This window comes from Pimephales promelas, chromosome 7, assembly GCF_988280905.1.
Source record: "Pimephales promelas chromosome 7, fPimPro1.hap1.1, whole genome shotgun sequence".
NCBI lineage: Eukaryota > Metazoa > Chordata > Actinopteri > Cypriniformes > Leuciscidae > Pimephales > Pimephales promelas.
This window is the reverse complement of record NC_142775.1, coordinates 5,108,415-5,180,503: the sequence shown is the minus strand read 5'-3', so window position 1 is coordinate 5,180,503 and position 72,089 is coordinate 5,108,415. Positions and strand designations below refer to the sequence as shown.

General features: G+C 38.4%; 3 protein-coding genes across 7 annotated transcripts; all 3 read right to left on the bottom strand.

Annotated features, from left to right (window-relative positions):
- Positions 1-2,568: 2,568 nt before the first annotated feature.
- Positions 2,569-4,666, bottom strand: LOC148978253 (uncharacterized). Its single transcript, XM_089132982.1, has 2 exons — positions 4,453-4,666; positions 2,569-3,947 (listed from the first exon to the last, which is right to left on the bottom strand). Exons 1-2 carry the CDS (start codon positions 4,508-4,510, stop codon positions 2,569-2,571), a joined length of 1,437 nt encoding a protein of 478 aa, XP_088989108.1. The 5' UTR covers positions 4,511-4,666.
- Positions 4,667-13,489: 8,823 nt separating this feature from the next.
- Positions 13,490-47,307, bottom strand: gpr155a (G protein-coupled receptor 155a). 3 transcript variants are annotated; one of them, XM_039647315.2, is made up of 16 exons: positions 47,092-47,306; positions 44,021-44,512; positions 40,401-40,800; positions 34,149-34,320; positions 30,648-30,803; positions 28,500-28,583; positions 28,283-28,403; positions 27,192-27,276; positions 24,056-24,146; positions 22,574-22,775; positions 20,279-20,365; positions 19,840-19,979; positions 17,201-17,296; positions 17,032-17,096; positions 16,474-16,599; positions 13,490-16,199 (listed from the first exon to the last, which is right to left on the bottom strand). In XM_039647315.2, the coding sequence occupies exons 2-16, from the start codon at positions 44,442-44,444 to the stop codon at positions 16,007-16,009; spliced, it is 2,442 nt and encodes an 813-aa protein (XP_039503249.2). In that variant the 5' UTR covers positions 44,445-44,512; positions 47,092-47,306; the 3' UTR covers positions 13,490-16,006. The 3 variants fall into 3 exon arrangements, with proteins under 3 accessions (XP_039503249.2, XP_039503252.2, XP_039503251.2); XM_039647318.2 differs by having other exon boundaries at positions 16,096-16,229; XM_039647317.2 differs by lacking the exon at positions 13,490-16,199 and adding an exon at positions 16,237-16,393 and having other exon boundaries at positions 47,092-47,307.
- Positions 47,308-47,620: 313 nt separating this feature from the next.
- Positions 47,621-68,057, bottom strand: wipf1a (WAS/WASL interacting protein family, member 1a). 3 transcript variants are annotated; one of them, XM_089132979.1, is made up of 9 exons: positions 67,866-68,057; positions 63,390-63,474; positions 62,308-62,322; positions 61,496-61,625; positions 58,062-58,193; positions 55,688-56,452; positions 53,003-53,191; positions 49,121-49,225; positions 47,621-48,933 (listed from the first exon to the last, which is right to left on the bottom strand). In XM_089132979.1, exons 2-9 carry the CDS (start codon positions 63,435-63,437, stop codon positions 48,887-48,889), a joined length of 1,431 nt encoding a protein of 476 aa, XP_088989105.1. In that variant the 5' UTR covers positions 63,438-63,474; positions 67,866-68,057; the 3' UTR covers positions 47,621-48,886. The 3 variants fall into 3 exon arrangements, with proteins under 3 accessions (XP_088989105.1, XP_088989106.1, XP_039503227.2); XM_089132980.1 differs by lacking the exon at positions 67,866-68,057 and adding an exon at positions 65,117-65,194; XM_039647293.2 differs by lacking the exon at positions 62,308-62,322 and having other exon boundaries at positions 67,866-68,056.
- Between the last annotated feature and the right edge of the window lie 4,032 nt (positions 68,058-72,089).

The following is a 72,089-nucleotide window of genomic DNA, read 5'->3' as shown; positions in this document are numbered from 1 at the left end:
GGCAACAGTTAAATCACAATAATGAGAAATGTTGTCATAATTATGACTTACTATCTTATAATAATTAGAAACTTTCTAGTAGTAACTTAACATTGCATTATTGGGAATGATTTGGTAATTAGTATATGCTTATATCAGGAAGGATTTATCATCACTGATAAATGTGGAACAATTAGTTCATGCGTTCATGACATCAAGGCTAGATTATTGTAATGCTCTACTGGGGGGTTGCCCTGCACGCTTAATAAACAAACTCCAGCTAGTTCAAAACACTGCAGCTCGAGTTCTTACCAGAACCAGGAAGTATGACCATATTAGCCCGGTTCTGTCAACCCTGCATTGGCTCCTGTATACATTTTTAAATATCACTGATTACTTACAAAGATCAGCGTTCTCACAGGTTCACATTTTTTAAAGTTTGCGTAGAGAGAACTTAAAGGGTTAGTTCACACAAAAATGAAAATTAAGTCATTAATTACTCACCATCATGCTGTACCAACCCCGTAAGACCTTCGTTCGTCTTCGGAACACAAATGAAGATATTTTTGATTAAATTTGAGAGCTGTATAACTACCACATTGGCTCCTAAGGGACTGCCTCTTGACGGCCCAAAAAGTCAATGAAGAAAATGTTTAAATATCCCAAGTGACTACCGTGGCTCAACTATATGTTTATCAAGCAACGCGAATACTTTTTGTGCGAAAAAACAAACAAAAATAACGAGTTTATTCGACTATTTCTTTTCTTCCTTGTTGGCCTGAAACGAGACTTCAATACGATTTCCACGACGCATTCGCGAGAACTGAACTGAAGTAGTTGAAGGAGATCGCAATTCTTGCGAATGCGTCGTGGAAATCTAAGGAAGTCTCGTTTCAGGCCAACAAGGTAGAAAAGGAATAGTCGAATAAAGTCGTTATTTTTGTTTGTTTTTTCGCACAAAAAGTATTCTCGTCGCTTGATAAACTTATAGTTGAGCCACTGTAGTCACATGGGATATTTAAACATTTTCTTCATTGACTTTCTGGGCCGACAAGAGTCATTCCCTTAGTGGTAGTTATACAGCTCTCAAATTTAATCAAAAATATCTTCATTTGTGTTCCGAAGATGAACGAAGGTCTTGCGGGGTTGGTACAGCATGGGGGTGAGTAATTAATGACTTAATTTTCATTTTTGGGTGAACTAACCCTTTAAGAGTTTTCTGTTAAAAGAGTGTCGTGTTAGCGGTCTCTAAGTTACTAACTAATGATCATTCGCGACGGAAGAGAATTAGCTGGATCTTTAGCTGGAACATAACTTTATTCTAGAGCTGCCATTAAGCCAAAACAATCTGTTACTTTAATTTATTTTGATCTATATTGTTAAAAGCACTATATAAATAACAAGATGCTTTCTCATAATAACAACTTAACATCTCATAATGAGAAATGTTCTCATAACAATGAGATATTATGACTCAAAATCTCATAATGTGAAAAATTTAAACAGATAGCAAGCAACCACCAAGATGACCTGTTGCTCATCATGGCCAGTGTTGGGAGTAACGCATTACAAAAGTAATACATTACAGTAACATATTAGTTTTTGCTGTAACGCAGTTGTGTAAGGCATTACTAATCAATTTTCAGTAATATTTTACTCGTTACATGTTCAGTGAGGCTTGTATTACAGTTGTATTACAGTGTATTGTCTGCTTTTACTTCTTAAAGGCAACAGACTATGTGAAAGTTTTAAAGCAGTGTTTTAGTGCCAGTTCACAGCGGTCGCGTTTGTAACATTGTTTTTTCCTCATAAACGAACACGAAAACTAAAATAAAATGAATATTTTAAGTTCTATGGAGACTGGAGAGCCAACCCTTCCTCATCCGATTTGCGCAGTGTAATTAACAGAATTACAAAAAATCGATTTTGCCTCCTATTTTTTTGTCACGCATGAATGTGTGTCTTTTCCCTAATATTAAAAATAAAACATAGACTGATATTTGTCTAATGTCTGGAGTCCTTTAAGGAAGTAGCCTATATACATTTCAATTACAAAATTTTTATTTCAAGTTTTGACTGCAAATGTCATCATGTCCATAATGCTGGACTTCCCCAATTTTAAATAATTTATCCTCAACTAGTTTTGTGGTGTAGGTCTACGTATTTTATAATGTTAACTTCAAATAATACTAATAGCCTAATTTAAAGATAAGGCAGCATTGGATCTGGACGGTAAGGAGAATAACGCTGGAGTTGGAAGAGGTGTGTCGCGATTCTGTAGGTTTGTGGATCTGAGTCGTGTGGCGAATCGCGATTTCGGTTTCATATTGCATATCTTTACAGCCCAAAAGTTAAGTTCTACTTAGTTATTTTGGTGAAAGTAACTCAAAAGTAATACATGAGTAATGTAACGCATTACAATTCTGGGACAGTAATATTGTAAGGTAATGAATTACTTTTAAATAACAGTAACAAGTAATACCTAATGTATTACAGTTTGGAAGTAACTTGCACAACACTGATCATGGCTTTTAGGAAACTAAATTACACAGAAGAGACTTTAATGCTCAACACATGAAGATTAACTACTTACTGTGATCGCAGACTCTGTTGATGTGGTTTCTCCACGGTATGGATCTTCATGTGTCGCTTCAGGTGAGTTTTAAAATAGAAAACCTTTCCGCACTGTTCACACGTGTGTGAGTTCTCTGCGCTGTGGATCATCTCATGTCTATTCAGAGTTGATGACCGACTGAATCTCTTGTCACAGTGTGAACACTTGTAAGGCTTTTCTCCAGTGTGGATCTTCTCATGTGTTTTCAGAGTTGTTGACCGACTGAATCTCTTGTCACAGTGTGAACACTTGTAAGGCTTTTCTCCAGTGTGGATCTTCTCATGTGTTTTCAGAGTTGTTGACCGACTGAATCTCTTGTCACAGTGTGAACACTTGTAAGGCTTTTCTCCAGTGTGGATCTTCTCATGTTTTTTCAGAGTTGATGACCAACTGAATCTCTTGTCGCAGTGTGAACACTTGTAAGGTTTTTCTCCAGTGTGAACTCTCTGGTGCCGTTGTAAATCTTGCCCTGTTGCAAAAGTCTTCTCACATTCAAAGCACATGTACTCTCTCACACCAGTGTGAAGTTTCTGATGTACTTTTAAAGTGTTCAGCTGTGAAAAACTCTTTCCACACACAGAACATGAATACGGCTTCTCCTTCGTATGAACTGTCAGGTGTGTCTTCAGGTGTGATGCCCTAAAAAATGTTTTGTTGCACTGTTCACATATGTACGGCTTCTCTCCGGTGTGGGTCCTCATGTGACGAGTAAGGTGTGATGAACGTGTGAAACTCTTTCCACACTGATCGCATGCGTACGGCTTTTCTCCGGTGTGGATCCTCATGTGAATCTTAAGGTGTGATGATTGTGTGAAACTCTTCCCACACAGATCGCATGTGTACAGCTTCTCTCCGGTGTGGATCCTCATGTGAGTTTTAAGGTGTGATGAATTTGTGAAACTCTTTCCACACTGATCGCATGCGTGCGGCTTTTCTCCAGTGTGGATCATCATGTGAGTTTTAAGGTGTGATGATTGTCTGAAACTCTTCCCACACAGATCGCATGTGTACGGCTTCTCTCCAGCATGGGTCCTCATGTGAAGCTTAAGATTTTGTTTGAGAGAGAATCTCTTTTCACACTGGTCACATGTGAATGGCTTTTCTCCGGTGTGAACTCTCATGTGACTCTTAAGGTTTGATGATTGTGTGAAAGTCTTCCCACATTGATTGCTTGTGTACGGCTTCCCTCCAGTGTGAACTCTCATGTGAAGCTCAAGATGTTCTTTGCATGTAAATCTATTTCCACAGTCTGTGCAGGTTGTAGATTGCTTGTCTCTTCTTTTATTTAAAAATGTCTTTTTATTCTTTGAGCGACGCAAGTGTTCTTCACTCTCCTCGTTCTCTTCCATCAGTTCTGAAGGGGAAAAAAATCAAAATAATATAAAGAGAAAAAAATTAAGTGAAATGACATAAAAATTGACAACTGCTATTAAATATTACCTTTTTTTTTAAATTGAGATTATGAATTTAATTATGAATTAAATAAAGTTATATAAACGACAGAAAGAATGATCAGTTATCTGTATCTGACAAAATTTCCATTTAGGTGGTATCTATCCTAGGTATCGGTTATAATAAACAGTAACCAAAGATACTGTAAGAAGACTAATCTCTGGTTGGGTATTGTTTATATCAGTGCCAAATCGAAACTTTTGAATAGGTACCAGTGCCTGAACTGATACTTAAAAAAAAAAAAGTTTGACTTGATGTTGACAATCAACATGAGCATTTTTCAAACCTTGCTTTACTGACCATTTTGAGAACCAAAACTTTTGTACCCATTTCATAGTTTAACTGCTTGAATGTTTCTAACATAAATGTTTTCCAGCATCATGAATGAATGAAGAATAAACACCAACCTCTTTGTTCTTCAGGATCTTCAGTGTGTTTCATTCTGCAGGGTTCTGGATCACTCATGTTCTCACCGTCCTCTTTAATAAACTCAGTCTTTGCTCAACTTGTAGATGATGAGAATATTCCAGCATTTATAGGAGAATTGCAGTGGGCGGAGCTTCGCTGGTGACGTGAGTGATGTTGGAGGGACTTCAATTATTGTAAATTTTAGTGGGAGGAGCTGATCTGCCCAAATTAAAATATATCGGTCACTGAGTTTGTTTTATACTTATTGATAACAGAACATAAATAATGTAATTAAATTATTCCAAATATAAATACTGGTGAGAAAAATTATACACAGGCCTAAAGAACTAACCAACAAATCCCCTCAGTCTGCTGACACCAATGAAATGAGCTTTAAGTGTCCATTTACAGGAGATGTGAAGACATCAGCATAATAATGAGGTGAAAACAGTAACTATTGTCATGAAATAAAGAGTGTTTTCATAATCCTCAGACTATCAACACTCATTCAACAAGACATTCAGGATTATCAGCAGCAGATAATCATCATTTTATTCTGAGTGTTTTATTTGCTGTTAGAAACACATTATTTGAGTCAGGATACTGTAAAACTGCTCTAATACTTGATAAAGTTTGAATTTGTGATAATTCAAACATTTGTCATATTTCTTTAACAAAATAATATCTTTATTGGAAATGAGTTTCTTAGTTTCTGCATGTGCTAATGGGGGATTATTGTTGTTTCAGGTTGAAACAGGTATGTGTTGACTGATTTTGATGGCACGTATGTATCTTCATGAAATGTATGAAAAACAGAATAGCCAAAATACATTAAATACAGTAATATTCCATTAGTCCTTTAATACATTGTCTACATTAATAATATAAAACAATTCAATATGTATATATCCCACATTTTATGGTGCAGTTAATATACTAGGCTTACGTTACAGTAATGCTGCGTTCACATGCTATGGAAAGTAGGATATTTTCCACTTGTGAACTGGTATTTACCAGTTGCATTCAAGTGCTTTTGTTGTCGTAATGTGGTAAAAAGATGGCGATCCAGACCTGTTATTTAGCTAAAACTATTTTCATCTGCAACAGCAAGAAAATTATTTATCAAAACTCAAAGGGTAAATAATATCGCTATATTTTCTAGATCATGAATAATATTTATTTTTACCGTTCACGACTCTCACGGTGCTCTCCGCCATTTTGAAAAGTTCAAAGGTTATCATCTCGGCAACTCGTCCATCAAAATATTCGGTAACACTTTAGAATACGGTTCTTTCGTTAATGAAGAACTACACAAGAACTAATGAGTAACACAATATTAACAATCTAGTAACTATTATTAACTAACAAGAAACTCTGATTAACGAACTAGTAAGTAATAGTGCACAGACGAAAGTGGTAGTTCACTATTAAGTAATCAATAACTACTATTTTTTTAATACTTCCCAGAGAACTACTGAAAAAATTTTATTAACAATCTAGTAACTACTATTAACTAAAATAACTTATTAACGAATTAGTAAGTAATAGCTCAGATGAAAGTGTTACTCAAGTGTTACTATATGATCTAGTCATGATTTGTGCAACCGTTTGAGATTTTTGGTGAACTTTAGTATACTTTTAGAAAATGTCTTTAGTAACACTTGAGTAATTACTAGTTAGTTTCAATGATCTTCACTTTATAATACGAATCCAAATAATTAGTAATTCCCACAGAAGTATCTAGTAACACTTTCATCTGTGAGCTATTACTTACTAATTCGTTAATAAGAATTTATTTTAGTTAATAGTAGTTACTAGATTGTTAATAAACTTTTTCAGTAGTTCTCTGGGAAGTATTAAAAAAATAGTAGTTATTGATTACTTAATAGTGAACTACCACTTTCGTCTGTGCGCTATTACTTACTAGTTCGTTAATCAGAGTTTCTTGTTAGTTAATAACAGTTACTAGATTGTTAATATTGTGTTACTCATTAGTTCTTGTGTAGTTATTCATTAACGAAGGAACCGTATTCTAAAGTGTTACCAAATATTCTACGAGTTGCCCAGTAGAAAATACCACACGAGGGGGTGTTCATGTGCATTTTCCATGTCGGCTTTTGGTATTTACCATAATTACCAAAGCACATGAACGCATCATAAATCTGTGGTAAATGATGGGAATTTGTAGACGGAAAAGCCTTCTTACTGTACATTTGCGCTGAGTGTTTCTCCTGTTGTTCAGCGCTGTTTTATCTGCATTTAAACTGCTTTATCCACAAGTTTCCGAGGGGCACTCCTGTAAAAAATAAAGTGGGTGAAACTTCCGGTGACGCGGCGGAAGTAGCATTCCAATGGTGTTTTGTGTGTTAGTTAGCGAAGAGGCTAGCTGTTTTTCAGAGAATTATTTTACTATTTAAAGACGCAAATCTTTACGAGAGATGTCGTTACGGAGCTCAGGGACAACATGTGCTGTTCGCGGTTGTATATATAACCGGATTAAACTAATTTAGTGGCTTAAACGGGATTGTTTTGAACATAAGCTGAAAACGAAATCAGAGTGATCCTGCCAGAGCCCGTCTCTGATCCTGCAAACGACTGTAGTTTCCATCACCTCCCAAAAGACGACGAATCTTCCTGTGTATATTTGTTTAAATTCTTAATATTCTATAAACTCTCTCAGCATGTGATTGGCTGTTCGCTACTGATGTTACACCTAAACTCAGGATCAAAGCCTGTGTTGACAGAATACTAAATGTGCCAGTTAATGTATTCAAGCAGCACATTCATTTATAATTTTGAATAAACTCCAAAGCACAATGACTAAGTGTGTATTTTTTATTTTAATTGTTTGTCAGCTCGCACAACTGTCTGTCACCATGCCTTGATGAGTATTGATTATTAATAATGTTATTATAATACTCCCAATCAACTACTGTGGAGGGTAAAGGTACTGTTATTTCACCCTTTTTAATTTCGTTGAGGTTGTGTTCCCACATCGTTAGCTAGTTTGGATCGCTATAACTTGAATGACTGTCAACTGTTGAATGAACGAGTGTCAAGCATGTCAAATCGCGCTTTGTTTACTTCCAACCGGAAGTCGCGCCCACTTTTGACGCAAGGCCTCATGGGGCGTAGGAAACTTGTGGATACATTAGAGACATTTGTGTTCTTCGCTGAATTCAATTGCTGCTTATATCTCGTGACTGAGACCGATCAGAATCAGAGTAGACGCTGCTCTAGTCTAGAGAGATCCGGTGAGCTCGCGCTGCGTGCGGTTTGGACTTCGAGCCGAGCGGATAAACAGTTCAAATGAGTTTCGTTCCGCTTTTGGCACATAAACATTATCTAACATTTATCGAACTCTTGATATCGTTTAGAGAAAAAAATATCGCGAGAATGAATGAATGAGCATATCAATCTATGACGTGGCTAAATGTAATTAATGACGTGATGGAAAATCCTGACGTTTTTATGACTTTATGGCCTAAAATTCTTATTGTTAAATTTAAGACGTTTAATGACTTTTGATGACTCCGGACACGTGATCGGAAAGTTCACTTTCTACATGAACTAGATCAAAGTTAAGTTCACACATTTTAAAATGAACTAGTTCAGTTCATAGTCCATACTTAAAAAGAATGAACTAGTTCATGCATAGTGAATTTTTTTTTCATAGCCCAGCTTTTTGCGAGCTTTAAAAAAAAATATTGCCACAGCCCATACAAGACAACAATTATTTTATCGAAGGGCAAAGTTTGCACAGAAATGTAACATTCTTCCCATCCTCACCGACCTCGTCATAAAATCTGTTTTCCTCGCGCCGCTTTGTCGATGGTGGCCGCGGTGCGACACTGGTGTCTTGAGTTGCCAGATTGTGTGTTTTTTCGCTACATATTAAGGATGTGTAAAAAAAAAAGCCGGGTTTTGCCTGGAAGGCTCTATAGAAATCTGGCACCCTATTGAATGAAATTAAACTGAGAGAGCGTGCGTTCATCACAGACACCAGAATGAACATGCTCACAGTAACGTTCATCTGGCAGTAATACAGTACGTTCAGTTCACGTTCGCCCAAATTATGAACGCGTTCAGGCACAACTCTGGCGGACACCCTGGGAAAAGAATGTGCAGTCCATTACCTCTAGCCTAGCGTGGTATGAGGCCGAGAGGCAGATTGTTGTGATTCAGAAAGATCTTAAAGGGTACATATCATGCTTTTAAATCATTCATTTTTACATATAAATCATACCGTTGTGGTCTATATAAAACAACTGCAATGCTTGGGTCTGAATTCCTCATTATTATAGCTCCACAGGCCCCTTCCCAGATAGCAAACTGACATTGAATCAACGCGGAAACGACGTCTCTCATGACATTGAAACAACGTTGATTTTGCTCATCGAATTAACGTTGAACCAACGTCAGACACGGCATTCTTCAAAGCTAAATGAACATCGAAAATTGGTTTGCTTTCATAACGTTGAAACAACGTGTTGATTTCAAGTTGATTTTCCGTTAGTTTTGAAAGAATGACGCGTCTGACGTTGGTTCAACGTTAATTCGATGAGCAAAACAATGTCAGATCAACGTTGTTTCGATGTCATATTTCCACGTTGATTCAATGTCAGTTTGCTATCTGGGTTTTCTGATGTGCGTCTTTGAGCGACCCGTTTCAATGCGTCCCCTTTAAATAAAAAGGAGATGCGTCACACCCCGCCCGCTCTCCAGGTCGATGAGTTCACGGTCAGTTCAACTCCCCACGTTCGGCCATTCTTGTAGTTTGATTAGAGATATACGATTATATACGAAGAGTTCAGATGCAAAAGCCTCTAAGTGCCATTTGAAATTTTCTTCTTTAATGATGATTTTTTTCAAGCGTGTATATTTAAGTTCAGTGATTTCACTTAAATGGCAATGATAATTACCTATTAATTGTAATTTAAGTGAAATTACTGAACTTAAATATACAAGTTTGATAAAAATCATCATTAAAGAAGAAAATTTCAAATGGCATTTAGAGGCTTTTGCATCTGAACTCTTCATACGATAGCTTCAAAGAACATTCATATTTTGGCCAATATGTCCCCCCCAATGTCAAAGACATTTCTACGAGTTTAAGTGTGCCGAAGGTCAGGCTGGAAATTACATTAGTAGAGTCACGCGACAAATGTGTAAGGGAGGCAGCCCTTGTGTTAAAAACTGGTAGAAAGTGGTCAGCAAAGAAATCTGTAGTAGAGGCAAAGGCTTCCGTTCAAATTGGGGATATCGTGGGACAGGTACAGCAGGAGAGGGGGTTTTGGGCTCAAGTTTAGCTCCTCCTAAATGGCACAAGGCAGGCCCAGCTCAAAGGAGGAAGCTGGTAGTCAACAAGGTACGAAAGCAGGAGGAGAGGATGAGGTGTATAAAGGCCAATTCCCAGTCCAAGCAGGGAGAGTGGATGAGATGGGAGAGTGTGGAACAACGAAAGATGGGCTGGCAAGACCTTTGGTCAATGGAAGAGAGTAGGATCAGTTTCCTTATTAGGTCGACATATGATGTTCTCCCATCACCGCAGAACCTAAACCTCTGAGTAGGAGAGGATCCCTCTTGTCCTTTGTGTTCATCACCTGCCACATTAAGGCACATCCTGACAGGATGTAAGCCAACTCTTAGCAAAGGTCGGTTTACTTGGCGCCATGACCATGTACTGCAATGTTTGGCTTTAGCATTGGAAGGCAAGCGTTGTATGACCAATAAGTTGCCGCCTGCAAAACATTACACACAGAAGACAATATTCCTCAGCCCAGGCGAGCAACCACCAAGAAAAGGTGTTCTCGCCCAGGACAACTGGAAGCTTCTAGGGACTGGAAGATGCTGGCTGATCTTGAGGCTTATTTTTCCACCTGAGATTGCTACCACTAACTTACGACCAGACCAGATATTGTTTTGTGGTCTGGATCAGCACGCATTGTTCAGCTGATTGAGCTAACAGTGCCATGGGAGGATGCGCTAGATGAGGCATATGAGAGGAGGAAATTGCGGTATGCTCATCTGGCCACTGAAGCAGAACAGCGAGGATGGAGAGTCCAGGTTCATCCAGTGGAAGTGGGTTGTCGATAGCCTGGAGGCCAACCCGAACCCCGCCCACATTTTTTTGGTCATTAAGTTCGGTCTGGACTCGATCCATTGAGGAGAAATTATGATCAGATAAGAAAAGTTTGGGCCAATCAAATTGCCAGGGCGGGCTCTATACGATGATGGACAGGTGATCTGCAAGGACGTAATCATCACGTTATCTAAGAGCGCTTAAAGGGTTAGTTCACCCAAAAATGAAAATTAAGTCATTAATTACTCACCCCCATGCTGTACCAACCCTGTAAGACCTTCATTCGTCTTCGGAACACAAATGAAGATATTTTTGATTAAATTTGAGAGCTGTATAACTACCACATTGACTGCCTAAGGGAATGACTCTTGTCGGCCCAGAAAGTCATTGAAGAAAATGTTTAAATATTCCATGTGACTACAGTGGCTCAACTATAAGTTTATCAAGCGACGCGAATACTTTTTGTGCGAAAAAACAAACAAAAATAACGAGTTTATTCGACTATTTCTTTTCTTCCTTGTAGGCCAGAACGAGACTTCCTTAGATTTCCACGAGATTTGCGATCTGCTCACACCAGCTTACACTACTTCAGATCGCAAATCTCGCGCATGCGTCGTGGAAATCTAAGGAAGTCTCGTTCTGGCCTACAAGGAAGAAAAGAAATAGTCGAATAAACTCGTTATTTTTGTTTGTTTTTTCGCACAAAAAGTATTCGCGTCGCTTGATAAACATATAGTTGAGCCACGGTAGTCACTTGGGATATTTAAACATTTTCTTCATTGACATTTTGGGCCGTCAAGAGGCAGTCCCTTAGGAGCCAATGTGGTAGTTATACAGCTCTCAAATTTAATCAAAAATATCTTCATTTGTGTTCCGAAGACGAACGAAGGTCTTACGGGGTTGGTACAGCATGGGGGTGAGTAATTAATGACTTAATTTTGAACTAACCCTTTAACTGGTTTCCCTCAGAGATGACTGCAGCAGGTCTATTTTAATAGACAAACAGAGAACTGCAATCAAGGCATTTGTCGATCGGAAAGATGTCTTTGCCCTCCTTCCTACATGATTTGGGAAAAGTGTAACTTATCAGCTGGCTCTGACGGTCGCTAAGAAGATGGGACGTAATGAAAAGCCTGTGGTCGTTGCGGTTTCTCATTTGGTCTCACTCATGGAGGAGTAAGTAAAAGATGCAACACTTGTTATTTAACTTCTAAAATAAGTAAAGTTAGGCTACGTTCTGTAGTTGACAACTGCATGCAAAGTAGTTGCACTTACTGCGTTGCTCTAATTGGTTGTAGGTTTACCGACTATCCAATTGAGTGCAGAGTTTTTTTTTCATGCCTCATAATCAAAGCCCTACGGAGCAGTTTCAGACTCATATTCCGACAAGAATAGGAGTATGGCGAAGTCAGGCTAGGCTGTCGAGGTCTTGTGGCACACTCTACAACCCGGTTCCTCAGAGACGTGGGATTCAGTGGCCAAGAGTTGTGTCGCACAGTAAAGAACTTCTCTGAAGCAGCAGAAAGGAGCAGGAACTGGCTGTGGTTGAGACGGAAAGATTCTAGCTGGTTATTTACAGGCCGCCACGCTACGGTTTCGTAGAATTCTTGAAGAGTCTGTTTGTATAGGTTGCACTGCAATTACAGTCATTACGTTCCTGTGTATTAGTTGAATGACGGTGGTTGGCCAGATATTGTGTTTTGCGGTAGGTGGTATGCCATACGGAACCGTTTGCCACTGAAACTGCATTAACGCACCAGTGGGGATCGACAGCCTTAGTCAAACGGGTTGGCGCGTATGGTTGGGTTGCACGAGATTGTGGTTAGGTCTCAGCAGCAGAAGGGATGTAGAGGTCAGTAAGCTGGGCTGAGTTGGGAGTCACTGTCGAGCCCTCTTGAGGTGTCATGGGCTAGTCGATGAAACACTGAGGACGGAAGGTGCCCACTTGAAGACCCTAGAGATGTCCCCTACTCGGCTCAATCCAGACGGTTGTCGTGTTGGTCCACTAGGGAGACCACAATGTAGTTGCAGCCGTCGTGTGTGCTAACGCGGCAAGCGCACTGCAGCTGTTAACGCCGGACAGAAGGGGAGTCACACCACCATCTTTTACGGAAAGAAGCGTAAATGGACGGAGAAGCATAGTTTACTGTAAAGATACGTTTTAGTTCTGCTTACCATGGCGAAAGCGGAGTATAAATCAGCATGAAGTTAACATCTACTCTTGTGTAATGGAAATCATAAGAGCACAAAGTACAGAGTAAATACCAAGGAAAACAACTTTTAAGAACACAAACCCAAGTTTAAGATTTGTGCAATATTTTGACCATTTAGCTTTTTTTTAATGTGTAAAAAACATATTTTTGTGTTTTTTTTTTATTTATTTATTTTTTTTTTTATTGGTGACAGCAATACTTCTGGTGGGAATTGATCCCATAAAGCACTCAACGACATCCCAGGATTTTTCTTCAATGAAATCAATTGTTGGGACTTTGCCATTTAAAGTCCCTGTGAAATCAAAATTGAACCTATTTACTTTGTTAGCGCATATTACTAGTCTTGTGGTGAACAATTAATCCGTGCAAGTGAATATATATTAAAAAAATGTTTTACCTTAGTAATCTTTAATCAAAATCTGAAAAGTTACTTCCGGTCTGGAACGGTTTCTTTTTCTGATGACGTAGGTTTCACAGTTTGGGTGGGGAAACGCTTAACCACTCCCCTCAAACCGTTAGTTTGCTATGAGCGAGAGATGGAGAGGAGGAGCGCTAGAGTAAAACCCTGCCCTCTGTTCAATATTCCGTTTCACTTGGAAATACGTCACAGCACTGGAGAAAAATCGTTTGCAACTTCCGGTTCACGGGGACTTTAAAATGGCAAAAAAATAAATAAATAAATAATGTCGCCCTCGTGTGGCTGTGAAATGAAACACAATCACATCTCATCAAGGCAATGAATCATTTGGAATTCAATTTATTTGAATAAATCTGAATTTTTTGGTGCGGGCTAGTTATCACATGGGCTATATCTCAATACAGGTTATAACTCAAACATGCTATGGAAATAAATACATATCGGCCATCTGCCACAGTGATTCTGCCACATGCATCGAGATGGTCCTCACTGCAGAACATGAAATCCAGGGGAGGATTTGGAGGATTTCTTGGGAGGATTTCCTCCCACCTTACATATACCTAAACCTACCCATCTCCACCCCTGATCCCTAACCCCACCCCTAAACCTACCTATCTCCGCCCCTTGATCCCTAATCCCACCCATCTCAACCCCCTGATCCCTACCCCACCCCTAAACCTATATAATACCCATCTCCGCCCCTTGATCCCTAAACCTAACCATCTCCGCCCCCTGATCCCTAACCCCACCCATCTCCAACCCTTAGATCCGGATCCAACTCCGCCCCCTGGATCTCGAGTGCTGCAATGAGGTGCTTACTGCATAAATTTGCCAAATGTTTTTCAAACAAAAAAATATCAATGAGCCCAGTATTGTAAATAAAACAGTCAATGGGATACATTCTTAACTTAGAGTGGTGTAAATATAACTCCACCAGAACTGCAAAATTGTTATTAAACCTGATTAAATTACTGCAAAATAAATAAATTACAATTCTGTTATGGATTACGTGTCAGACAGTCTATAAAAATAATAAAAAAAGACAAATATTCAAATGTCAAGGGGAAATAAAAGCAGCTCAGCTAACAGTTCAACACTCCCTGTCCTGAAATGTTTAGTTTGTTTCCAAACTCCCCTTTGCCACCCTGTGTGTGTGAGGTAGGTGAACTTATCAAGACCTCATTCTAGCCAAATACTTTCCCATCTGGCTATTGCTATTAGTATCAGTAGAACACCCTGGAGCCATCCTAGGTGTGTATGACATTCTCCATTCAGACAAATACAATCAGAGTTATACTGAAAAATGTCCTGCCTCTTCCAAGCTTTACAATGGCAGTGAATGGCTGTTTCTATTGTGAAGTCCATAAAAGTGCATCTGTCCATGATAAAAGTGCATCTCTCCATGATGAAAGTGCATCACATTTATGATGGATAGATGCACTTTTATCATGGCTAGATGCACTTTTATCATGGCTAGATGCACTTTTATCATGGCTAGATGCACTTTTATCATTGATAGATGCACTTTTATGATGGATAGATGCACTTTTATGATGGATAGATGCACTTGTATCATGGCTAGATGCACTTTTATCATGGATAGATGCACTTTTATCATGGATAGATCCACTTTTATGATGGATAGATGCACTTTTATGATGGAAAGATGCACTTTTATGATGGATAGATGCACTTTTATCATGGCTAGATGCACTTTTATCATGGACAGATGCACTTTTATGATGGAGAGATGCACTTTTATCATGGCTAGATGCACTTTTATCATTGATAGATGCACTTTTATGATGGATAGATGCACTTTTATAATGGACAGATGCACTTTTATAATGGATAGATGCACTTTCATGATGGATAGATGCAATTTTATCATGGCTAGATGCACTTTTATCATGGATAGATGCACTTTTATAATGGAGAGATGCACTTTTATGATGGAGAGATGCACTTTTATGATGGCTAGATGCACTTTTATCATGGAGAGATGCACTTTTATGATGGATAGATGCACTTTCATGATGGATAGATGCAATTTTATCATGGATAGATGCACTTTTATGATGGAGAGATGCACTTTTATCATGGCTAGATGCACTTTTATCATGGCTAGATGCACTTTTATCATTGATAGATGCACTTTTATGATGGATAGATGCACTTTTATGATGGATAGATGCACTTGTATCATGGCTAGATGCACTTTTATCATGGATAGATGCACTTTTATCATGGATAGATCCACTTTTATGATGGATAGATGCACTTTTATGATGGAAAGATGCACTTTTATGATGGATAGATGCACTTTTATCATGGCTAGATGCACTTTTATCATGGACAGATGCACTTTTATGATGGAGAGATCCACTTTTATCGTGGATAGATGCACTTTTATCATGGATAGATGCACTTTTATGATGGAGAGATGCACTTTTATGATGGATAGATGCACTTTTATCATGGCTAGATGCACTTTTATCATGGACAGATGCACTTTTATGATGGATAGATGCACTTTTATCATGGTTAGATGCACTTTTATCGTGGATAGATGCACTTTTATCATGGCTAGATGCACTTTTATGGACTTCGAAACAAAAACAACCATTCACTGCCACTATAAAGCTTGGAAGAGCCAGGCCATTTTTTTAATAAAACTCTTGATTGTATTCGTCTGAAAGAAGAATGTCATATAGACCTAGGATGGCTTGAGGGCGAGTAAATAATGGGCAAATTTAATTTTTTTAGGTGAACTATCCCTCTAAATGTGCCCTAAAATGAACCACTGTCCAGCCATCAGCAGCCTTGGAAGCGATCTGAGTCTATGTGAAGCGGTAGTGCAAGGCCTCATCCAGGAAGCCGAACTCGAGGCTGATGTGCTGAATGACTCGGCCCTCGAGCAGACGAGAGCCGTACGCTAAAGCCTCGCCCGGGTCAGCGGCCAATCCCACGCTCTGCAGCCAGCGGACCATCTCGCTGCCCAGGAACGTCTCAGCGGTGCTTTTCTCTCCACACCTGCACAGCAGCAAGAGCACGCGTCACCCACTGCACCCAAACACACACACCAGCACAGAGCAAGAGCACGGGAAGCAAGCGGCACACGGATGGGAAGTGAGATGATTAGAAAGCAAGAGAAGAGGGGTGAACCACAAATTGGGCAGGTGAAAATCCAAGAGAGATTCATGCAAATGTTTTAATGAACAAACATGCTGTAACGAGAAAAGCACCAAAAACAAACATGAGAATGAATGCATGAATCAACAAGAGGCGGCAGTGAAGAGTCTCTCACCTTTTCTTGTGAACGATGTCTCTGACGCACTGCTGCTTATGATATGTGAGGAACTGACTGCAGGTCAGTCTGATCTCCTCAGACGCCACGACCTCCTGACCCCAACCCCGCCACAGGCTCGCTAACCTTTACCAACATGCACAAGACATCCAATCATTACCCTAATCTAATATTCACATTAAACAGGATTGTTTTTCTTACTGTTTAAACTCAAGCTCTTTCCCCCATCCAGGAGCCCATTTATTGAAGAAAAGACACAAAAACTGTTTGCGAATGTTTTTGGAAGCAACCTCAACACTGTAATGATATTATACCAGTAATTGGACTATTAATGCTTCAAAATGGCTAATTAATTTATTAATCTTCCCCCACTTACAACATAAATGTCAATAAAGTTTGCAATCCCATGAGTTGTGGATATGAAAAAAAAACACAGTTTTTTCAGCTTAGCCCTTAAGGAATGGGGAGGAATAAATTACAGTAAGCTTTCATAGTGTGTCAAACATAGATTCGTCATCATTTGTGCCCTTTAAAGAGTTCAGCAAAAAGTTGAGTTACCTTTTTTTGAACGGAGAGATAATTAAATGCTTGTCAAGGCCAAAAAATGTGAATGAAATGAGACCCTACAGAGGGAAGACAGTGAGAGATGCATGTTTCAGGAAAAGCTTCGGATAGTTTAACTCCAGCAAAACACATGTGAAAGGATCACACACACACACACACTCACCTGCCCGAAATTGGCCACGACACAGAAGAACTGCAGCTCCACATACAGCTGTCCTGGATCTGTATTAAAGAGCCACCATAGATAGCTGGAGAGATTCTACCACACACACAAACACACACACACACAGAATGAAGAGTCACCCCAGACAGCAAACTGACATTGAATCAACGTGGAAACGACGTCTCTCATGACATTAAAACAACGTTGATTTTGCTCATCGAATTAACGTTGAACCAACGTCAGACGCGGCATTCTTCAAAGCTAAATGAAAATCGAAAATTGGTTTGCTTTCATAACGTTGAAACAACGTTGATTTCAAGTTGATTTTCCGTTAGTTTTGAAAGAATGACGCGTCTGACGTTGGTTCAACGTTAATTCGATGAGCAAAACAATGTCAGATCAACGTTGTTTCGATGTCATGTTTGCTATCTGGGACTGCAACTGTACTGTAAATAACAGTGAAACCCAGACCAAAGAGAAGAGTGGTATCCATTTGGTATCATATATGAAGTAAACAAAAAAAATTGAATGTATTTTCACAAACAAATCATGATTCATCAATAACTTTCAGTCTAAATTGTATTCAAAATTTACAAAAAAAAATCTAGGAACAACTAGACTGGGAAAACCCAGACAACTTCGGGCAAATTTAGATTTGCTCTGTAAGTTAGTCTGGCAAAGAGCTCATTCAAGCCCATTTCCAATCCGTCGAAATCGCGGCACCAATCAGAAATGTTGGGGAGGGCTTTACATGATGACGACAGCGCTGGGATTTTGAAGCAGATTTTGTAGCTTACATTACAAAGATGGATGCCGCCGTTGAACATCACTCGTTCGAATCAGCTATCGCGTCTGTTTTAAGTGATTTGAACGGTTCCTTTTTGTTAAAAACCGAGCAAAGAACAACACTCGGAGACATCACTCTGCATACGTCATCGCTTTCATCGCTCTGATTGGTTTTAGATCTACACGTAACGTCCGTTGGTGACGCCCCTCTGGAAATGATTTTTCTATGACGCTTTGCCAGACCATATCTCAGTTAGGCTAAGGAACAACTGAAACCACATGAAATCACATACTCGTGGTCTTATAAACGTGTTAAATGAGTAGTTCACTTTTAAAAGAACTTTTGCTGATAATTTACTCACCCCCATGTCATCCAAGATGTCCATGTCTTTCTTTCTTCAGTCGAAAAGAAATTAAGGTTTTTGGTGAAAACATTCCAGGATTTTTCTCCATATAATGGACTTCAATGGTCAAAGGTCCAAATGAGAGTTTCAGTGCAGCTTCAAAGGGCTTTAAACGACACCAGACGGTGAATAAGGGTCTTATCAAGCGAAACAATCGGTCATTTCAAAAAGAAAAAACAAAGTTTAAGTTTTATAAGCTCAAATGCTCGCCTTGCTCTGTTCTGTGACCCACGTTTGTGACTCTCCTGTTCAAACTCGTTCATCTAAATGAACAAATCATAGAGTCAATTTGTTCGTTTCGTTCATTAAATGAACCAAATGACACGGAAAATAGTCGTTCATTTCGAGTTCGAACAGGAGAGTCACGAACGTGCATCACAGAACAGAGCAAGGCGAGCATTTGTGCTTATAAAACTTTAACTTGTTTTTCTTTTAAATGAGCGATCGTTTCGCTTGATAAGACCCTTATTCATCGTCTGGAATCGTTTAAAGCCCTTTGAACAGTTTGCACTGAAACTGTCTTTTGGACCTTGAACCGTTTGGTCCCCATTGAAGTCCATTATATGGAGAAAAATCCTGGAATGTTTTCATCAAAAACATTAATTTCTTTTCGACTGAAGAAAGAATGACATGGACATCTTGGATGACATGGGGGTGAGTACATTATCCGCAAAAGTTTTTTAAAGTGAACTACTCCTTTAAAGTGTCCCTATTGTGTTTTTTTTCGAATATTCCCTTCATGTAGTGTGTAACACAGCTGTTTGTCTGCAAAGCCGAAAGTGCAGGATAAACGAAAAAAAAAAGAATCGACTCGTCAGGGATTCCAGTCTCACTTCCGTGACCCGCTTATGTAACGCAGAAACACATTTGCATAATACTCGTCTATGGTCTTCGTTGGCTGCCCGCGAACGACGTCTACTTTGACCCTCAGACACTGTAATTGGTTCGTGCGGTTAACATCGGACCTGTGTCAGCAAATTCGTGTTATTTTCACTTCCAAAGAATGAGGATGTGTGGTAAAATTCATTTCTACAACAACACCACAGCAGTATATCCCCAACCTTTAGTTGTGTTCCCATCATTCAACCGACGACTGCTTCGAAAAATTTACAATTCGCAAAACACTTGTCAGTGAAAGACGTACCCAGTTTATTTGCACTAACTTGCCCCTCAGAATAAAACAACCCGTAAGTATGGTTAATAATTGGCTTTTATATTTTCTATCGAGTGCTCAAAATACGTAGTTTTTGTCGAAAAAAAAAAAATCAAATTTAACAGATCTGAAACATTTCTGCAAAGAAGAGTGGAAAATATTCAGGCATTCGATTCAGTGGTGTGAACACTTCTGCAGTTAGTTTCTGTCAATTTGGTTTTCAGTGGCATCGCATAGGTTGTGTTTTACATTAAAGGGTTAGTTCACCCCAAAATGAAAATTCTGTCAGTACTCACAGCGAGGAGACAGACGGTCAGTAACAGACACACCAGCACGTGTCTCGTCGACTGTATATCTGTGTTCTGTCTATCCGCTTCTTTCTGTTCCTCTTCAGCCAGCAAACAGCTTGAGGGTGAGCACTGCTGGCTACACTGACCTGAAAATAGCATTTAAATGTTATGCAGATCTCATTTTTCTTCCCCTTTTGAAATGTATTCCATTCAGTTTCCATAAAAATGTTTCATCAAAGCAGAAGTCATAGATCATGCAATGATGAATATTCTTTTATATTACACAGGTCTATTAGTATGCTATCATTGATTTCAACATCTTATCCATAAATCTACTGAGTTCTAGTAACAGAACTGTCTCAAACGAGGAGCTCTGACCAATAAAGCAACGTCTTATCCATCTCGAGACAGATTGAGTGAACAGGAACTGAAAGAAAGAGCGAACCTGTGTGTATGGACGCTTCCTCTTTGGGGCTCGTCACGTCAGGCAAGCTCTGCTCACGGTCACATGCGCACTCACACATCTGACAATCTGACGAACACATAAAGATCAGTCAACAACCGACATAGATTTCACATTCAATGCTTTTGTAGGCTCAGAATGGCCTTCCTACTTTCATTCTCAGTATTCTGTGCTCACTATAACTCGAAAAATGTGAATATGGTGCAAAAGTTCATTTATTTCAGTAATTCAACTTAAAAGGTGAAACTAATATAATATATAGACTCATTACATGCAAAGTGAGATATTTCAAGCCTTTATTTGTTATAATTTTGATGATTAAGGCTTAAAACTTATGAAAACCCCAAATTCAAGATTGTTTTTTTAATATCTATATGCCATGATCATCAAAATTATAACAAATAAATAAATTCACCTTCGCTAGTCCGTTTGTTTCTCTGTTCTGTAGCTTTCGGCGGTCTGTAAACATTGACCTCAGATTCAACCTCAAAGCTCTTTCCCGTTTTAGATGCGTTTTGTGTGTTTTTCGTGGCATTCATCAGTGTTTTTGCCACTCACTGTGACCAACAGTGACATCACAAGCATACCCCCCGCCCCTCCGCTTTCGGCTCATGGGACCTTATTTCGGAAAAAATATGTATGGTAGTCAATGACGAGATACTATATATCTTTTTATTCCGTTTGAACTAGGCTTTGAATTACCCATATGACGTTTGTCAATTTAAAAGATAATTCTTAAAGTCAAGAAAGTCGCAGTTTGTCATAGAACAGAAGAGTGACATTTAGTTTTATGCGAAAATCGCTCAATGAACTACATCTCCCGGGAAGCGAAACAACGAGCAAGATGTGTTCAGTCTGGTATCTAACACTCAGGCATGACGGTGTAACGTTACGATTATACCGTAAGACTTAAGAAACAATGACAGACGTTAGCGTCAGTAAAGTTAGCTTTGGTAAAGTTAGCTTTGGTAAAGCTAGCTTCGGTAAAGTTAGATTCGGTAAAGCTAGCTTCGGTAAAAGTTAGCTTCGGTAAAGCTAGCTTCGGTAAAGTTAGCTTCGGTAAAAGTTAGCTTCGGTAAAGTTAGATTCTGTAAAGCTAGCTTCGGTAAAGCTAGCTTCGGTAAAGTTAGATTCGGTAAAGCTAGCTTCGGTAAAGTTAGCTTCGGTAAAGCTAGCTTTGGTAAAGTTAGCTTCGGTAAAGTTAGATTCGGTAAAGCTAGCTTCGGTAAAGTTAGCTTCGGTAAAGCTAGCTTCGGTAAAGTTAGCCTCGGTAAAGTTAGATTCGGTAAAGTTAGCTTCGGTAAAGCTAGCTTCGGTAAAGCTAGCTTCGGTAAAGCTAGCTTCGGTAAAGTTAGCTTCGGTAAAGTTAGCTTCGTTTATTGAGAGAAAATGTGCGCATTTTGTGTTTGTAGTCTTATATCTCAACAGTTATGTCAGTCACATCAAACTGCGACTTTCTTGACTTTAAAATGCATCTTTTAAATTGAAAAACATCATGTGTAATTCAGGGCATAATTCAAACCAGATCAAAATATTTGTTGTCTCTCACCATTGACTACCATACAATATTTTTTCCGAAATAAGGTCCCGTGGTGGTCGACCGGAAGGGGAGGGGCTTAGGCTCTCTACAGAAAGACTTCGCACGACTAGACTCCGCCCCCTTTCAGAGGCACAGCCCACTTGTGGAGTTCTCCTATCTACTTGACTTTAAAAAGGATTTGAATGAATCTGGCCCCACAGTTTTAGGGCCCGCCCACACGAAGACACGGTTCGCTGTATACGTCATTTTTACGTATTGGTGTTTCGTCCACACGGATCTGTCGTTTTGGGAGAGTGAAACCGCTATTTTTTGAAACCGGGTCCCAAAGTGGATAAATCTGAAAACGACACCCTTACGGTTTCGCGTGAACAGCCAATCCGTATATTTTGTGAAACGATGATGTCATCACATCACGTGTCGGCTGCGTCACATGCCATCTTCGTCTTCTTCTTCTTGGTTCGTATACAGCACGCAAGGTTATGCGCATGCTCAAAGTCTTCTTCTCCGTGCATAGTGTATCTTTGTGGTAGAATACAGCGCCCCATATTGGTCTGGCATATATACTACACCGTTTTCAGTCGGTTTCAGTGGTTTCGTGTGTACACAGATATTTCTTGAGACGACGCAGTGTTTACGGATTCTGTTTTTAGAACGAGGAAAAAAATATCAGATAGGGAACGCACCGGCTTCGTGTGGACGTGGCCTTAGAAATAAAGGAGGAGACGTCGGTGTCCTACCTGTGTTGATGCTGCCTACAGCACAGGGTGGCTCAACAGAGCTGTGTGTGTCTGTGTCGCAGGGAAGCGTCACATCCTCCTCACTGCCAGAGACTGATCCACGCTCGAGTGTGTGATAGTCTTGCGTTCGTCTGCTGAGCAGCGCGAGAGAGATCCCGCACAGCATGATGCTCACGAGTAACACCACAGATGAGCACAGCACCTACAAAACACACTACATTACAGCTGTTTCAGGACCTGTAGCGACGATATGTAAATTTGTAGATTTATCATCACCAACAACAACATATGACTACTTATATGACCTGACGCTTAAGTGTCACATTAATAGATAGTTTTCTTTTAATTTAAAGGACGACTCGGGCGCAAAATGAACCTTTGGTCAAATTACACATTGTTACCTAGTCAACCGTTATCTGAAATTTGTTTTCATGATTGCCGAATGTAAATGGTTTTATCTCTAAAAACAGTTTAGCCTATAACGCTAGTATAATGCTAGTATAGGGCATAGAGTAATGACAAATAAAAATCGCTTGTTATTACCACTAACAAGGCTCTAAATAGCCCCACAGTAACACGACAGCATAATAAGGGTCCCTACATTCAAACCGAAGCATTGAGAACTTTGTCAGTGTCCATACAGTTTAATAAGAAGATATTTTATACACACAGCCAACTTCGCGAAAACAGGAAGAAGCCATCTTTGAAAAATAGTCTATACCAGTCGATCTACGAACGCCGATCCGTGTGCGCTGGAGAGATGTGAATAAGGTGATAATGTTAGCGCGAACAGTAGGCTACGTGTACATATTGAAGAGAAGAAAACGGTTCGTGTTTGTGTTTCTTCCGTAAACAACGGACCATATGAGATTCTGCACAGTTCAGCGCACTTGGATCGGCGTTCGTAGATCGACTGGTATAGACTATTTTTCAAAGATGGCTTCTTCCTGTTTTTGCGAAGTTGACTGTGTCTATAAAATATCTTCTTATTAAACTGTTTGGACACTGACAAAGTTCTCAATGCTTCGGTTTGAATGTAGGGACCCTTATTATGCTGTCGTGTTACTGTGGGGCTATTTTGAGCCTTGTAAAGCGATTTTTATTTGTCATTACTCTATGCCCTATATACTAGCATTATACTAGCGTTATAGGCTAAACTGTTTTTAGAGATAAAACTATTTACATTCGGCAATCATGAAAACAAATCTCAGATAACGGTTGACTAGGTAGAAATGTGTAATTAGACCAAAGGTTCATTTTGCGCCGGAGTTGTCCTTTAATACCCAGTTTTATAACGCCATGTTTATGATGTACACGATTAGAGGCTGAACTTGAGAAGACCGTCTCTTCATTAGTAATAAATCAATGCTTACTATTTTACCCGAACTAACATATTTGCAAAGTAACAGTACGGACAGTCAGGCATTATAAACACAGATTGGATTGTGCACGATATGAATATTGCTTTCATCATATTTGTACCTGCGTCTTTCCATAGAAGAATGCGGAGTCGATGGTGTCTGGCATTCTTTGCCCTGTCAGGAGGAGGACACTCACAGCTAGAACTGGTAAACTGAGAGAGAAACAGCCGACAACATCAGTGCCTTTAGGTCAACAAGACTGGGTTCAGTTGTTAGAGAAGCCTTGTTTTCAGAAGTATTTTCCTCATTCTTTCAGAAAGTCTTACAAGCCAAGAACCAAACCGTCCCGATCCGAGGCGAAAGTCAACATTACACAAAGACAAAAGACTGTACTTAAAGGGGACAGATCATGCAAAATCCACTTTTTTAGCCCTTAAATGCATTTTGTTGTATATTTGGAGTGTTTATAAGTACAGAAAAGATGAAATTATTCTCTTCAGGTGATTCGTTTATATCTTTATATTCTGGTTTGGTCACATTTTTCAACCTGTTCAGATTTTTCTGTTCTCTATGACGTTTTTTGAACTATCACGTCACCGTATTTGCAGCGGAACTGACAAATAAGGACATCGACTACCGGTCCAACACTTCGAGCAATCCGCCATTATTATTTCTCGCTCCGATTTTGTAGTCCGAGCTCAATGATGCAGAAGTTACGAGAGGGCAAGTCAAAATGTTCGGATGTTGGATGTACGTTAGTGACCTGAAGCACTTCAAGGATTCCCACTTCAACAACCTCCGCCAGTATAAAGAAGGGTTTGCCGATCGACTTCGTCTGAATGAGGGGTCAATTCCTTCTATTATTTAGCTGCTGTGTTTTCTGATTCTTTTCTACACGTAAGTTATTATATTATTATTAATACAGTTTTTTAGTGGTAAGATTAGACCGCAGTCATTTATCTTGTCAGTGTGCTTGTTTTAACAAGAGAAATAGTCGACTTTCACTAATAACACAACATAGTTAACTTAACGTTACATACCCCTGCATCCGTATGAAGACGTTGTTCTCCAGGTTCGTCTTCGTCTTTTTCAAATCGCTCGCTCTGGCTCGAATATGTAAGGCTTGATGGACAAGTCTTCTGATGTTGACATTTTGTTAACGAGTGACTAAAAATGTTCTTTGAAGCTAGTATATAATCGTATATCTCTAATCAAACTACAATAATGGCCGAACGCGGGGAGTTGAACCGAGTGTGAACTCAGCGACCTGGAGAGCGGGCGGGAAAAGACGCAACTCCATTTTATTTAAAGGGGCCGCTTTGAAACGGGTCGCTCACAGACGCACATCAGAAAAGGGGCCTGTGGAGCTATAATAATGAGGAATTCAGACCCAAGCATTGCAGTTATGCTTTATATAGACCACAAATGTAAGATTTATAAGTAAAAATTAATGATTTAAAAGCATGATATGTACCCTTTAAAATCACTGATTATAAAATATTATATATTTGAATTAAAGTACTTTTGAGACTGTAGGAAGACGATAGCTTTACGTCATTGGCAATGCCTCAGAGGAAATCTCTTTTATTATGGATACACTCATGTTTTTGCAGCGATGCAATAGAAGCTTCAGTGGATGTTAAAGTTTCATCATGGAACCATCAATGTCATACAGTCCCCTTGTATTCAATCATTTTATCCCTTAAAACTCATCTTTGATCTCCAAAATTACATATTTATATGTTTTTTCCTGTGGTAAAAAAATCGTCATTGCTTAAAATAGCTTGAATGTAACTCGACACCCTTTCCTCATTTAATATACGTAGATCTATAAATATGCAAATGAGCTCCGCCTCCGCTCACTCACTCAGCTCAGAGATCCATCCGGCCAACTTACTGAGGTAAACGCTGCACAATGACATCGCACTTCATAATGTCGGACATACACATAATGGTAATTAATATGATTAGCCTTTTGCTTGACTATGTAATCAAACAGCTAATACTGTGTTGCTAATGTTACACAAACTATATTCCCGTTCGTAATGTACATAATTCACCCGCTATATTGCTAAATCCACCCGATTTTTCATATCAACAGAAAAATATACCAGGATAACTGGTCATCTCTCGACGCTCCCCTGCTAGTTCGCTGTTAATGATATGCTAAAGCCGTCCGACACGTTGATCTGATTGGTTACAAGGTAGTGTGTGAGGTGAGAAACACCAGCGATTTCCAACCGTGTTTTTGAGACTGTCTTTGGTTCACTGCAGTTTTAGTCAGCAATGCTGTCGACTTATGAATTTACACATGATTAGTCTTAAAAGCATATTAAAAACACATAGACATATAAACAACATTAAAAGCTGGATGTTCACCACAGGGGGACTTTAAAGGAGTAGTTCACTTTTAAAAAGACTTTTGCTGATAATTTACTCACCCCCATGTCATCCAAGATGTCCATGTATTTCTTTCTTCAGGCGAAAAGAAATTAAGGTTTTTGATGAAAACATTCCAGGATTTTTTTCCATATAATGGACTTCAATGGGGTCCAAACGGTTCAAGGTCCAAAAGACAGTTTCAGTGCAGACTACAAACTGTTCAAAGGGCTTTAAACGATTCCAGACGATGAAAAGGGTTTTATCAAGCGAAACGATCGCTCATTTAAAAAATAAATACAAAAGTTTAAGTTATACAAGCTCAAATGCTCACCTTGCTCTGTTCTGTGATGCGCGTTCGTGACTCTCCTGTTCGAACTCGTTCATCAAAATGAACAAATTTTTTTTTTAAGTCATTTGGGTTATTCACCGATCGTTTCACTTGATAAGACCCTTATTCATCGTCTGGTGTCGTTTAAAGCCCTTTGAACAGTTTGCACTGAAACTCTCATTTGGACCTTGAATCGTTTGGACCCCATTGAAGTCCATTATATAGAGAGAATCCTGAATCTTTCCATCAAAAACCTTAATTTCTTTTCGACTGAAGAAAGAAAGACATGGACATCTTGGATGACAGGGGGGTGAGTAAATTATCAGCAAAAGTCTTTTAAAAGTGAACAACTTCTACAAGTGTTGTGTAATTCGACACAAAATTAAACAAGTTTTTTTGTTATTATATAACTCTACCAATTCTACAGCTGAACAATCTCATAGTAGCTCATTCCTGAAAGGTTTATACTGCAGTAAATATTCAACATATGGAGTATGAATGGGTTCAGTAGTGGTCATTGTGTGAGTGTGTTGCGTGCGCCACTCACCCCCAGCCAGTGATCACAGTGAGCCCTGGCCTGAAGCCCGGCTCATCACCTCTCCTCACGAGCAGCAGAGACAGAGCGATCAGACCTGCACCACACAACACACGAGACCTCAAACACACTCAACCCAAGTACCTTCACACAAACAATCACATTTCCTTCAGTAATAATCCACATAAGCATAACTACAGTGGTTGCATTATAGTTCCGCAAACCCGCTGCTTTTAATAGATATTTTCCATATAAAAACTAATTTATAAAGGGTACAATGAAAATTTTCTTTAAATATGCATACATTTATTTTATTTTTTGTTACATTTTCACGTTGAAATATTGATAATCAATCTAGTAGTTACATGCTAATTACGCTTGCAAACAGAGTGGCAGTTTTTAATGCCGTTTTATGGGCCAGGTATTATTTAAAGGGATAGTTCACTTTGAAATTAATTTTTGGTATGTTTTATCTGATCAAGATGTAGGTGTCTTTGTTTCCGCAGTAGTTTCAATTTTCAAAGGTCAAACCGTTGTTGTCTATCAGTCATATAATGGAGGTCTATGGTCACCACCTCAAAGAGTATGCACAGAGAAGTCCAAATTAAACATGATTTAATGACTCGTAAATGTAAGTACACATTGATGGCCTAAGACACGAAACGAGCGGTTTGTGTGAGAAAACGAACAGTATTTATATCGTTTTTACCTCTTGCAATCACAGCCACGTCCAACTGATCTGAGGGCGCAGGCGCTTTGTTACAAGTTAAAACGATATAAATACTGTTCGTTTTCTCACACAAACCGCTCGTTTTGTGTCTTAGGCCATCAATGTGTACTTACATTTAAGAGTGGTGACCATAGAACTGCATAGACCACCATCATGAGGTGGTGACCATAGACCTGCATTATATGACTGACAGACAAGAACGGTTTGACCTAAAAATATCAAAATTGAAAATACTTTGGAAACAAAAACACCTACATCTTGGATGCCCTTGAGGTAAGCGAAAACATACTAAAAATTAATTTCAAAGTGAACTATCCCTTTAAAGGTTTTGGGACATTTTTTTTTATTTCAAAAACACACTCTGATGACTCACCAGGCCACATATAGGTGCTGTAGAGAGAAGTGTACAGTAGAGTAAAGGTCAACACCTGACCCAGGAAGTTATTCTGCACCGCCACGATTTTCCACGCTATCATACCAACACAGGCTAATAACTGCGAACACAGGACGGGATAAGGTTTTAAGGGAAAATCATCAGGATGCATTTTTTGACAGGAACAGAACAGTGTCTAAAAGCTACAGCTGCTCACCTGCGCCACAAAGAGGTTTATGGTGAACATGTGAGGAACTCTGTGAAACTTTCTGCTCAGTAGCATGACTGCGACGCTCCACACCTGCAGTGACCAGAACACAGACATTCGTCATGTTTTCAGAGATACTTTTAGCGCAACATGTTCCAGTGAAATGTGTACATGCACGTACAGTAACGACTTCTCAAAACCAGTTGAACTGGTTCAGAGAGTTTTACATGTGTGAACTTGAATATAGTCATATATCGGTTTTAAACCAAACTTCAGTTTCTTGGTTTTTTTCCAAGCTATACAGAGAACACAAACGCAACAGGAAGGAAGTGTCAACCGATGTGTTTGAGAAGATCATGACACCATCTGAGATTGGAAACACCCCAACCCACAATCACACTTAGACACACAAACATAGAACCTCAATGATGATAGCAACATGAAAATGAGTGTTTACATGCATCTTACAGCGATTATGCTTAATAACCCGACAGCATGTATGATCATGCATCGATCTTTACCTCTTACTGTTACTGCCGTCTTGGTACTTATTCAATATGAGCATGTTTTTGCATATGTTTTGAAGTGAAAAAAAAAACATTAACAGCATTATTTTATTATAAGCATTTTGTTGTACTGGTGAGTGAGTTTAATTTAGTTTGATTTATCAGATTTTCCTAAATATTCTTGACTGAAATCAGGTTAAAAATATTCAATATACAAATAAATGTACTCTTTGTGTCACTTTTATCTGGTTGTATGCCCTTTTTAAATGTAACTTTATATTTGTCATGTGGTGTAACCAAGTAATAATATATTGAGTGCACAAATCGCATTTATTATAAAATTTTACAAAACAATGCTTTAAAAAAATCAAAATAAATGTTAAAATAAATATATTAAAAATATAAATTAGTGCTGGGCAACGATTATTCGTGATTAATCGCATCCAAAATAAAAGTTTGTTTTTACATGATATATGTGTGTGTAGTGTGTATAATTATTTTGTTGTATATATAAATACACACACATGCATGTATATATTTAAGAAAAATCTATTATTTATAGGGCTGTCAAACGATTAATCGCGATTAATCGCATCCAAAATAAAAGTTTGTGTTTACATAATATAGAAAAAGTATGTGTGTGCACTGTGTATAATTATTTTATATATATATATATATAAATACACACACATGCTTGTATATATTTAAGAAATATTTTAGATAGATTAGATTTATATATAATTTATAATTATATATACAAATATCAATTTTATATATAATTTATATTTTTTTCTTATATATACACATGCATGTGTGTGTATTTGTATATACAAAATAATTATACACAGTGCACCCACATATATTATGTAAACACAAACTTTTATTTTGGATGCGATTAATTGTTTGACAGCCCTAATTATTTATATATAAAATGTTAATATTTATATATAATATAAATTATGTATAAATATACATACAATATATACATGCACATTTCTTAAATATATACATGCATGTGTGTGTATTTATATATACTAAATAATTATACACACTACACACACATATATTATGTAAACACAAACTTTTACTTTGGATGCGATTAATCGTTGCCCTGCCCTAATATAAATAAATTAGATTTTACACCTAAGATTATGACACACTACTTTTATTTTCAAGAATTTGTTACTTTTAATGATGTGTTTTAATTGTTTGCCCTCCAATATATATATATATATATATATATATATATTATATATTATATATAGATATATATATAGATATATTTTTTTTAAATAAACAGACAAAAAGTGCACAATGTTACTTTCTAATCTTTTGTTTTCTAAACTTGTCCAAAAAAAAAAAAAAAGACCCCTAAAACATTAGTCTGACAGATTTCCCACAGCATGTACACATTTAATTTCTGGTTTCCACGACATATCCAGCAACAATGATAATAACATGGATTTAACCTAATCCTTTAATAATCATTTGCATTATAGCAGAGGCAACACAAACATGTGCTCTCACCACCAGCATGAGGGACGACGAGAATATTACCACAAAGTAACAATTTATGTTTTTAAGAGGAAGCAGAGAAATGATGAAGGAGAAATGAAAACACACATCTGCGTGTGAGCATGTGGACACTCACCAAAGCAAAGAGGCAGATGATGCTGATGTTGAAGCTGACGTTCTGCAGTGCCGACGCCAGCGGCGCCGAGTCCATCCAGGGGATGGTCAGCAGCCAGGCGGACACGTACATGATGGGGGCCGACAAGAACGTGCCGATCACCATACCCGAGGTCACCTGACGGAGGACACACTTCATATGTGATCACGGGTCTATGATACACTACAGGAGCCCTTTAAAATAAAACCAAACTAATGAAATACGGTGTAAAATACTCTAAGTGGTACGTCATGAAACAAATGTAGAATATCATCAGACACATATAAACTAAGAAGGAAACGTCACATTCAGCTTAAAAAAAGGAAATGGGTTGAAAGAGATTGCTTTTTAATGTTCTTGCTAGGGCTGTCAAATGATTCATCACAATTAATCGCATCCAAAATAAAAGTTTGTGTTTACATAATATATGTGGGTGCACTGTGTATCATTATTTTATATATATAAATACACACACATGCTTGTATACATTTAAGAAATATTTTCATGTATATAGATTTATATTATATATAAATATTATATATAATATTTTTTTCTTAAATATTCAAGCATGTGTGTGTATTTCTATATATAAAATAATGATACACAGTGCACCCACATATATTATGTAAACAGAAACTTTTATTTTGGATGTGATTAATCGCGATTAATTGTTTCACAGCCCCATTAATTTGATCAAAAATACAGTAAAAAAATTATTACATTTTAAAAGAAGAGTTTTCAGTTTGAATACGTTTTAAAAATGTAATTTATTCCTGTGATCAAAGCTGAATTTAAGCATTACTCCAGTCTTCAGTGTCACATGATCCTTCAGAAATCTCTCTAATATGATTTGATGCTCAAAAAAAAAAGATAAAAAATTTTTTCAGGATTTTATTATTTTTTTTGATCAATTGAAAGTTCAAAACAGCGTTTATTTAAAATAGAGGTTACACTTCACAATAAGGTCTCATTTGTTAACATTAGTTAATAACTAACATGAACAAACAATGAGCAATACATTTGTCACAGTATGTACTAATCTCTGTAAACATACAGCTGTTCATTGTTTGTTCATGTTAGTTCATTAACTAATGTTAACAACCTTTGATTTTTATAATGTATTAGTAAATGTTGAAATGCCCATTAAAGGGGTCATCGGATGCCCATTTTCCACAAGTTGGTATGATTCTTTAGGGTCTTCATGTAAAGTTTGTAAATTACTTCACCTCCTCAAATACAGCTCTGTTGACAGCGACCCGTTTCGGTGCATGTCTCTTTAAATGATAATGAGCAACTCTCTTCCGTGGGCCGAGTCGACACAAGACATGTAAAGTGCTGACCATATACAAATGGCTGAGGGCAGATATTATGCTAATACGGAAATATGCTAATACGGGAAATATGCTAATATGGTCCGTCAGCAGTCGTGGGAGGAGCATGAGCAATATGACATCATATTGCTCAGAAAATTCAAACGGCTTGATTTTGATTAAGTGTTAAGACTTTTTGTGAATTAAAATAATTTTTTTTATTTTTTTCCTTGTATGGTGGTTGTGTCCAAAGACACATTTATATGCAAATGCCATATAAAAGTGAATTGTGCATCCAATGACCCCTTTAACTAAGGTTAATAAATGCTGTAGAAGTATTGTTCAATCTTAGTTCATGTTAACTAATGAAACCTTATTGTAAACTGCTACCAAAATAGAACGTAACATCTTTACTATAACCTTTAATAAAGGACTAGTTCACTTTAAAAAAAAAAACTTCTGCTGATAATTTACTCACCCCCTTTTCATCCAAGATCTCCATGTATTTCTTTCTTCAGTCGAAAAGAAATTAAAGTTTTTGATGAAAACATTCCAGCATTTTTCTCCATATAATGGACTTCAATGGGAACCAAACGGTTCACGGTCCAAATCACAGTTTCAGTGCAGCTTCAAAGGGCTTTAAACGACACCAGACGATGAATAAGGGTCTTATCAAGCGAAACGATCGGTTATTTAATAAATAAATAACAAAGATTAAGTTTTATAAGCTCAAAGGCTCGCCTTGCTCTGTTCTGTGATGAGTGTTCGTGACTCTCCTGTTCGAACTCGTTCATCAAAATGAACAAATCTTTTTTCGAGTAATTTGGTTCATTCAACGAACGAAATGAACGAATTGACTCGAAAAAAGATTTGTTCATTCAACAGGAGAGTCACACAGAACAGAACAAGGCGAGCATTTGAGCTTATAAAACTTAAACTTTGTTTTTTATTTTTTAAATGAGCGATCGTTTAGCTTGATAAGACCATTATTCATCGTCTGGTGTCGTTTAAAGCCCTTTGAACAGTTTACAGTTTGTACTGAAACGGTCTTTTGGACCTTGAACTGTTTGGTTCCCATTGAAGTCCATTATATGGAGAAAAATGCTGGAATGTTTTCATCAAAAACCTTAATTTCTTTTCAACTGAAGAAAAAAAAAAGACGTGGACATCTTGCATGACATGGGGGTAAGTAAATTATCAGCAAAAGTTTTTTTTAAAAGTGAACTACTCCTTTAATATGTGTTTTGTTTAATGCATTTTACAGTGTCCTTGTTACACGTTACATGTAGTTACAGTGGTAATAATTATAAATGATGCATAATTACATGCAGCTAACACTAAACCAAACCCTCATCCTAACCCTAATCCTATAGACCCTTTTACAGTTGGTAAACATGGTGACGTTTTTTTTGTGGGCGGAGCTTAGGTGGAGGCAGAAACATCCATCTGGCCGCTTCACTAACGCTAGTTAGCAAGGATTGTTAGCTTGTTTTTTAACAATGACTGGAGAAAATCCGATATTATCTTAATGTGTAAGGTCACTCAGTGTCCAGGACCACGATTGTTATTTTCAAAAGTTATTTTTAACGGACAGAACCAGATTGGCCGACCTGTAGCCGCCTACACGCTCACTCAATGCATGGACGATCTGACAGGATTAACGTTACGTTACCTCGGTTGAGTGGTCTGACTTCTACACCTACCTTATAGAAAAAACGATCATAAAGAGAAACTGAGGACATATAAATCTTTAGATGCCTATATGGTCCTGTACAAGACTTGTGTTTACGATCCGCAGTTCTGCCGAGCCAGCGCCGAGACGACGACAATGTAAAGAGTGACATTACGGTGCGATTTTAATGATGTGAATATTTTCTTGAAAAAAAAATTCCAGAAACAGGAATGTGTGTTCATATTCATTTTTCATCAATTCTTGCACCAAACAACACAACAAGATGACATTTAATAATAATAACAATTATTAAAGCTCCTTATTATGTAGCCGAATCTGTGCTGTTTTGCATTGGCCGCCTGCAGTTTTCACTTTGTTTTGCCTCCAGCTAGCGCCGTGACGTAACTGTGACGTCGGCGCAAAAGGGGTCTATAGTAAGTACATGTTGTTACTTTTGAGTGGTGGAGTAGGTGGAAAAGCACATCTACACGAGGTACATACCACCTCCAGCTCCATGTTGTACTGCGCTGCGTATATGGCCACACTAGGGGCAGTGGGAAACCCTCCATACAGAAAGGCGTAGTTTGACAAACTGGTGTGGTTCAGTGAGCTTCTGTTGTTTCCACAGTCCAAAACCTCAACCATCCCTCTACAGATCAGAGGCATCATCAGCCTGAAGAGAACAGAAGGAGTTCATTACTGTAATGAAACTGTCAAGACCTTCAGATTATTACAGGAACCATTTAGCAATGTCAGAATTAGACCTTCTGATCTCACTTATCGATAATAACTGAACGCGTTCAAATAAAGCACACAGGTAGGGTTCAGTAACTATCCAGGTAAAACAGATGAGTTCTCCCTCTAGCTAAGCTTGTGTGATTAAAGCACATGGGTTAACTCTGTTGATGCTCTGAGAAACATTCCCATTTGACCAAGTTACACTAGAAGCAGCTACCTGCATATTTACAGATGTTTAAAATCAATTACCCCAAGGGCATGAACATTAAATTAGCTTGCTCGCCTTAGTAAACCCCACAAATATCAGAGTGTGTGTCTAGAAGACGGTTTAAATGCATTACCAAAGTACAAACATGTCACCCAAAAGTTGGCTCTCACATATTTGAATCTTTGCATCTAAAGTTTGTCAAGCGAAAACCGAGCTTGTTAAAAAAACGCTTTCCAAAGTGGATACATTTCAACGCGAGAAGAAATGTTGACTTTCAAAAAAAAAAAAGAAACACAAATGTGATGTTTATCTACAGTCAATTTTGCTTATTAGTATGATTAGATCATTCGAAGGTCAGCAGCAAAGACATTGGTTAATACAATCAGATTAAATACATAAAGTACTATATTTGTGTAATTTAATATTTAATTATTGCAGGTTTTATTAATATTCTGAGTTTGCATTTTATTGTGTTTGTTCGAATACTGAATCTGTTTTTGTGCAAGTGAGATAAGTAAATGCTCTCATTTAGTCTAGATCTACAATAACATGTTTACACAGTGCACACAATGCCTCTGCACTTTACTCATGATTTATCTCAACAAGGGGACAACAGGGACTGACATAGGAAATTACAGGCAAGGAGGTGTGTGTGGGGGGGGGGTGTCAAGGTTCAATCATCTATAATCTAGTAATCTAGTTTCACAGACAGTATTTTTAACCACACAGTAATAATAATTCAATAACTGAAATTAATCACAGAAGTACTGGGATAAGAGTTTATAGTTTCCCATCTGTCAGTCACCATAATATCAACTGACAAATGGGGTCTGACTTGGGAGCCTCAATTCCCTCTAAGTTTTAGAAAAATGGCCAGTGGAATTGGCGAGTGGAATAAAGCCGCATTCAAAGGGTTTTTCCAGTCTCAAAGAGCAGTGCACAGTTAAAAACAGCAAAATAATAATTCATCACATTTATATAGCGCCTTTCTGGACACTCAAAGCGCTTCACATAGAGGGGGGGATCTCCTCAACCACCACCAGTGTGCAGCATCCACCTGGATGATGCGATGGCTGCCATAGTGCGCCAGAACGCTCACCAAACACCAGCTTACTGGTGGAGAGGAGACAGTGATGAAGCCAATTGGTATATATGGGGATGATTAGGAGGCCATGATGGACAGAGGCCACTGGGCAAATTTGGCCAGGATGCCGGGGTTACACCCCTACTCTTTCGAAAGACATCCTGGGATTTTTAATGACCACAGAGAGTCAGGACCTCGGTTTAACGTCTCATCCGAAGGACGGTGCTCTTTGACAGTATAGTATCCCCATTACTATACTGGGGCGTTAGGACCCACACAGACCACAGGGTGAGCACCCCCTGCTGGCCTCACTAACACCTCTTCCAGCAGCAACCTGGCTTTCTCAGAAGGTCTCCCATCCAGGTACCAACCAGGCTCAGCCCTGCTTAGCTTCAGTGGGCAACCAGTCTTGGGCTACAGGGTGATATGGCTGCTGGCAAAAAAAATTCCCCTTTGTGTTTCAGTGCAAAGAGCAGATTTCTCTAAAAGAGCAATCATGGTCAACAGGTATATTTTTGAAAGGTGCCTTTCCATCCATAGATTTCTGGATGTGGTCATTTCCTTGCCTTGCAACGGGCCGGGGTGCCCTTAGAACAACTGTCCAGGTATGTTGCTGTGGAAAACAGATGCCTTAAGAAGGGGCTAGGTGCTGTATGCAATGGGCACGTAGCTTGGGCTCGCAGACGGGACCTTGACTGCGATAACAAATCAATTGCCTGGAATTGATGGCAGTGCTGCTCGCCCTGCACTCAGAGTGTTGTCTCCTTCTGGGCATTGGTGTGTGGCACCTCTTATCTGCAGAGGTGCGGGCTGGGCGACACCTAATACCTTCGTTAGATTGTACAATATCTGAGTGGAGCCAGTTTTCTCCCATGTGTAGGGCATAAAAAGGTAATATGCTGGAAGTCTGGATCGATGTCTTGCTTGCAGGCCTTTTCCCCTCTAAGAGGAGGGATATGAGCGCCTTCTTGGCTCTCCAGCTGAGTATCCCGCTTGGCGATCCCCGGATTGAGTTTCCTCTGATCATCCTTCAGTAGTCAGATGCGTCTGATGCCAGGCCCAATACTCGAGTGCATTCCTGCTCGGACAGACTCTGTGCTGGGCTAGATGCCCAATGTGTTGTGAGTCTTCATCTGATAGCCATGATCACTGTCTCACATGTCACATGCAAAAGGGTGCACAGCCCCTCCCTCGGGCCGCTAAAGCCTCCAAACATCGAAGCGGCCCTGGTACGGGCAGCCCAGAGATGTAGGGATCTGCTCATGACGAGGAGGTGGTGAACGCACCGCTTCTTTCCCCAGAAGAGTGCCGGGTGGAGAATCCTTGGTTATTTTGTTTTTTTGTTCCACCGCTGGCTTAATCGACAGCGGTTCCCACATTTTCAATTTGTTACAAATTTAACAAAGAGAAGTTTCCTCAATCTCTGGGCCATACAGGGCTATACATATGGTCTGGCAGTAAACGATGCTATGCTTCCTCATTCTCAAGCTTGTGTTGCCTCCACAAGGTGTTGCCTCCTTACGCATCTCCGGTCATTCTTTTTCCGGGATCCTTTGAGCAAGATAAGCGTCACACCACACTCACTGCCTCTATTTTTTTGATGTTATGCTTCCCGGGTTGGGCACCAGTGCTCCTCCTTGCCACCCCTCTGTGGGTACGTCGGTTGTTCCCTTGGTACCGCTCACACCCAGCCTGGGAGCCTGGCTAGCACTTCCCAGCATATCCTATCTTGCAGGCTCCTCCAGACTCTTGCAGACAATCAGACTTGGCTATGTGATTCAGTTGACCAGGCATCCCCAGAAATTCAGCGGAGTCTTCCTTACCTCTATGGCAGGCAAAGATGCCCCTGTCCTGCGCACAATATTGTGGTCCTGTTGGCGAAGGAGCCGGCCCCTTCAGCTGAGATGAAGATAGGGGTTTTTACAGCCCGTACATCATCGTACCCAAGAAAGGCGGTGGGTTCATCATACACAGAAACGCATTTTCACGTGCATTCATCCCCAAGATTGGTTTGCTGGAATTGACTTAAAGGACTTCCACGTCTCGATTCTGCTTCGACACAGAGCGTTTCTTTGGTTTACCCAATTAGGGTTGGGGATATCAGTACAAGGTTGTCCCTGTGCTGTCCCTGTCTCCCATTACTAAGGGAAAGGGAAGTGGGCATTTGCATTCCCAAATACATTTACATTACATTTATTCATTTAGCTAACGCTTTTATCCAAAGCGACTTACAATTGCTATATATGTCAGAGGTCACACGCCTCTGGAGCAACTAGGGGTTAAGTGTCTTGCTCAGGGACACATTGGTGTCTCACAGTGGATTCAAACCCAGGTCTCTCACACCAAAGGCATGCGTCTTATCCACTGCGCCATCACCACCCCTCAACTATCTTAATTATCTTAATGCCAGGCTCATTTCTAGCTCATTCTCGAGATCTGTTGTGCGAACACAGAGACCTGGTGCTCAGGCACGTCAACCGAAGCAAGCTCTCCCCTGTGCAGAGCATCTCTTTTCTCGGTATGGACGGCGTGTCTCATCAATGAGCGCTCACAGTCAATGCTGAACTTCCTGAATGCATTCAGGAGCAAAACAGTGGTTCCCCTGAAACATTTTCGGAGGTGCCTGGGACACATGGCATTCGCAGCCGAGGTCACACCGCTCGGATTGATGCATAGAGACCACTACGGCTACACAGCCGAGTTCTGAGGTTATCACACCTGTCTGTCCCCTAACTTTCAGCCCTAGGTCAGATCTTGCCTTGCAACGGGCCGTGGTGCCCTTAGAACAACTGTCCAGGCACGTTGTTGTGGAAAACAGATCCTTAAGAAGGGGCTAGGTGCTGTATGCAATGGGCACGTAGCTTGGGCTCCCAGACAGGACCTTGACTGTGATAACAAATCAATTGACTTAGCCAGGTGAGAAAGAGTAGCACAAACGTAACAAAACACATTGCTCCCCATATTAGAAACTTTTTTATATTAATATTGTAATGCATGACTTGACGGTCTGAATGTGCACAAACAGGAATCAATATTGAAAAATAATGTTAATGGAAAGATCAGGGAATAATTACTTAAATTCTGGTCTGTTCTAAACACAAGCAGGGGCGTAATTTGCGGGTGGGACGGGTGGGACATGTCCCCACCACTTTTTCCAAGGTCGATATTGTCCCCACCACTTTTTAAAAGTTCTCGCGGCACGGATAAACAGTAGAAATAAATAAAACATCTCCAACTGGCAGACCAGTCATTTCGTTCGTTTGTAAAATAAAAGAAGAGATCTAGCCCTGAAATACGTTGTTTTTTTTTTAAATTAAGTGATCAAAGTGCTCCTTGCTGTCTGCGATCGGTGGCGCGGTTACAGTGTATCTCGTGGCTCACGCACAGTCTTCACATGCATGCGTGCTTCAATCCGTTTCGGAGACTTTTTGTTCGTTCCGGTGCAGAGAATGTGAGCGGAGTGGAGCGGGAGCGAGCGGGGAGCTCGAGCGGGCGGATCTTGGACAGAGCGGAGAGGGGCATTTTTTAAAGGACGGAGCGTCACCCTATTTCCCGCTCCAATTTCGCTCCGCTCACACCACGAGTCTGACTCCACGTCTTTTCGCCTAGCTCGCATGGTTTTCAGCATCCCAAGCGGGTCTGCAAGGGCAGATAGGGTTTTCTCTGCAACAACCACATGAGTCTGAAGCCTCAGACATTGTCCAAACTTGTGTTCTTGAAGGTGAACTCTTTCTTTCTTTCTTTCTTTCTTTTTTTCTTTTCTAAAAGTTTGACAATGTAACCCATTTAAATTGTAATGTGCACTCTGCGCAAAAGTTCAGTTACGAATTTTGGCCTAATAGTTCATTTAGCATACTTTTAAAACGTTGATGTAGCCTACAGTATGCCTATTGTACATTTTTATTTATAATAAAGCCCATTGATTCGTTTAATTTTACAGCATTTTTTGTACTATTGATAAGCATAATTTTATTAGGCTATTTGTTGGTCTAATAGTTAATTTACTTTTTAAATTTAGTTTTAAAATGTTTATGTAGGCCTTTATTTTTTATTTTTCACATTTTTGTTTATACACTTATTTTTTATATTTATTTATATTATTAGGCCCATTTATTCGTTTAATTGTACAGCAGTTTGTGTGTACAATGGATAGGATATAAGCCAATTTAAATTTTAATCATGCGCGTTCCGCAAAAAATCAGTTATCAAAATTCTGGCCTAATAGCCTAGTTAATTTACTTTTATGTATATTTTTGTTTATATAAATTTTATTCATATTATTAGGTCACTTTATTCGTTTAATTTTACAGGACTTTCTGTAGGCCTATAGCATAGGCTATTCCACTGGACATGTTGTAAAGTCGGATCTATGTTTTATTCACGAGTCACGTGATTCATTCATTTAAATACACATGTCCCACCCACTTTTTATATCAAAGTTACGCCACTGAACACAAGGCTAAAAAGTCCCATCTCAAGTCATAGCCTTGGCTTGTCTTTAGAACAAAACTACTTTTATCATATTTTGATGGTGCTTTATTGTCCAATTTGCAGCTTGACAGTGTAAAACACCATTGGGTTTCATTGTATGGAAAAAGAGCATCATGGACAATCTGCTAAACATCTTTTGTGTTCGACAGAAGAATAAAAATCAGTTTTGGAATGACAAACAATGACAGGATATTCTATCTTTTATCACTAACAAACTGCATGGTAGACTTACAGTTTTGCCGTGATGAGGAGAATCAGGGCTACCACAGTAGAGCGGGTGAGTTTTTTCAGCTGACCCACCATGGACAGACCCAGATAAAACAGTGCTGCTCCCCCGAAAGAGTTCGCCAGACCATCTACAAACTCCTCCATGAAGGGCGGGATCTTCTGGCCCAGCAGAAAGTGAGAAATGAGCCCGATCACCACCATAAAGACAATGGGGTTTTTGACCACTTGAAGGACCACCTGACCCAGCACTCGCAGCTTACTCTGCTGGTGAAGTTCCCCATTTCTCCACCTCTGCACCTCACAGAATGCAAAGCCTAGCGGGTTGAGGACCATGAGGGAGACGGGAGCTACCAGGTAGATGTACTGAAGGTACTCGGGATGGGTGTTGCGATACAGAGCTTCAACTGTGGAGGACGCAAAGGAACAACATTAACAAAATGCTCACGGACACTGAAAATACTCAATTAGGCTTGGCCATTCTTCAAAAAAATATCCTTATGAGGAAGAAAGATAATATGGGTTTGGATAATACAGCATGTGTTGTCAATGGCTAAAATGAGAAGTTAAATCCCTCTTCCTGTTTGGGATCTTTAGTAAATTCTTTGAAACTATCCAGTTCCATTTGACCTTTGCTTACTCAGTTTCTGGGTTAAAGGTCTATTGAACAACATTTACCTTATACAACATCAACCAATACTATATTGTAAGTATAAAGGCCACCAGTGTTGTAGTACTCGGGACTCTGACTCGTCTCGGACTCGGTCTCGAGACCATATTTTAATGGTCTTGGTCTTGTCATGGACTCGTGTCCATTTGGACTCGGAATTGACTCGTACTCGAACATTTTTTTTTTTAGGACTCGGACTTATTCCCGAGTCCACTCGAGTTCAATTCAAAATATTTTTCATGATTATTAATGTATGTTAATAAAATATTTCTTTAAATTGATTGACACGCCCAGTGATTGGTGATTTTCTAGTGCGCAACTGCGCATGACAAATTGTAATAAAATTACTTTTAACACCACCTACTATGTGGCCTTTTTACCCTAAACTGATCAAATTTTTTAAACTCTTAAGTAAATTTAGTAAAATAAAAAAAAGGATTTCTCTAAGTAAATAAAAGTAAATTAGGTAATCAACCCTCACTGGTCTCGGTCTCGACTCGGACTCGACTGTCTCTGGTCTCGGACTCGACTCGGACTCGACTCTCTATGGACTCGGTCTTGACTCGGACTCGACTCTCTCTGGTCTCGGTCTCGACGCGGACTCGAATGAGGTGGTCTCGACTACAACACTGAAGGCCACGACACCGCTATAACGATGTCATCACACAGGAATGATATTATTGGAATCAGTTTCAGGGTGCAAAAAACAAACACTGACAGCCAATCAGAATGCACTTGAGCTTGAGCATTTAAAGTGGCAGACGATAAAACTGCAAAACGCAGAGAACGCTATTGTGCCTTGGTTTGGATGCTAAAATAGCTATCGTTATTGGTGTTAATGGGCCTGGGATCATTCTCTGTATTTATTGCTTGTGAAGACAAACCAATAAAGCAACTGATATATCGACATTTCTACATTCTTTCCGGGGGAATGGATTGAAGGTTGAATCACACTTTAGTTTAGGGTCCATTTCTCACTATTAACTAAGACTTTTCTCTCAATAAACTCTTAATTGCTGCAAATTAAAGGAGTAGTTCACTTTAAAAAAAAAACTTTTGCTGATAATTTACTCACCCCCATGTCATCCAAGATGTCCATGTCTTTCTTTCTTCAGTCGAAAAGAAATTAAGGTTTTTGATGAAAACATTCCAGGATTTTTCTCCATATAATGGACTTCAATGGGAACCAAACGGTTCAAGGTCCAAAAGACAGTTTCAGTGCAAACTGCAAACTGTTCAAAGGGCTTTAAACGATTCCAGACGATGAATAAGGGTCTTATCAAGCGAAAATGAACGAATCTTTTTTCGTGTCATTTGGTTCATTCAACGAATGAAATTAACTCAGGAAAAGAATCGTTCATTTTGATGAACGAGTTCGAACAGGAGAGTCACGAACGCGCATCACAGAACAGAGCAAGGCGACCATTTGAGCTTATAAAACTTAAACTTTGGGGGTTTTTTTTCAAATGAGCGATCGTTTCGCTTGATGAGACGCTTATTCATCGTCTGGAATCGTTTAAAGCCCTTTGAAAAGTTTGCAGTTTGCACTGAAACTGTCTTTTGAACCTTGAACCGTTTGGTTCCCACTGAAGTCCATTATATGGAGAAAAATCCTGGAATGTTTTCATCAAAAACCTTAAAAGAGTAGTTCACTTTTCAAAAAACTTTTGCTGATAATTTATTCACCCCCGTGTCATCCAAGATGTCCATGTCTTTCTTTCTTCAGTCGAATAGAAATTAAGGTTTTTGATGAAAACATTCCAGGATTTTTCTCCATATAATGGACTTCAATGGGAACCAGACAGTTCAAGGCCCAAAAGAAACTTTCAGTACAAACTGCAAACTTGTTCAAAGGGTTTTAAACGATTCCAGACAATAAATAAGGGTCTTATCAAACGAAACGATCGCTCATTTTAAAAAAAAAACAAAAAACAAAGTTTAAGTTTTATAAGATCAAACGCTCACCTTGCTCAGTTCTGTGGTGCGCGTTCGTGACTCTCCTGTTCAAACTCGTTCAACAAAATTAACAAATCTTTTTCCGAATCAATTCGTTCGTTTCTTTCTCTGAATGAACCGAATGACTCGGAAAAAGACTTGTTCATTTTGATAAACGAGTTCGAACAGGAGTGTGTTACAGAACAGAGCAAGGCGAGCGTTTGAGCTTATAAAACTTAAACTTTGTTATTTATTTAAAAAACGAGCGACTGTTTCGTTTGATAAGACCCTTATTCATCGTCTGGAATCGTTTAATGCCCTTTGAACAAGTTTGCAGTTTGCACTGAAACTGTCTTTTGGACCTTGAACCGTTTGGTTCCCATTGAAGTCCATTATATGGAGAAAAATCCTGGAATGTTTTCATCAAAAACCTTAATTTCTTTTCGACTGAAGAAAGAAAGACATGGACATCTTGGATATGCTCATGCAGAATAAACGGACAATATTCTAGTAATGCACACTAATAAGAAACTAGTGACAATTGGACCCTAAACTAAAGTGTTACTTTTGTTTTCATTTTTGCAAATTATTCCAAATTGATTCATAACGCAATGTTTCAACATTTTGCTTTTCACCATGGGTGATTTTAAATGTAAACAATGATTTATGTGTTTTTTGTTAACCTTTTAGTTCTTAACCATTTAAATTGATGACTTTTCAACTGGCTGAGGTGAATCATACTAGTATTGAGTGCAAACCCATTCAAGACAATGAAAATGAACCTCAAACTAAACTAACTGGCTGCACAGCATCAGGATTATGTTACAAACATTTCATGAGCAGATGAAAGTAAAAGACCAAACGTGCATACACAGACAGATATATTACCATCACCATTTTCATGATCTGTGGGTTTGAGTTTTTTTTTTGTTCTGTAACCATAATGAGTTTCCTTATGGTCACATGTTTATAGAACATATTGTATATATGTATTTATTCAGGGCTTGTCCTTTTCTACTCACCTATAGGGAACCCCAGAGCAAAGTCATTACTCTGTGTGGCAAATATCGAGAACAGGCCAGCTTTGGAGAAACGGCTCTCTCTGTTTGCTACCAAAAGTGTGAGTACACACACAAAAAAGAACACAGTCACTTTTGCCACCAGAATACTAAAGAAAAATGGCCAGATTACGTCCCCAAAGTCCAGCAGCACCATGTTTTTGAAGAGCAGAGCTGGAAGCGCAAACTTGGACACAAAGCTGCCCAGTCCTTTGGCTTGTGTAGATGGGATGATGTTTGTACGGCCTGCGACGTATCCGCAGAGAATTATCCCGAAACATTCGAGCAGGGCTGGGAGGAGTTTGTCGATTGACATGCTGGGTGGGACGGAGTGGGGGTCCGATCCATCCCCGCCGAAGTGGGAAATATTAACCGACAGATCCTCCATCCTGAGTTTGACTGCAGGCCCGTCACAGATGTGTGAGTGGGTCAACAATTGTAAAGTAACTAAACATTCTGAAAAGTAAAGAAAAAGAGGTCATTCGTTTATTCAAAAGACAATTCATTTTGCATGACTTTCAATTAATTTTACAGTCATCCATGTAAATATTTAATGCATGGAATATGTGGTTCTACCTGAACATTAGATAGCACAGTGAAAATTTGAATTATACATCCTGGTATTTGCATAAAATGGCTCTGAATGATTATATATTCATATAAGTCATGCTTTATAATAGCATATAACTATAAATGGGTTGATGAATATAGTATTCATCAACCCATTTAAACTTATTATATACTATTATGAGATTTTAGGCCCTCTATATATACTGTATATATATATATATATATATATATATATATATATATATATATATATGAAGAGTTCAGATGCAAAAGCCTCTAAGTGCCGTTTGAAATTTTCTTGTAGAATGATCATTTTTATCAAGCTTGTATATTTAAGTTCAGTAATTTCACTTAAATGGCAATGATAATTACCTATTAATTGTAATTTAAGTGTCAATTAATAACTTAAATATACGAGCTTGATAAAAATGATCATTCTAGAAGAAAATTTCAAATGGCACTTAAAGGCTTTTGCATCTGAACTCTTCATATATACATACGTATATATATATAATACAATACATGTAAACATATATAGGGCCTAAAAGTACTTCAAAAACAAAACAAAAGTTTAATCCTTGCAAATTTTAAATATTCAAGTGCAATTCGTCCCTCATGCCACGTGTGTGAAGTTTAAACATCCGAATCGCGCGATCAGAAAAGCCGCGTCTCAGACAGCGCACAAATAGTAAATTGAACTCTTTCACGTCTTTTTGCGCTTGAACGGACAAATTCAATCAAAATTATGTCAAAATGGCCGTCTCGGCGAGCATCCAAGTAAACAGTCGGTTTTCTTAAGCGAGCGTAAACAGTTGAGAAAGGAAACGAATGTGTATCAGTACATTTGATCCGTGCAGCTTTTAAAGTGACAGCAGCCTAATATTTCTGCTGCAGTCTGAATGTTAATCAAACGACAACAAAACAAGGATAAATTCACTCACTGCTCTTGACTGAATAACTTTTGTGACTTTAATAAGGATTAATCAGTTTAGTTCAGTACCTGAAAACTACTGTCAGACCTACAGTACCCGAAAAACAACTATTTATTTCAGTTGCATCTATGTTCTACTGTATTTATGTGTGCTTTTGCTTGCAATTTGATTATTTGTTCTTAAATTATTACTGAATGCTTACTTGTCTTTGATATTTCTTTTTAATTTCTATTAGTTAGGCTAGTAGTTTTAGCTGTTGTGTCAAAATAATAGAGTGAAATTGTGAATTTTCACTGGTATCTAAACTGTTGGTGTCATAACTGCCTGTTAAATGTTTCATGGCCAGTAAAAATATTTATGGCCGATAAAGTCACCGCCATTGGCAAGTGTGGCAAAAAGTTAGTTTTAGACCCTGCATATATACGAATGTCTAGTCAAACCCGTAACCGTAATGATCTACAGTATCATATTTGATACATACATATCTACTATGAATAAAACTTGAAAAACCTTATGCACACAATCAACTACATGCCTTCAGTCGCTGTTTATAGTGTGTAATCTTTTTAGCAAGTAAAAAATCCTACTAAAAAGATCCTCCTTATGGTCCTGATACACATGCATTTTGCTGCATTAATACAACAATAACTTTTATATTGCTATCAATTAACATTTACTGGACAGAAGAAACTTAGGTTAGTTCTTTTTAAATGTTAAAATGGAAGTATATTCAAATATGATCCATTTTGAGGAACGCTTATTAATTCATTTCTCCATCATGATTTTATTGCATTGCATTGTTTTAAAACAAAAAAGCTTTGATAATAAAACTAAGAATTTAATGTAATCTCTTTAAAGAGTGACAACTAATATTTATAAGCCTTTTATGGAAGTATTGTGCAACTTAGGCCTATATAAAGATCCCATTGACTTCTAATGCAAGCATCATAATTTAATCTTATCTTGTACACATATACATAAATAACAACTGCACCAAATTGCACATTTTTGCTCAGTTTTGGCCTCTGAATCGAGGATGGGCTTCATTGTCTCACTATATCTTACCAAATGAGTGCCTGATGTATCATATGATACAAAACAAAACACGTATGATGCAACACCACTTTTTTTTTTTAGATTTTCTCAAATATTTAGTCTAATGTTATATTTTGTCTAAACTTAAGGTTCAATAAACTGTTCCACTGAACAAAACAAAGAAAAGCTTTGCATGGGTTAAAAATGCAGTGTGACATGTTTCTAATCAAACTTCTTGTTACACAAGCATACACATGAGTATTTCAGTCAAGCCCAAGAGGACTTTCCAGTGATGACATCAGATGGATTTATGTATTCACTTCAAGATAATATTAGACTCCTGTCTGTCATGGTACCAGCTTACTTTCGGGTACTAGTTTGAGTTGTAAACAATAGCGAATGTTAGTAAGTTACCAGGCAATACATAATCTAGCATGAACACAATAATCTTTTTAGATGAACTGGGTTCTGTGTACAGTGAGTTGTTGACAGACTCACCGGATCAGCTGATTCCTGTAAATCCGATCTAGTGTGTGAGAAACACACACAAACACACTTTCACTCATGCTGTTTCTTTCAGATGACATCGAGCAGTGATCTCAGATCCACAACTGCTCTTCCGCATCGCCTCTGCTCTGTCTGTGTGCTGCAAGCATGAGTCTTGTTATCATAGTACTAACACACACACTCACACACACCGCTGCAGTGAAGTTATCATCACACTCGCCAATAGAAATCGGTCAAGAGTGTGCGCATGCGCACAAGCGCACAGGCACCTCTCACGTGGTGCTTTGCATAAGCTTGAAACAACACATGTAATATGGAAACCTCCTTTATTAAAAAATATGTATTCTATGGGAATATGACTTACATTTCACACATTACAATTGGTATTTGTTCGTAAAAAATGGCCTTACAGTAATATAGGGCAGCTTTACAAAATGGCCAGATGTTCTTGTAATGGTCGATAGAGGGAGGCATTTCTTTAAATAAAGCATTTCACAATAAACAGATCATTCAAAATGACTTCAGGATTAATCGAACTTTATTTTGGGCCACTGACCAGTTTTCGTGTACAAATACAAATGCAAACCCATATACATTTACGTTGAATTTACAGAATTTGAGAAACACAGCAATAGCCTACAAAAAATAAAAATAAAAAATACAACATAGTCAGAAAACAAACCAGAATATACGATTCTGTTTTACCTGCTATCAGGTGTCAATACAAAACTACAAATATAGTCATTGCTCCATCCACCTCATTGTATCAGCCTTGTTCATGTGCCCTTTCAGCCAATCTCAGATTAATTCAATTCACACACACACACACACACACACACACACACACACACACACACACACACACACACACACACACACACACACACACACACACACACACACTGACACAAACGTGGTTGAAGGGATAGCAGTGTGGGGACTTTCAGTGGCTTGGTTTGACAGAAGTTAGCGTCGCTTCGCTATATTCACTTCCTTGCTCAGAGCGGCTTTAATGTACGCTAATTCCTGCATTGATATGTCCTATATATATTATTTGTAGGAAAGTTTATTGAAAAACAAATACATTGAGGAGAGAATAACCATTTTTAATTGAGAGGCAAAATACCCCTACTACTTCAAATGTGGATATTGCTGTGTGTTAAACTACTTTTCTCTCTTTCCTCTTCAGTTTTGCAACTTCACTTTTCTTGCTGCGTAACCTTCTGGATTCCTGTTGAAATGTGTGCTACTTTATGATAAATTACTCACTATTTTTTGTCCAACGTTCGTCAGATAAATTTGTCTGTAAATAAATAAAGGTGGCCTAAATAGAATTTGCAGAACAAGGTATTTTTGTAAGTTCATGTTTTATAGGGAATTTCTTTATGATTTTTGTACCGTTCAAACTGAATATTTTCTCCCATAACCTGACCCGTAAACCTACCCATCACACAAAACTTTCTGCATTTTTACATTATCAAATCAATTACTCTTTTTAATTTTAAGCTGTTTTCCTCATGTGGACCAAAATGTCCCCGCAATGTAGGGAATACCTGAGAACTATACACACTTGTTGGGACATTTGGACCACACAAAAATACACACAAAAATGTCTTGATTAAAACAAACTTTCATGGATAATGATAGAATGCACTTTAATTGCCATACATTTTCCGCCCAAAAGAAATTAAATGCATAAAAAAATAAAATGTATATAAAAATTTAGTTCCTGAGTCTCATTCACCAGATGAAAATCCATCTCATATTATAATAATGCCAAAACATTTCATCTGGGAATTGGTGGCAGGGGTGGCGCTCCTCTGTCTCTGATTCCTGAAAAACAAATAGATATAAAGCAATTATTCTGACATTAAAATATGCAAAACTCTACATGTCAACTCTAAAAGCAGGAAAACAAAAAGCAATTGTGGGTGGACATTAGCATCATACTAGATTCACAACAACACACACTTTTAGAGAACTGTCATTACAATTCTGCACAAAACCCTGCGGTGCTGACCTTTGCCCCCGGCCTTGCTGGGGTAAGACTTCGAGAAGGAGACATACGGCTCTGGTGGAGGTAATTCAGACAGAGCATGGAAGGAGAACCTCATCCCCCAATCATCTAGAGGGAAAGAATACGATACGACAGTCAATATCAATTTTCAATAGCACATTTTCATAACCATACGTAATGCTGCATCTGCTGTCTATGGACATTAAAGGGAAAGGTCACCCACAATGAAAATCCTGTCATCATTTACTCGCCCTCATGTCGTTTCAAGCCTGAATGACATTCGACCGACTTCAGAAAACAGAAGAAGATATTTCAGTGTCAGTTCCCTTTGACTTCCATTGCATTTTTTTTCCCAAACAATGGAAGTCAAAAGGAACCGAAAACGTTTTTTTCTAAACATTCTTAAAAATATTTCGTTTAACATTCCACAGGTGACAGCAAGTCAGTCATGCAGGTTTGGAACGACATGAGGGCGAGTAAATGAGGACAGAATTAAACATTTTGGGTGTACTTTCCCTTTAAATTTTTTGTTCAAACTCAATTATACTGTGCTTATTTTTGTTAAAATACTTTCTCATATAGAAAACCTACTTTATTTTCAATTCCAATATCTGACAATGCAGAAATGTCTCTCTTCAGGTTCTTCAACTCACGACCTTTTGTATTGTTGACCTATACATGCTGCCATTTTCTCATAAACAGATATAAGATGCAGTCTTAAAGGGATAGTTCACCCGAAAAATTCTGTCATTTATTAGTCAACCTCATGTCGTTCCAAACCCGTTAAACTTTCATTCATCTTCGAAACATAAATGAAGATCTTTTAAATGAAATCCCTCCATTGACAGGCTATGCAACTACCACTTTCAAGGCCCAGAAAGGTAGTAAAGACATCATTAAAGCAATCCATGAGTCTCCAGTGGTTTAACCTCAATTTTATGAAGCGACACAAGTACTTTGTTTGCCCAAAAAACTGAATTTACACTTTATTTACAAAATATGAGCGTTATGAGGGCGCCACGACACATGAATGTCATATTTTGTAAATAAAGTGGTAAATTCATTTTTTTATTTTGAACCAGTAAAGCACTTGCATCGCTTTATAAAATTGAGGTTAAACCACTGGAGTCACGTGGATTACTTTAATGATGTCTTTACTACCTTTCTGGGCCTTGAATAGTGGTAGTTGTGTAGCCTGTCAATGGAGGGACAGAAAACTCTCAGATTTAATTAAAAAGATCTTCATTTGTGGTCTGAAGATGAATTTAAAGTCTTACGGATTTGGGACGACATGAAGTTGAGTATTTAATGACATCATTTTTGGGTGAACTATCCCTTTAAATTCCAAATACGGTAACCCTTCATTTTTTGTTCAAATTCAATAATACTGTGCTTATTTCTGTTAAAATACTTTCTCATATCCAGAAAACCTACTTTATTTTCAATTCTAATATATGACAATGCAGAAATGTCTCTCTTCAGGTTCTTCAACTCACGACCTTTTGTATTGTTGACCTATACATGCTGCCATTTTCTCATAAACAGATATAAGATGCAGTCTTAAAGGGATAGTTCACCCGAAAAATTCTGTCATTTATTAGTCAACCTCATGTCGTTCCAAACCCGTTAAACTTTCATTCATCTTCGAAACATAAATGAAGATCTTTTTAATGAAATCTGAGAGCTTTCTGTCCCTCCATTGACAGGCTATGCAGCTACCACTTTCAAGGCCCAGAAAGGTAGTAAAGACATCATTAAAGCAATCCATGAGTCTCCAGTGGTTTAACCTCAATTTTATGAAGCGACACAAGTACTTTGTTTGCCCAAAAAACTGAATTTACACTTTATTTACAAAATATGAGCGTTATGAGGGCGCCACGACACATGAATGTCATATTTTGTAAATAAAGTGGTAAATTCATTTTTTTATTTTGAACCAGTAAAGCACTTGCATCGCTTTATAAAATTGAGGTTAAACCACTGGAGTCACGTGGATTACTTTAATGATGTCTTTACTACCTTTCTGGGCCTTGAAAGTGGTAGTTGTGTAGCCTGTCAATGGAGGGACAGAAAGCTCTCAGATTTAATTAAAAAGATCTTCATTTGTGGTCTGAAGATGAATTTAAAGTCTTACGGATTTGGGACGACATGAAGTTGAGTATTTAATGACATCATTTTTGGGTGAACTATCCCTTTAAATTCCAAATACGGTAACCCTTCATTTTTTGTTCAAATTCAATAATACTGTGCTTATTTCTGTTAAAATACTTTCTCATATCCAGAAAACCTACTTTATTTTCAATTCTAATATATGACAATGCAGAAATGTCTCTCTTCAGGTTCTTCAACTCACGACCTTTTGTATTGTTGACCTATACATGCTGCCATTTTCTCATAAACAGATATAAGATGCAGTCTTAAAGGGATAGTTCACCCGAAAAATTCTGTCATTTATTAGTCAACCTCATGTCGTTCCAAACCCGTTAAACTTTCATTCATCTTTGAAACACAAATGAAGATCTTTTTAATGAAATCCCTCCATTGACAGGCTATGCAGCTACCACTTTCAAGGCCCAGAAAGGTAGTAAAGACATCATTAAAGCAATCCATGAGTCTCCAGTGGTTTAACCTCAATTTTATGAAGCGACACAAGTACTTTGTTTGCCCAAAAAACTGAATTTACACTTTATTTACAAAATATGAGCGTTATGAGGGCGCCACGACACATGAATGTCATATTTTGTAAATAAAGTGGTAAATTCATTTTTTTATTTTGAACCAGTAAAGCACTTGCATCGCTTCATAAAATTGAGGTTAAACCACTGGAGTCACGTGGATTACTTTAATGATGTCTTTACTACCTTTCTGGGCCTTGAATAGTGGTAGTTGTGTAGCCTGTCAATGGAGGGACAGAAAGCTCTCAGATTTAATTAAAAAGATCTTCATTTGTGGTCTGAAGATGAATTAAAGTCTTACGGATTTGGGACGACATGAAGTTGAGTATTTAATGACATCATTTTTGGGTGAACTATCCCTTTAAATTCCAAATACGGTAACCCTTCATTTTTTGTTCAAATTCAATAATACTGTGCTTATTTCTGTTAAAATACTTTCTCATATCCAGAAAACCTACTTTATTTTCAATTCTAATATATGACAATGCAGAAATGTCTCTCTTCAGGTTCTTCAACTCACGACCTTTTGTATTGTTGACCTATACATGCTGCCATTTTCTCATAAACAGATATAAGATGCAGTCTTAAAGGGATAGTTCACCTGAAAAATTCTGTCATTTATTAGTCAACCTCATGTCGTTCCAAACCCGTTAAACTTTCATTCATCTTCGAAACATAAATGAAGATCTTTTTAATGAAATCTGAGAGCTTTCTGTCCCTCCATTGACAGGCTATGCAGCTACCACTTTCAAGGCCCAGAAAGGTAGTAAAGACATCATTAAAGCAATCCATGAGTCTCCAGTGGTTTAACCTCAATTTTATGAAGCGACACAAGTACTTTGTTTGCCCAAAAAACTGAATTTACACTTTATTTACAAAATATGAGCGTTATGAGGGCGCCACGACACATGAATGTCATATTTTGTAAATAAAGTGGTAAATTCATTTTTTTATTTTGAACCAGTAAAGCACTTGCATCGCTTTATAAAATTGAGGTTAAACCACTGGAGTCACATGGATTACTTTAATGATGTCTTTACTACCTTTCTGGGCCTTGAAAGTGGTAGCTGCATAGCCTGTCAATGGAGGGACAGAAAGCTCTCAGATTTCATTAAAAAGATCTTCATTTGTGTTCTGAAGATCGGGTTTGGTATGATATGAAGGATCATTTTTGGGGTGAACTATCCCTTTAAGAGCGCAGAGGTCGTACCTGTGGCAGGTGGTGGAGGGCACTGGTAGCCGTTGATGGCTTCGGGGGGTGGGGGAGGAAAGCTGGGCACTCTGGGAGGGTCTGGGGGTAAAGCGGGTCTGCCGGATCCACCGGGACGATTAGGAGGAGGCACGGGCTGAGGCATCCCACCTCTGTTTCCTCCTCCTGTGGGTGGAGGTGGAAGAGGACCTGGAGGGGAGGTCCAGTCACATGATGAGAAATCCACAAAATAATAAAACAATGTCTTGTTTCTAAACATCACGACACATGAATCATGTGTATGCAGGCGTCACCAATTTAATTTCTTTTAAAAATGGGTAAAATTTAAAGAATATTAATCTGCATTTCCACTGCAGGAACTTTCCCCAGGAACGATGGTGTGTGTTTCCACCACAAGAACCAGGGTCTAAATGAAGTGTACCCGTCCGAAAGTCCCTGCTCGCGAGATAGTACCCATAGATATCTATATAAAAGCTAGATATGTCGTCCACGCTGCTGGCCAATGGAGGTCGACGTCTGCACCTGGCGGCCATCTTGTCACAGGCAGCTCGCTCACTCGTAACATTGTGTTAATGGTACATGTACTATTTATATAACCATAACTTGCTCAATTTTCTACCGATTTTCAAACGGTTTGGTTTGTTATAAACGTCAGAGATGTAGTTATGACACAGCATACTTATGAATGATAAATGTATAAATAAATAATCATCCAGATAATTATAGCCTCGTTAATAATGTTTGTAAGAAACCAAACCGTTTGTTAATCCGTCAAGATTTCAACGAGATAAGAGTATTTGTGTTCGTGTTGACCACTCATTATATATCAGCTAGTCTCGCGTAGTCTGAAGGTCTGGAATTCATAGCAGCTTTCTTTGGCCAAGGCCCGCCCATAAGGCCGTTTCACCGACATGTCAAACAACCAATTACAGTTCGTTTCGTTCAGCGTCACGTTTCGGGGCGTGGAAATGTCCCCACAACAACAGACCGGCGTGCAACAAGTCAGTCACCGGAGGCGCTCGTTTACAACGCTCCGCGTTATTAAATTCACCCACGAACTCGCGCTCATGTCCATCTTATGCCCGCTTTGTCACACGGCCAGTTCAACCTCATATAAATCAGGTTATCACGTGCCCGCTCACGAGCGCTCACTCTTAACAGACACACTGTCCCCGGCGCTGCTCGTGCGTTCATAAAGCGCTCCCAGTTCACAGTAACCGGGTCGTCTCATTCAAAACAGCCAGCTGTAGCTGTCAGCGAGCCGCGCACATTGAATACTCACATGAGTCAGGCTGCGAATGTAAGTTATGTCCCCGCCCCAGCGCGCTCACGCCTACTAAATAAACGCCTCACCTCCGGCGCCGCGCACTCGCTACATTCCCTTTAGCACATCTAGTGGATGCATAACGCAAACCCAGTCAAACGTTTGACTCTGCAGTATCTTATGCGCCTTATAATCCAGTGTGCGCCCTATATGAATACTGAATCGGCCAGCTGCGATGTCAGCGTCGGTTGTTTCATGTTTGCCCACAAACGCGGCTGATATCCCCTTCGCAATTAAGTACTTCACTTGATCTTCCATAATAGATAGGAGGGGACAACTGCGTTTAGCTGATCTTGATAAATGCTCATTGTCACTCATATAAACACAACAGTTTTTCTCCGCAATCACACGTCTGCGCTTTGTTTCCCAGCGGACCGAAAATAAACGCGACACTGGAAATCCGATAAAATTCAAGCAATCAGATGACGACTTCGACATTCCTGAAGTGTTTCCAGTTAAGTGTACCATATGCATCAGACGTTTAGCCAACGTTCCGTATATCAGCTTATATATATCAGCTTACCTGTGACAAGATGGCCGCCGGTGATGGCGATAGAAACTCCGCCTTAAGACATCTAGCCTTTATATAGATATCTATGCTTCTTCCTTTTCAAAGTTCGGGAACTTTCATGGGTGGTACTTGGGCTCCGGACATGCTAATTGGTCGAGTTCATGCCGCATTTTGATTGGTTGACTCCCCGCAACATTCCACCATCTGTTGCCGTGAGTTCAGTAACAGTTGTCTGCTAATACTGCTATCAAATCAACAGAGTTTAAAAAATAAGACTGACGGACCAATGGCAACAGGCTTTAAATTCAGAGGATGAAATCCTACGGGAACTGTAAAGTCACGCGCAGTCCTACATCACCGGACTATTTGCCTAATCTTCACGGTACTGTAGGTCGCGGCGGAAAACGCAGACAGCAACAGGTCCGGAGGAAAAAAGATCCTGGGACAAATTGTTCCAGGAAATTTTGGTGGAAACATGGCTTTACAGTGTAATTCCTACTATAACTAAAAAAATAAAAAAATAAAAATGTTAAAAGTGCCAGACATAGCAGCGGACATTCAAACAGATTTTTTATTACGAATATATAGGACTGACCTGAAGGAAAATGCTATATCTACTCTAAATGCAGGTAGACCCTTTTACTCGATCTCTCATGATACTGTTCTATAAGCTTCAATGAAAAATATCAATTAGAACATATGATTAAGTTACTAAGAAGTTGCTAGGGGTGATGTGTAGTGACACATAGAACTGTTTGCCGTGAAAAAAACACAGCTATTGATCAATCAGAATCAAGGACTGGAACTAACCGTTTTATTAACTGCGAAACAGAAATGACCTTCCACATACCTGCGCGTACAGATGGGCTCCGTCCCGATGGAGGCGGCCGCTCATTGGGCGGTGGAGGCAGTGGGCTGGAGCGTCCAGGTGGAGGAGGCCGCTCATTGGGCGGTGGAGGCAGTGGGCTGGAGTGTCCAGGTGGAGGAGGCCGCTCATTGGGCGGTGGAGGCAGTGGGCTGGAGCGTCCAGGTGGAGGAAGCGGCGGAAGGCTGTTTCTCTGACCGCCTCTAGAGTTGGGCTCCTCCCTCGGGGATGGTGGGATGGGTGGTGCCCCTCCTCTCCCTGGAGGTAAAGATGGAGGCGGATTACTCATAGGCCTCTGAAAACTCATTGGTTTAATCTCAGTTGATGGTGGTGGTGGTGGTGGGCCATCTCGAGAAAATGACGCGCTTCTTCCTCCAGTTGGTGGTGGAGGGGGAGGGAGGTCGTCTAAGGGCCTGCTAGGGATTGTGGGTAATGGCGGCCGGGCAGATGCAGGCATTGGTGGTGGAGGGAAAGAAGACTGGGACTCCCTCGGGGCGGGAGGAAGGCTTGGACGTCTGCCTGGCAGGCTTGAGGCTTGTCCAGAAGGAGAGGAACCTGACGGCCGGTTTCCAGGTAGAGGTGGCGGGCCGCTGGGAGAGTTCTGCTGGGATGAGCGTCCCGATGGTGGTACAGGTGGGGGTCCGGCCCTCCCAGGGAAAGGTCGTCCGGGGACTGGGAATGGGGGTCTGCTTCCTGCTGGGCTGCTGGGCGCTGGGAATCTCCCAGTTGTGGGAGGCATTGGTCCTCTTACTGTTTTAACGGCACCAAAAAACAAAGAATATGAAGACAATTTTTAAGTACAGCACATTTTGGTTTCAGTTTTTGTCACTGGAAAAAAATAATTAGGACTTAATTATTAATAATTTTTATCTTACACAAGAATAGTATACTATAGTATAGTATAGTCTAGTGTAGTATAGTATAAACATTTTGATTTCAGTTTGTCAATGGAAAAAATAACTAAGACTTAATTAGGAATATTATTATCTTGCACAAGTATAGTATCGTCTAGTATAGTCTAGTCTAGTCTGGTCTGGTCTAGTATAGTATAGTATAAACATTTTGATTTCAGTTTTTGTCAATGGAAAAAATAATTAGGACTCAATTAGGAATATTATTATCTTACACAAGTATAGTCTACTCTCGTCTCGTCTAGTCTACGATAGTCTAGTCTGGTCTAGTATAGGCTAGTCTAGTATAGTCAAGTCTGGTCTAGTATAGTATAGAATACTCTAGTATAGTCTTCTCTACTATAGTATAGTATAGTATAGAGTATAGTATAGTCTAGTCTAGTCTGATCTAGTATAGTATAGTATAGTCTAGTCTGGTCTAGTATAGTCCACTCTAGTCTGATCTTGTATATAGTATAGTCTAGTCTGGTCTAGTTTAGTTTAGTATAGTATAGTCTGTCTAGTATAGTATAGTCTAGTATAGTATAGTCTAGTCTGGTCTAGTATAGTACAGTCTAGTTTAGTATAGTCTAGTGTAGTCTGGTCTAGTATAGTATAGTATATGGTCATATAAACATTTTGATTTCAGTTTGTCAATGGAAAAAATAATCAAGAATATTATTATTATCTTAATTAACTTAATTAAGAATAATATTATCTTACACAAATATAGTATAGTCTAGTCTAGTATAGTCTGGTCTAGTATAGTCTAGTATAGTATAGTCTAGTATAGTCTAGTCTAGTCTAGTATAATATAGTCTAGTATAGTCTAGTCTAGTCTAGTATAGTATAGTCTAGTATAGTATAGTATAGTATAATATAGTCTAGTATAGTCTAGTATAGTATAGTCTAGTATAGTCTAGTCTAGTCTAGTATAATATAGTCTAGTATAGTCTAGTCTAGTATAGTATAGTCTAGTATAGTATAGTATAATATAGTCTAGTATAGTCTAGTATAGTCGTATAGTATAGTATAGTATAGAATAAACATTTTGATTTCAGTTTATGTCAATGGAAAAATTTTTTTACTAAATTAGGATTATTTCTATTTTATAAACAATAAAGTCTAGTATAGTTCAGGATAATCATTTTGATTTTAGTTTAAATCAATGGAAAAATATATAGGACTATTAGGATAATTATAATAAAATACACGTATAGCATAAACATTTTGAATTTATTGTGTCATAATGCAAAAAATTATAGGATCAAATAATAAAAAGGACATTATTATTATTATTATTATTATTATTAAATAATTATTATAATTGTATTATTAATAATAATATATCTATAAAATTAAAAATAGGATTATTATGTAATATTTATATATATATATATATATATATTACCCCTTTAATTTAAGGCTTGAATGCAGTATTAAATAATAATAAAAATGGTTTATTTTACCGTTGTTGCTTCCTGGTGATCTCAGTCTTGGCATTCCTCCCTGAAACAGCCCACCCAGTCCTCCACCTCCCCCTCCCCCTCCCCCTCCCCCTCCTCCTCCTCCTCCCCCACCTCCTCCTCCTCCTTTGGGCTCTGTGTAAATAAAAAATATCAATTAATACTTGCAATACTTACAAATAAATGAATTGTTTTTATTTACATATAAAAAAAATATATCAATATATTTGTTAGAATGTATTTGGCACTACAGTCTTAAAGTCACCATGAAATAATCAAAATTCAATCTTTTTTGTGAATATGAAAATTCATTTTTTTTTTATAAAATATAGAAGTTTAGTTTAGTTTTCAAGGACTATCGGTTTGTTTTAATTTAATTTGTCACGTGTCTTCTTTGATCAGATTCCACTCGTTTTGACTCTGTGTGTAACGGTTACCAGCTGGAGTGCCCTTGAGAACCACCAGAGGGCACTCCAGATTAGACTTATCACTCACAAACTACATTTCCCATAACTCACTGCTCGGACTCACACTCACCTGTACCTCATTCACTGATTGCATTCACCTGTGTCTCATCATGTTAGTCTGTCTATATATACCTTGTTCATTCATTCACTCACTGCGAAGTCTTGTTTTACTGTTGGTTGCAATTCTGAGCGTTATCCTCCCGAGTTTGATTCCTCTGTTTGACCCGTGGCTTGTTTATCATTGCTGACCCTTCTCTGCCTGCCCTGACCCTTGACTGTTTCACTGGACTCTGATTCTCTCTTCCTGCCTCGACCCTTCGTTTGTATCTGGTTTGTCTCTGCCTTGCCTCCATTGCCCTGTTTGCTGTTGTTGACCCCTGCCTGTTTTGACTACACTAATAAATGCTGTGAATGGAGTCGGCAGTGTGATTGGCATTAGAAGTTCGGTAACAGTGTATTGCTGTTCATCTATTTCGAACATCGTTTTTCCCTTAAACGAAAAATAACTTTGCCGTGAGTATATCGGGGCCTTAATGCAGTTTAAGACCTGCCTGGAACTTGTACTTAGCCGTACGTTTCCCTGAAAATAACGGCATCACAATCAGATCTTAGTATTCAACAGCCCTGTAGTACTTTCTTTTTTTTTTTTATTCATGTGCCCTCTGTAGTGCCTGAGACAGAAACAAAGAAATACATCAATCCTCAATAACTCTAATTCAACAAGCAAACCGTTTCTGTGGAACTAGCCCCAAACTGCTAACACAGTAAAACCACAACCATCCAATCAATGCCACACGGAGAAAATCAAGCACCGCCCCACATTTGCTCTTGTTCGAGAAGCTGTTTCACTCAGATATACAACACAAAAGGGAAGAAAAGACTATCACAAATTCTAGTAAAAATCAAAGGTTCCAAAAAGGGGTTTTCACAGAAGAACCATTTTTGGTTCCTTTCCATGAACAGCTCTTAAAGGAATAGTTCACTTTAAAAAAAAAAACTTCTGCTGATAATTTACTCGCCCCCATGTCATCCAAGATGTCCATGTCTTTCTTTCTTCAGTTGAAAAGAAATTAAGGTTTTTGATGAAAACATTCCAGGATTTTCTCCATATAATGGACTTCATTGGGAACCAAACAGTTCAAGGTCCAAATGAGAGTTTTAGTGCAAACTACAAACTGTTCAAAGGGCTTTAAACGACACTGGACGATGAATAAGGGTCTTATCAAGCGAAACGACCGGTCGTTTAAAGAATAAATACAAAAGTTTATGTTTTATAAGCACAAATGCTCGCCTTGTTCTGTTCTGTGTGACTCTCCTGTTCGAATCTTTTTTAGTCATTTCGTTCTTTGAATTAATAAAATTACTTGGAAAAAGGTTTATTCATTTTGATGAACGAGTTTGAACAGGAGAGTCACGAATGCGCATCACAGAACAGAGCAAGGCGAGCATTTGAGCTTATAAAACTTAAACTTTGTTATTTATTTTTTAAACGACCGGTCGTTTTGCTAGATAAGACCCTTATTCATCGTCTGGTGTCATTTAAAGCCCTTTGAACAGTTTGCACTGAAACCGTCTTTTGGACCTTGAACCGTTTGGTTCCCAATGAAATCCATTATATGGACAAAAATCCTGGAATGTTTTCATCAAAAACCTTAATTTATTTTCGACTGAAGAAAGAAAGACATGGACATCTTGGATGACATGGGGGTGAGTAAATTATCAGCAAAAGCTTTTTTTTTAAAGTAAACTACTCCTTTAAAGGAACTGTTTTTCTTAGTTTGAAGAACTTTTTGTGCAATGGAAGGTTCTTCATGTTCTTCATGGAACCATATAGAATATATTTTATACTATACTATGTCCGCAGTTTTTTCTCTTTGTCGCCATTAGGGTTGGGTATCGTTTGAATTTGAACGATTCTGATTCCGATTCCGATTCCTTGTTTCGATTCCGGTTCCAAACGATTCTCGATTCCGATTCTTTTAAGAGGCAGGGTCAAAAAAGTTTAGCTAACCTTGCTAACCAACGGCCTTTCTGAAGGAAATAATCATTTCTGAAGGAAATACTCCTTCTGTAAAAATACTCCTTTTGTCACAAATTTTGCATTTTGCCGAGATTTCGTTATTTTTAGAAAAGTGAAGCCACACTTTGGATCGCCGAGGTAAGGTACTCATGTTCGACTTGCACGGTTATGCCAACACTTTCCGGTAGACGCTTCTTCATTGGTGTTGTTCAGCGGTTTCTTCTTCCGCTCGGCGGACTGTGAATATCGAAACTAGGAATCGAAATTTTAACTTTTGAACGATTCCGGGAAAAATTAAAAGTTAGTCTCGGCTCCAATCGATACTCGATTCTCGATACCCAACCCTAGTCGCCATCTCTGTTCGAAATCTGCAATTGCAGTCATTCGCGGAATTATCAACTTTACGTGAGTTGTGCCTCGGTACGGCACAGCGCGGATGAACACAGAGTTTGAGGAGAGTGTGTGTCTGTCAGTCGCCGCCGGAGTGGATACTGGCATTCACAATCACAGATTATACTTTTTGGAAGTGTGACCAACATAATAATTTCACTGGAAAATGTCATCGAACAAGTAAGTAACATTCACTTTTGTTCTAACCAACGGAAAAAAAAAGCACTGCAGTAAATTACTCTGATTAAATCTAAAGATCGCTTATCATATCACGTCAAACCGTGCAAATTATACTTTGTTCTCAAATTGTAAATGTTCAACGTCAGCATTAAAGCCCTTCCGATATTATCCTTGTTTTTTCTGTTGCCACTTTTCTGCAAGTCATTTACATTTTACAGCGGGTGAATCTGTCGGCACTGGTGATTGTCGTTTGAACCTTTCTGGATCCGCCATCAAATTGATAAGTTTAATTATATCAAGTGCTGTGAGAAAAGGCTATTTACTCACTTTAACTACACTTTAAAGAGTGTAATATATATTACAAAACATGTTGAACTCACTGTCCAGAATTGGGCCGCTCCGATCATTGGTGGTGGTTTTCTTCAGTCGAGCCCCCTTGCTGATATCTGATAGTAAGGCATTTCTCCCATGCTGCTCATTTCTGTTCAGATTCGGCTTCTCTGTGTTCGCCTAGTGAAAGTAAATGTAAATTAAAGATGTTATATAAATACCCAACACTATCTCACGACCAATTCGTACGAATTCGACGCATGATTAAAAAGTGGCTAATTCGTAACAATTCATACGACCTCACTCGTACTAATTCGTACGATTTGCCTAAACCCACGTGATGGTTATGTTTAGGGGCGGGGTCAGGGGTAGGTCGTTCGTACGAATTCATACGAATTTGCCAATTCGTAAAATATGTACGATTTAGCAAAATCGTATTAATTCGTACGAGTGAGGTCGTATGAATTGTTACGAATTAGCCACTTTTTAATCATTCGTCGAATTCGTACGACTTGGTCGTGAGATCGGGTTGAAATACCACACATTGCCGTCAACTCAACCTTGAATACCTACAACTTTGAACAGTCGGTGTATGCTACACAATTACATGTTGCATAATGCCGTATTACATGATGTGGTCACATGGTTTAATAGACACAAGAAAGTGCATCAGTTTTTAATTGCTGTTACACTATTGACGTCATTTATGGGAGAAGAAAATTCACATAAAAAGTCTATACAATGTTATTTGTTAGCTATTAGCTATAATGTTCAACGGTTGAACAATAAACAATAAATCCAGAATTTTGATCAATTCAAAACTTTCTCCGGTGCCAATTTAAATGATATAAATCAAACTTACTTTTGGAATTGTAGTCTAATCCCAGGAGGAAGAAGGTAGACGATGTAGATCCAAATATAAACGTGATTTATTAATATAAAGTAAACTCAATGTAATATCAAAGGACACAAACCAAACAGTGTGCCATACACAAACAGCACTAACGGACTAACCATTAAACACAAAATAAGATATTTTTAAAGAAGCCACCGACTTCCGCAGTCATCTACAGTGAGAAATGCATACAGGTTTGGAAGTGTGATGACAAAATCTTCATTTTTGGGTGAACTATCCCTTTAAAAACACAGTGAGGATCAACCAAATACAAAGAGGTGTGTGGTATATTCGTGATAACAACTGAACTGACTAAGCAGAGTGAAAATGAAACCAAAATAGAATATAACGTTCATGTGAGAGAAATATTGTAGTGCATAAGGAATCGACATGACCCGCTCCATAAAAGCCGTACCAGAAATCGAACTTTGCTCGAGGGTTAAATGATAATTGAACTACACTCAATTAGAAAAAAAAAGGTACAAAAGCTGTCACTGGGGCTGTACCTTTTCAAAAGGTAAACTTTTGTCCATTTCAGGTGCTAATATGGACATTTTATGTGCTAATATGTACATTTCAGGTGCTAATATGTACATTTTAGGTGTTAATATGTACATTTTAGGTGTTAATATGTAGAATTTAGGAGCTAATATGTACCTTTTAGGTGCTAATATGTGCATTTTAGGTGCTAATATGTACATTTTTAGTGTTAATATGTACATTTCAGGAGCTAATATGTCCATTTTAGGTGCTAATATGTACATTTTAGTGTTAATATGTACATTTCAGGAGCTAATATGTACATTTTAGGTGTTAATATGTACATTTTAGGTGCTAATATGTACATTTCAGGTAATAATATGTACCACTAAGGTAATATGCAGCCTTTGGGTACAAAAGTTTTGAAAAGGTTCAAGCCCAGTGACAGCTTTTGTACCTTTTTAAGGCCTAATCCTGGCTTAATCTAAGGCCTGTCTGTGAAACCAGGCCTTTAAATACAATTTTAAGATACTTATTAAAATATGTAGATCTGAACAATGGTAACATACCAATGAAAAGGTTGGAGGGGGGGCAGGAGGGGGCGGTGGTCCAGGCATCGTTTCTCTTACGTCGTGTCACTTTTAACCTGAAAGACTGAGAAAACAAAAGTACAAAAACACATTAGTCACAACTATTCAAGTTCTGAACAACCAGCTGATAAATAAGTTGAGGAAGTGTCACATCTTCTGAAGACACATAGCTCATCCAACTTCCGTTAAGTCACAAAGTAACACACACACACACCAAACTTACTATGTTGTAGTTTAAATACGCACATGAAAAAGAAGTGTTTTGAAAGTGCACTTGTGTAATACAAAAAGTCTATTTTTTAAAAGCTGTATTATCGGATACTATATTAATGTAATGATAGGACCATTTAAGTGTAAAAAAATGCATTTTATGTAAAGTAATGTCTAAAAGTTTTTCTTTAAAGTACATTTTAAATCATTGTTTTAATAATGCTTATACAAGTATACACTTATTTTGATGTATTACTAACAAGTACTTGATCATAATTTTAACTGTAGTGTGTTGTTAATTTTTTTTAAATTAATAATAAATATAATTGTAACTTAAATGTGTAAAATCAATTTATGACTCAAGTTTCAACAGAAATTACATATTACTTCATTGTAAACACTTGTCCATTTTCAAAGACAATAGAAGTCATAAAATCATTCATATAAATTTTATCTTTTTTTTAATGTTACATACTAGCAAAACACTGCAACAATATATTTTTATCATTCATGACCTCTAATGCAAACATTAACCATTAAAGACATACTTGACAACTAATTGGCACGGCAAACAAGTGTCTCTGGATCTATTTGATCTTTTATAAATCCGTGTATGATTATGCACTCTAAACAATGCTGGGTTGTTTGAACCAAATTTGGGTAAAATATAGACAAACCAATTGTTGGGTTATCAGTGTGAGCATGCACATTGAAGCAAATGCATGACTTTAACTGTTCTTATAATGCAGGGGTCTTAATAAAAATATTTATAGTAATACTTACATATGAATAAGAATAAATGGGGCTTTGCTTCTTTATAAGCATGCTTCGTACTCTAAAAAAATGCTGGGTTGTTTCAACCCATATTTGGGTCAAATATGGACAAACCCAAATTTACAGTTTACAGTTGAAAGTGAAAGTTGATGTTGGGTTAACATTTTTAAATTACATTTTTAACCCAACATTTGGGTTTGTCCATATTTGACCCAAATGTGGGTTCAAACAACCCAGCATTTTTCAGAGTGTAGAATACCGTATATTCTTTTAAAGTACATTATTTTCATAATAAGTGCGCTTTTTAAAAGTATGCTTCTTTTCCACAAGGGTAGCCATTTTAAAGTAACAAAACAGCAGGTGTTCACTATCAAAATTAAAAAATAGATGTTACGCTACAATGGGTTGTTTCATCCCAAGTTTGTGTCAAATATGGACAAACCCAAATGTTGGGTTAAAAATGTAATTAATAAAATTACAGTTGAAAGTGACAGTTGAGTTAACATTTTAAATTCCATTTTTAACCCAACATTTGGGTTTGTCCGTATTTGACCCAAATTTGGGTTGAAGCAACCCAGCATTTTTTAGCGTGTACAAAGATCTCGCACATCAGCTTTCACTCTAGTTTGACCCAATATGTGTTTTCATGGAAGATCAGACCAGATCAGAGGTGTGTTTGACTGATGTTGTACAGCTGTGACCTGATTACTGGTGTGCATCACCGTGTGTGTTTCTGTCTGTGTGACGAGTCGCTTCTGTCTTGTAAACTCAGAGTGGCTGCGGACAGATGCTGGCACCGTTTCCTTACAGCAGCAGAAGTGCAACTGAAAAAACACCACGAGAAACCTAAACACAACCCACAACCGCCTCTCAATCCACTTCAGGACACACTATAGCATAGCCCATACTGGGAAAGTTGCCAACGTGTGACCAATAGATTTGTATGAGCAAACACAACTCATGTTCATCTTCAGGAATGTAACAACCTTCCTTCCTAATATCTGTGTGATTTGTTTCCGGAGGCAAATACTGTGTCGAGGCTGCGTCAAGTGTTATACTCGACTGTCATAAGCTCTTATCTGCTTCTCAAGTGATCATCACACTGAGACCAATGACTTCCTGATGGCTGCAGAAATACACACTCAACATTTAACACACTCAAGCTTTTTTAAGAAGGGAAACATGCTCATTTTACAGTAACAGATCTGATCTTTCACTCTAAAAATTCCTGGGTTGTTTTAACCCAACTTTGGGTCAAATATGGACAAACCCAGCCATTGGGTTACATTTTTTAATTAAATTTTTAACCCATTGGGTTTGTCCATTTTTAACCCAATATTTGGGTTTTTCCATATTTGACCCAAAGTTTAGGTCAAATATGGACAATCCCAGCCATTGGGTTACAATTTTAATTATATTTTTAACCCAATATTTGGGTTTGTCCATATTTGACTCAAAGTTTAGGTCAAATATGGACAAACCCAGCCAATGGGTTACATTTTTTAATTAAATGTTTAACCCATTTTAACCCATTAGGTTTGTCCATATTTTAATTACATTTTCAACCCAATATTTAGGTTTGTCCATATTTGACCCAAAGTTTGGGTAAAATATGGACAAACCCAGCCATTGGGTTAAATTTTTTTAATTGCATTTTTAACCCAATATTTGGGTTTGTCCATATTTAACCCAAAGTGCATGTAAAATATGGAAAAACCCAGCCATTGGGTTACATTCTTTAATTAAATTTTTAACCCATTGGATTTGTCCATATTTTAATTACATTTTCAACCGAATATTTGGGTTTGTCCATATTTGACCCAAAGTTTAGGTCAAATATGGTCAATCCCAGCCATTGGGTTACAATTTTAATTATATTTTTAACCCAATATTTGGGTTTGTCCATATTTGACCCAAAGTTTGGGTCAAATATGGACAAATCCAGGCAATGGGTTACATTTTTAATAAAATTTTTAACCCATTTTAACCCATTGGGTTTGTCCATATTTTAATTACATTTTCAACCCAATATTTAGGTTTGTCCATATTTAACCCAAAGTTTAGGTAAAATATGGACAAACCCAGCCATTGGGTTACATTCTTTAATTAAATTTTTAACCCATTGGATTTGTCCATATTTTAATTACATTTTCAACCCAATATTTGGGTTTGTCCATATTTGACCCAAAGTTTGGGTCAAATATGGACAAATCCAGCCATTGGGTTACATTTTTTAAATTACATTTTCAACCCAATATTTGGGTTTGTCCATATTTGACCCAAAGTTTGGGTCAAATATGGACAAATCCAGCCATTGGGTTATATTTTTTAATTACATTTTTAACCCAATATTTGGGTTTGTCCATATTTAACCCAAAGTTTAGGTAAAATATGGACAAACCCAGTCATTGGGTTACATTCTTTAATTAAATTATTAACCCATTGGATTTGTCCATATTTTAATTACATTTTCAACCCAATATTTGGGTTTGTCCATATTTGACCCAAAGTTTGGGCCAAATATGGACAAATCCATCCATTGGGTTACATTTTTAATTACATTTTTAACCCAATATTTGGGCTTGTCCATATTTGACCCAAAGTTTGGGTCAAATATGGACAAATCCAGCCATTGGGTTACATTTTTTAATTATTTTTAACCCAATATTTGGATTTGTCCACATTTGACCCAAAGCTTGGGTTAAAACAACCCAGCATTTTTTAGAGTGTACATGTGTTGCTCTTTACAGTATCACAGCATCTCTTCAGAGGCATTCAATATTAATCAGAAAAGTGAAAGACAAATGCTCAACCTTTTCATAAATGAAACCCTCAGATGTTGTAAATAAGAAATCAGAAATCACTCTAATATGATGATTTGACGATTATTATGAACGTTGAAAACAGTTGTGCTGCTTTATATTTGTGTGAAACCGCAGTAAAAACAATTCAGGGTGTTTTAATGAACAGAAAGATCAAAATGAACACGATATTTAATTAGAAATGTAACATTTTTCAGTCTTTGCTGTAACTTTGAATCAATTTAATGCATTCTTGCTGAATAAAAAATTAAAAATAAATTGCAATGTTGCGCTACATTATTCAAAACATTTGCCTTGAGACTTTCCTTTAATTTTAAATATTGCATTCAAATTCCAGTTTGTTAGCCATCAAAGAAGATCAGATATAACTGACATTACATCACGATTTGCATTGAAATTTCATTTTTTCATGCACCGAAATGTAAGATAAGACAGCGTGTCAACAGTTTGTACGGTCTTGTTCATAAGCTGTGTGAAACCCCAGAGAGCGAGTTACATTTCCTCCGCCGAGTTTCCTCTGTGGTTGAGCAGTCAGAGAACAGAAGCACTAACTTTCCTCAGAGATGCTCACTATAGCCTTCACCAGGACACTCCATCACTCCCTCACAGGCTTCCCTTCCATCATTTCCACACTTAAAGAAACACTCACCCGAGTCTGAGCATTTGGAGATCCTCCAGATCCAAGGCTTGGTTGAATGTCGCAGCACTTCCTATCTGCGCGTGCATCAGAGAGTTTGCAGCGCGAGCTGTTCATGCAACAGAACGAGCTGAGGATCGCAGCATGCAAACTATTGTGACCGCATGCATTTCCTCACACAACGTCTGTGTCAGAGTGAGATTAGCCAGTCGAGGGCTGTTATGAACTCCAATGGCTGAGAGCATTAACAGAAACAGGAACTTTAAATGACTAATTTGGAGAACACAGATGTGACGCTGGTCTCTGAGTGTCGGACACTGACCTTGAGCTTCAGTTAACATCTCAGTGCTGTTCTCAGAAATGAGTTATTTTTGCTCACTGACTTTTAATCAGCTGGTGTCAGGTTTCTTCTATTTTTGCTATTTCTCTATGATATTGCAGTGAGAAGTTATCAAGTTCACACAGGTGTCCAATAACCACAGGTGTAGAGAATCACATCAATATAATACATTTCAAAGGTTTGGGGTTGGTGATTTTTTCGGTTTTGTTTTTGCCACCCTTCACAAATGCTTTGCTGCATACCTCGGTTGTAACGAGTGGTTATTTCAGTCAAAGTTGCTCTTCTATGAGCTTGAATCAGTCGGCCCATTCTCCTCTGACCTCTCGCATCAACAAGGCATTTTCGCCCACAGGACTGACGCATACTGGATGCTTTCCCCTTTTCACTCCATTCTTTGTAAATAGAAATGGGTGTATATATATATATATATATATATACCCATTTCTAGTAACATTCAAATCAAACATTAGTAACGCTAATATTCAAATCCAACATTAAATTGGTACAATGTACTTATTGTGATTTTGTGTTGTATTGCAAACCACGTGTGCTGATATTGAGGTGGATGCAGTTGGACAGTTTAAGGTTTTAATTAAGGTTTAAGGGAAGGTCAACAGTGTCATTATAGATGTAATTAATTACAGCTAAAATTACATGCAGGTATTTTATATAAGTGCAAAAGTGTATCTTGTAAGATGGAAGCTTGTTTTCACCACAGAATAAATCAGTTTTTGAGAGATATAAAGTCAGGAAAAAAAGCTATTGTGAGTTATAAAGTCCAATTCTAAGGAAAAAAAGAGGAGTTTTTTTTCTCATAATTGTAAGTTTTAAGGTGACCATATTTTGATTACCAAAAACCAGGACACTCGATCGGCCTGGCAAACAGATACTCTAATGATACTTAAAGTTTACTCAAGTTTACTTTAAGTAGGCTAAGCCTCCTCTGTATGGATAGAATTTTTTTTATATTTCAACACACAAATTAGAAAAATAAATTTATAAATAATAAAAAAAACTAAAAATACCTCCAGCTCTCACAAACTTACAAAAACGAACTAACAAAGTATATTTTTCTTCTTCTTTATCCTGTTTTTTCCTCATCCTCCTTGTTTGCCCATCTATATTTTGCTGTAGAGCTGTTTTTTGAAAACCAGGACATTTTCATCACTTTATAAAAATCAGCCAGGACGGCCATGACAGGACTTGAAAACAGGACATGTCCTGGGAAAACAGGACTGTTGGTCACCCTAGTAAGTTTATATCACAATTCTGACTTTATAACACAATTGCGACTTTATATCATGCAATTCTGAAAATTGCGAGATGTAAACTCGCAATTGTGAGGGGGGGAAAAGTCAGAATTGTGAAATAAAAAAAATCGCAATAACCTTTTTTATTTGTAATTCTGTGGCGGAAACAAGCTTCCATATCTGTACCAAAAAAGAAGAATGAACAGGAATGTTCACAGTCATAGTCATTATGTTTACCTGATAGTGTTACTCTTACAATCCTGGAGTATTTTTTTTAGGTGGCACAATATTCGTGTTGTTTAAAGCAGAACCCTTACGCCATGCACAAACCACATGATGTTCAGTGTTCAAACGGCAGGTGGCAGCACTGAGTGAGATATTATCACTGCCGAGTGTTGTTGGCAACAAAACATGGGACTAAACATTGCTTAATTTACTGTGCGCAGTATGCAAATCTTCTCTGCATGTTCTCCCGTATCCCACACTGCAATGCTCACGGTGAGTCCTTTAAACTTGATTTTAACATTTTTTTGACTCACAAATTTGGATTAAAAAATAACTAACAACACTTTAAACTGAATACTATTGTGCATACTTTGTTAACTAACAAAGCATTATAGTGTACAGCGCGGTAGCCTTTTGGATAAGAATAGAATAAGGAAGTGTATATAGTAGAAGAGACAGGATGAGTCAAACTGATGCGGATGTAAACACACACACAGACAGTCTGCTTAACACACCAGCTTCACTGCAACCCCTGCCAGCCAACCAGGCCTCACATGCACAGGACCGTCGTCAGGGAGAAAAGCCCTGAGCGTGTGTGACTGTGTGTGTGTGTGTGTGTGCATACTGATGATGGAAAGACCTCGGTTATGTCTTCCAGTCCCATACACACACACCGAACAGAACTGACGCTAATCAGCAGGGCCTGTTTACGAGACGATGCACAAGCTTGTTTGGCGATGCATTACTGAACAAAGTCGAGTCAGCAGACACTCCAGTACAGTACAGTGTACTTACCTAGAAAGTACTGGCTAATGTAAGGTAAGTACATGGAACAGGGGTAGGTTCAGGGTTAGTACTAGTTATTACCCAGTAATTGTAGTTACTAAAATAACTACATAGTATTTACATGGGTAACTGGACTGTAAAAGGAAGCGTTACCCAGGATCTACTTGATAAAATCCTCGCAGCAATTTGCACTATACATTTATGGTACACAATAATGACAGTAACATCTGATATATCATTTTTAAGAATGAATGTCATTTTGAGTAGAAAATGAATTCAAGATGTGACAAATTTGCAAGTTCACACTACATGATTTTAAAACTTCGGTCTGAACTGTGCGGTTCACACAACATGACTTGCTCTCTGTGAAATCAGGAGTGTTCAAGTTGTTGAGCTGTTCAAACCACACGACACAACGTGATTGATCCGCAAGAGGAGGTAACGCAGTACACCAGTTGATAACAACTCTGTCACCCAACGATTCTATCTTGTCTACAAACCACGTTTTGTCACGAAAAATCACGGGATAAAACGAACCGGAAATGACGCGAAAACAGCACGTGCGCCAATACCCAGCGAAGAAGACGAAGAACACAACGCGCGAATTTTGACGTCAGAGAAACTAGTGCTTCAAACCGTTTGCGCGATGATAAAAAATAAGATTTACCCGGGTGACCTCAACCCATGCTTTGTTCTGATTGGCTGTAGCTCATGACATCACGTGAGGTTGAGTCGTGCGACAGCTCTGGATATCTAGCATGCTGGATATTTTTCTGGGCTCGGCGACGCGTCTGCGAACATCTTTGATGTGTTGTTGGCTCTCTCATACTAACAGATTGGCGAGCGTTCATGGTCCGCTAATCCCCCGCGATTTGCACGCGATAACACCATAGACTGTAAAAAAGATGGACGCTCTTCGCTCTTTTCCATCGGAGAGAACTGAAGCCGCCAATGTCCCGATATGGCGCTGACATCTTGGGACTTGAGTCTGCTTGACTTTTGAGGGCTTGTGCGGCACGCTTGGATAACACCCTGACCTGTTGGCGAGCTCAACGATTTGCAAATCGGGCTTAAACCCGTAGTGTGAACTAGGCTTTACTGAACCCAACAACAAAAGCAATGATAAAACAGTGTAAACTCAGCTGGAAAACATCATAGACAGTAAAAGAAATGAACAGAGTGATCTCATTGAAACTCAATTGAGACGATTGAAGCCCGTTTTTGGCGATTTTTTAGCACTTCCGTCCCTGACGCGCAGACTCAAACAGAGCTTGACTACGTAGTTGTGACCAGGGCAACCCGTCTGTCATCTAGTGGGTGTGGCATGAGAAATCTGAATCATTCCCTTCAGAAACTCGCAGAGGCGGAGAGTGTTAATAGGAGCTGTCCATGAGCGAGGAGCAGGAGACAATTTTGCTAGGTATTCTGATTCATTATTTTGTCATTTTGCCTCCACGTTTGCCCGTGAGCTTCTCCTCCTGTCCATACGGTAATCTCTCTACTGGGCGACAGAGAGTCACGTGGATATGATGCAATTGTTAGCCTACTTTCACTAAAAGTGCTTCTACGGGGCCATAACATAAGCTACAAGGTAACGGAGCAATTAATACATTGTCGTGTTTCTTTAGAAATAAA

What these genes read in the sequence shown, in the direction of transcription:
- wipf1a (XM_089132979.1), bottom strand. Translation starts at nt 63,437, where the DNA reads ATGCCTGGACCACCGCCCCCTCCTGCCCCCCCTCCAACCTTTTCATTG. An exon ending in GAGCCCATCTGTACGCGCAG is followed by an intron (nt 53,192 to 55,687) that starts GTATGTGGAAGG and finishes CCTCCCCTCCAG; the next exon opens with GTCCTCTTCCACCTCCACCC. An exon ending in CCCTCCACCACCTGCCACAG is followed by an intron (nt 49,226 to 53,002) that starts GTACGACCTCTG and finishes CTTTCCCTCTAG; the next exon opens with ATGATTGGGGGATGAGGTTC.
- LOC148978253 (XM_089132982.1), bottom strand. Translation starts at nt 4,510, where the DNA reads ATGAGTGATCCAGAACCCTGCAGAATGAAACACACTGAAGATCCTGAA. An exon ending in AGATCCTGAAGAACAAAGAG is followed by an intron (nt 3,948 to 4,452) that starts GTTGGTGTTTAT and finishes TTTCCCCTTCAG; the next exon opens with AACTGATGGAAGAGAACGAG.
- gpr155a (XM_039647315.2), bottom strand. Translation starts at nt 44,444, where the DNA reads ATGGAGGATCTGTCGGTTAATATTTCCCACTTCGGCGGGGATGGATCG. An exon ending in ACAACATGGAGCTGGAGGTG is followed by an intron (nt 30,804 to 34,148) that starts GTATGTACCTCG and finishes GTCCTCCGTCAG; the next exon opens with GTGACCTCGGGTATGGTGAT. An exon ending in GACATCGTTCACAAGAAAAG is followed by an intron (nt 16,200 to 16,473) that starts GTGAGAGACTCT and finishes GCTGCTGTGCAG; the next exon opens with GTGTGGAGAGAAAAGCACCG.